The sequence below is a fragment of the Pan troglodytes genome, chromosome X (genome assembly GCF_028858775.2).
Source record: "Pan troglodytes isolate AG18354 chromosome X, NHGRI_mPanTro3-v2.0_pri, whole genome shotgun sequence".
Classification (NCBI taxonomy): Eukaryota; Metazoa; Chordata; class Mammalia; order Primates; family Hominidae; genus Pan; species Pan troglodytes.
The window spans coordinates 51358336-51430424 of NC_072421.2; the positions used below are offsets into that span (position 1 = coordinate 51358336).

The 72089-nt window shown below is 39.6% G+C and overlaps 1 protein-coding gene and 1 long non-coding RNA gene across 2 annotated transcripts; one reads left to right on the forward strand and one right to left on the reverse strand.

Moving 5' to 3' along the window:
• Positions 1-19568: 19568 nt before the first annotated feature.
• LOC107972779 (uncharacterized) lies at positions 19569-55402 on the reverse strand. Its single transcript, XR_001715309.3, has 7 exons — positions 54652-55402; positions 39134-39239; positions 38403-38806; positions 38006-38124; positions 37795-37854; positions 27114-27255; positions 19569-25508 (listed from the first exon to the last, which is right to left on the reverse strand). It is a non-coding gene; the product is annotated as an uncharacterized LOC107972779 (long non-coding RNA).
• On the forward strand, positions 30133-35263 carry LOC107971149 (diphosphoinositol polyphosphate phosphohydrolase 3-beta). Its single transcript, XM_009439101.3, has 2 exons — positions 30133-31155; positions 33977-35263. Coding segments are annotated over exons 1-2 (495 nt in total). The 5' UTR covers positions 30133-30661; the 3' UTR covers positions 33978-35263.
• Positions 55403-72089: the final 16687 nt, after the last annotated feature.

The following is a 72089-nucleotide window of genomic DNA, read 5'->3' on the forward strand; positions in this document are numbered from 1 at the left end:
CAACATGAAACAGATTAAGACACCAAGTAAAAAGTTTCACCTGAAAGTCTATTGAAGCTTTATTTGTGATACCCCTAAACTGGAAATAACATAACTGCCCATTAACTGATGAATGGTTAGTTGTGGCATAGTCATACGATGGAATATTAGTAATAAGAAGGAAGGAAGTATTGACACATGCGATACGGATAAATCTCAGAATAATTATCTGAGTGAAAGAAGCAAGAAATAAATACATAGTGTATCTGATTCCATTTCCATAAAACTCTAGGAAGTGCAAATTAATAAGAAAATAACAGAAGTCAGTTCAATGGTTGCATGGGTTTAAGGAGTGGTGGGCAGAGTGTTAAGTATGAATTACAAAGGGTCAAAAGAAAAACTTTTAGGGGTAATGAATACATTCATCATCTTGAATATAGGGATGGTTTTACAAATCTATACGTATGTCAAAACTTCAAATTGTACAATTTTAACACACAAGACTTATTATATGACAATTATATCAAAAAAAAACTGTTAAAAATGGCCATGAGGGAAAATTTATGGATAACAAAAGCATTCTTGAACTGGATTGTTGTGATGTTTATGCAACTGTAAACATTTCCTAATAAGTTATCTCATTTAGGGTTACAATGGATGATCCTTTTGGTATATTAACTATAATGTAGTAAAACAATTTAAAAATTACTAGATATTTTCCCTTTCCTTGGTGATTTGGTAGGCAGGATTTTATGCTGTGAACGAGTATGGTGAGAGATAAAAGGTGAGAGGATTGGTCTGATGAGAGATTTTGAAAAGGCTGTGTGCAGAATGAGAGAGAGTACTTACTGAAGAAACACGGAAAGCTTTTCAGGCAGCACACATGGCCCAGGTAAAGCACATATTAAGTACTCCAAAATACCAATTAAAGGAGAAAATAATGCATAAAGTTACTTATACAACTAATATTTATTGAGCACCCACCATGTAACAGGCACTCTGTTAGAGACAATGTTTAATTTCAATCACTAATTTTTGCTTCATTCACTTACTATACTACAATGTTCACTTTGTAAGACCCCAATGGCTTTTGTAGTATTAATTACTGCTAAAGTGAATATCTCTTTTTATTTAAGTATCTGCCTACAAACAAATGGAAGAACATTCCATGCTCATGGGTAGGAAGAATCAATATCATGAAAATGGCCATACTGCCCAAGGTAATTTATAGATTCAATGCCATCCCCATCAAGCTACCAATGACTCTCTTCACAGAATTGGAAAAATCTACTTTAAAGTCCATATGGAACCAAAAAAGAGCTTGCATTGCCAAGTCAATCCTAAGCCAAAAGAACAAAGCTGGAGGCATCATGCTACCTGACTTCAAACTATACTACAAGGCTACAGTAACCAAAACAGCATGGTACTGGTACCAAAACAGAGATATAGACCAATGGAACAGAACAGAGCCCTCAGAAATAATGCCACATATCTACAACTATCTGATCTTTGACAAACCTGACAAAAACAAGAAATGGGGAGACAATTCCCTATTTAATAAATGGTGCTGGGAAAACTGGCTAGCCATGTGTAGAAAGCTGAAACTGGATCCCTTCCTTACACCTTATACAAAAATTAATTCAAGATGGATTAAAGACTTAAATGTTAGACCTAAAACCATAAAAACCCTAGAAGAAAACCTAGGCATTACCATTCAGGACATAGGCATGGACAAGGACTTCATGTCTAAAACACCAAAAGCAATGGCAACAAAAGACAAAATTGACAAATGGGATCTAATTAAACTAAAGAGCTCCTGCACAGCAAAAGAAACTACCATCAGAGTGAACAGGCAACCTACAGAATGGGAGAAAATTTTTGCAACCTACTCATCTGACAAAGGGCTAATATCCAGAATCTACAAAGAACTCAAACAAATTTACAAGAAAAAAACAAACAGCCCCATCAAAAAGTGGATGAAGGATATGAACAGACGCTTCTCAAAAGAAGACATTTATGCAGCCAAAAGACACATGAAAAAATGCTCATCATCACTGGCCATCAGAGAAATGCAAATCAAAACCATAATGAGATACCATCTCACACCAGTTAGAATGGCGATCATTAAAAAGTCAGGAAACAACAGGTGCTGGAGAGGATGTGGAGAAATAGGAACACTTTTACACTGTTGGTGGGACTGGAAACTAGTTCAACCATGTGGAAGTCAGTGTGGCGATTCCTCAGGGATCTAGAACTAGAAATACCATTTGACCAAGCCATCCCATTACTGGGTATATACCCAAAGGATTAGAAATCATGCTGCTATAAAGACACATGCACACGTATGTTTATTGCGGCACTATTCACAATAGCAAAGACTTGGAACCAACCCAAATGTCCAACAATGATAGACTGGATTAAGAAAATGTGGCACATATACACCATGAAATACTATGTAGCCATAAAAAATGATGAGTTCATGTCCTTTGTAGGGACATGGATGAAGCTGGAAACCATCATTCTCAGCAAACTATCGCAAGGACAAAAAACCAAACACCACATGTTCTCACTCATAGGTGGGAATTGAACAATGAGAACACATGGACACAGGAAGGGGAACATCACACACTGGGGACTGTTGTGGGGTGGGGGGAGGGGGGAGGGATAGCATTAGGAGATATACCTAATGTTAACGAGTTAATGGGTGCAGCACACCAACATGGCACATGTATACATATGTAACTAACCTGCAGGTTGTGCACATGTACCCTAAAACTTAAAGTATAATAAAAAAATAGAAAAAAAGTATCTGCCTTTGAGCATTTTATCTTAATGTATTAGTTTGTTCAAATATATAATCTCACATGTATGTATTGTAATCAAATAACCAGTCTCTCTCCTAGAAATTCATTGCTTTTTATCCCAACAAAATGTCAATCCTTTAGCTGTAACCTTTCATCCATCCCTAGCTTATCCCAGATGAATGAGGAAAAGGTGTTGAATTACTGTACATGCTAGCATCCCTACTTCCTACCACCACTAACCATTTGTTTCTAGCAGGAACAGAATGGAATTCACACTTCTGTGCAGTGGGGATTTGGGGCTTCCGGGTTGAGCAGGGCAGACAAGGACCCTGATTTCAGGGAACTCACATTCTGCTGGGGGAGGTGGAAGACAAGTGAATAATCTTCAATCGTGATGAATATGCTATGTGATAGACAGAATTCAGCGGGCTCTGATGGCACATGGCAGGAAACTATAACCTTGTTTAGGAGGCACAGTCTCCCAAAGTGAGAGATTAGTAAGTTCAGATGTGAAGGCTGAGTGGCAGTTAGCTGAGTGGAAGGTAGGTGGTAAAGTTGTCCAGGCAGAGGAACAGCATGAGGAGGACCTGTGGGCCAGAGAGAACATGGGGCATTCAAGGAACAGGCTTCTTACCTGGCCCCTGTAGCAGATCACAGAAGATATTGGTTTACCTGGCTTACCTCATTTCAAAACTATGAGGGCACCATCTGCTTAGTGTAAGTTAAAGAGCACTGGCACAGTGTCATGCCACCTGGGTTCAAATCTCACCACACCCTTTGCCAGCAACATGACTTTCAGCACATTACCTGAGATGCTTCAGCAAGTGTTTCTGCTTCTTCTATTGTTGAATAAGGAAAATCATATCAACTATCTCATGTCAGAGGATACCTCGTAATGGTCCTGTGAGGATTAATTTACACACAAGACAGAGCAGTTCAATGGAGAAAAGATAGACTTGTCAACAAGTAAATTGCCACATGCAGTTCTAGATGCAAAAAATGAATCCAGACACAGATCTTACATATTTTATCAGAAGTAACCCATGTAATTGTTCATATGTAAAACACAAAATTATAAATCTCCTAGAAGATAACATGAAAAAATCCAGATGACCTTAGGTTTGGTGATATTTTAGATACAATACCAAATGTACAATCTCTGAAAGAAAAAATTGATTTCAGACTTTATGAAAAATAAAATCTTGTGCTCTACTAAACACATTCTTAAGAGAATGAAAAGCACATACAGAGTGGGAGAAAATCTTTGCAAAACACATATCCAGTTAAGAAAATATACCAAGATCTCTTAAAACTCAACAATAAAAAACCAAACAACCCAATTAAAAATGGCCAAAATATAGGTACAGATACCTCACCCAACAAGATATATAGATAATCAATAAGCATATAAAAAGATGCCCAATGACATATGTCTTTAGGGAATTGCAAATAGAAACAACAATAATACAACCACTATAAACTTATTAGAATGGCTACAATTCAAAACACTGCCAAATTCTGGATGTAAAGTAACAGAAACTCTCATTCATTGCTGGTGGGAAGGGAAAGTGGTACAGCTACCTTGAAAAATAGTTTGGCAATTTCTTAGAAAACTACACATACTCATATCATACAAACCAGCAATTGAACTCCCAAATGACATGAAAATTATATCCACACAAAAATTTGTACACAAATATTTGTACACAAATATTTGTACCAGTTTTATTCATAATTGCCAAAACTTGGAAGTGGCTTGTCTTAGTCCATTTTCTGCTGCTTATACAGAATACATAAAACTGGGTAATTTATAAGAAAATAAATTTATTTTTTATAGATGTAGAGTCTGAGAAGTTCAAAGTCGAGGGGCCACATCTGGTGAGGGTCTTCTTGCTGATGTAGACTCTGCAAAGTTCCAAAACAGTGCAGGGCATCACATAGCGAGAAAGCTGAGCAGGCTAGCTCTGCTCTCTCCTTCTGTTATAAAGCCACCAGCCTCACTCCCATAGTAACCCATTTATACATTAATCTATGAATGGATTAATTCATTCATGAGGGCAGAGCACTCACGACCCAATCACCTCTTAAAGACTCCCCAACCCCAGTACTGCCACATTGGGAATTAAATTTCAACGTAAGTTTTGGAGGTGACCAATATTCAAATCATAGCACAGCCAAAATATTCTTCAACAGATGAATGAATAAACAAATAGTGGTACATCTATACAATGAAATAATATTCAATGATAAAAAGAAATATTAGCCACAAAAACATGGAGAAAGCATAAACGCATATTACTAAGTTGAAGAAGCCGATCTGAAAGGGTTATACATGGCATGATTCCAACTACAAGACATGCTATGGAGACAGCAAAAAGTTCAATGATTGAAGTTTCTGGGGAGGGAGAGAGGGGTGAATAGGTGGAGCACAGGTGATCTTTAGGGCAGTGAAACTATTCTGTATGATACGGTAAGGATTAATATATGTAATACCTTTGTCAAAAGCCATAGAAGTGTAGAACACAAAGAGAAAACGTTAATATAATCTATGAACTTAAGTTAATAATCATGTATCAATATTGGCTCATCAATTGTAATAAGTGTACCACACTAATGCAAATGTTAATAATGGAAGAGGGGAGTGTATGGGGGTATACGGAAATTCTCTGTACTCTCTGCTCACTTTTTTGTAAGCCTAAAACTCTTCTAAAAATCCTCTACTAATTTTGAGATTTAAAAATAATTGGCTTTAATACAGTATCTGCCTTTGAGATATTTGGTGTTGGTCAAGTAAACTTTCATGCATTCCACAAATTATGAGCGCCTGCTATATTCCTCGCACCATTCTCTCTGTTTCTAGGTTTCTTCATCTAGAAAATGGGAATTATAATAGCAACTATCTCATAAATGATGCAAAGCAGATTAGAAAATATGAGTTCTTAGTGTCCACTGTGTTCTTAGTGTCCACTGTTCTTAGTGTCCACTGTGTTTACTTCTGTTATAGTTCTCCTAATAACCCAGTAATTATCTGTTTATCTCTATATTTTCATTGATCTGAGAAGTCATTCACGTGACAGAGCGCCTGTCATATGTGACCTTAGAATTTGGCATAGAGCCTAGAACCAGCAGGTGCTCAATAAATATGTATTGTATGAATGTGGATGATCCCTAATCTGATCACTGCCCAATAAAACATAGCTATTATTTTATGAGCTATTTATTAGTTGGGAAAATTCACAATAAATTAATGAATACAGGCTATTGCTGTCCTCAGATTATCATTACATAGAGAATGTTTTTGTAGTTGATCATTGCTGTTTTTAGCAACTTCTAGTACCAGTACATTCTGGACTTCTTAATGAATAATTTCACTATGTTCACAGGGAAATATGTTACCCTTAGCCCCTAAGCTGACCTCACAGTTGGACTTTATTTGGTAATACTCTGAAAATTTATCAAATACAAAATGACTGGTTTTTAATGTAGGATCTCAAACTGTTTTTTAATGTTTATTTTATTTTTAATTGACACATGAAAATTGTATACATATTGGGGGTATGATGTGATGCTTTGATACACATATACATTGTATAAGGATCAAATCAGAGTAATCAGTACGTCCATCACCTCAAATACTTGTCATTTCTTTGTGATGAAAACATTTGGCCAAATCCTCTCTTCTAGCTATTTTGAAGTATACGATACACTACTGTTGACTACAGTCACCCTGTTGTCCAATGGAACACCAGAATTTATTCCTTCTAATTGTAACTTTGTATTCATTGGTTTTTTGTTTTCATTTTGTGCCTGTTTCACCAGAGAAAGGCCTGAAAGTATGTACCTGATAATTGTTTTCTTTTATAGGTTGATTTCATTCAGGCTTACATTGACAGAATTAAGGATGTGAACTCAAAGATGAAAGGAGGTATCATGCACAAGTAAACAGCCTCACATTAACACAGAAGAGTCAGCTCTCCTGTTTTTGTTTTACTGACTGGGCTACTCCTTCTTTGGTTTACCTGGCTTACCTCATTTCAAAACTATGAGGGCACCATCTGCTTAGTGTAAGTTAAAGAGCACTGGCACAGTGTCATGCCACCTGGGTTCAAATCTCACCACACCCTTTGCCAGCAACATGACTTTCAGCACATTACCTGAGATGCTTCAGCAAGTGTTTCTGCTTCTTCTATTGTTGAATAAATATACATATATATAATATAAATATATAAATATATATAAATATATATTATAAAATTATATATTACATATTTTAGTATCTTTATATATAATATATTATATATTTATATATTATATATTATAGATATATAATAGATAATAGATAATATATATTATATATTATATATAATATATATTAGATTATATTATATATTATCTATTATATATTATATTATATATTATATAATATATATTATATTATATATTATATAATATATATTATATATTATATATTATATTATATATTATATATTATATTATATATTATATAATATATATTATATATTATATATTATATATTATATATAGTATATATACAATATATTATACATAATATATATTGTATATATACTATATATTATATATAATATATAGTATATATACTATATATTATATATTATATATAGTATATATAATATATATGTATTATATATAGTATATATAATATATATGTATTATATATAGTATATATAATATATATGTATTATATATAGTATATATAATATATATGTATTATATATAGTATATATAATATATATTGTATATATATTATATATAATATATTATATAAATATATTAAAAATATATATTATATATTGATATATAAATATATATTATATAAAAATATATATAAAATATATATTATATAAAAATATATAATATATAAAAATATATAATTATATATTATATATTATATATAAAAATATATAATTATATATAATTATATATAATATATTATATATAAAAATATATAATTATATATAATTATATATTATATATTATATATTATATATAATTATATATAATTATATATTTTTATATAAAATATAATTATATATAATTATATATAATATATGAAAATATATAATTATATATAATATATAAATATATTAATTATATATATAATTAATATAATAATAATATATCATATATTAAGTATATATAACAAAATATAAATTATATATTTAATAATATAATATTAATATTATTAATAAATAATATTGTGATTACAATAAATCACAATGTGATCTATTGTGAATCAAATTGTTTTTTGAAATTTGCTTTTCAGATAGGTCATTCTTGGTTTATACAAGTGCAGCCATGGATTTAGGGATCTGTGAGGGCCCTGAAACCAATTCCTCATGAATACTGAGGAATGACTGTATTATGTTGAATAAGAGAGCCAAGAGTTGGCATCCTTGTCTTGTTCCTTATCTTAGGAGTAAATCTTTCAGCTTTTCATCATTAAGCATCAAGTTAATTGTGGGTTTTTCCTATATCACCTTTATTATGTTGAGGTAATTTCTTTCTATATCTAATTTGTTGAAAATATTTAGCATATAGAGGTGTTGAATTTTGTCAAATGTTTTTACTGAATCTACTGAGATGACCATGTAATTTTTATCCTTCATTCTATTCATGTGGCTTATCAATTGATTAATTTGCATATGTGGCACCTTTCTTGTATCACAGACATAACTTCTACTTGGTCATGGTATATGATTCTTTTAATGCATTTTTGTATTTGGCTTGCTAATAATATTTTGAGGCTTTTTGTGTCTATATTTATCAGGGATATTAGTCTGTAGTTTTCTTTTCTTCTGGTGTCTTGCTCTGGCTTTGGTATCAGGGTGATGCTGGCCTCATAGAATGAGGTTGTAAGTACTCCCTATACTTCTGTTGTCTAGAAGACTTTCAGAAAGACTGGTATTAATTTTTTTAATGTTTCACAGAATTTATCTGTGAAGGCACGTGGTCCAGGATTTTTCTTTTTTGGGACATTTTTTATTATTCTTTTAATGTCATTATTTGTTTTTAATGTCATTATTTGTGTTTTGGTATGTCTGGGCTATTTTTTATTGATGCAGTCTCAGTAGGTTCTATGTTTCTAGGAATTTCTCAATTTCTTCTGAGTTATCCAATTTATTAGCATTTAATTGTTCATAATAATTCCTATAACTCTCCTTACCCCTAGCCATTGGATATCTCTTCTTTCATTTCTGATTGTATTATTTAAATATTTTCTTTTTTCTTATTAGTCTAGCTAAGGGCTTGTCCATTTTATTTATCTTTTCAAAAAAATTCTTCAGGTTTTTTATTTTATTCAATTGTTTTTCTATTCTCTATTTAATTTACTTCTGCTATAACCTTCATTATTACTTCCTTCTGCTAACTTTGACATTAGTTTGTTCTTCTTTATGTAGTTCCTTAAGGGAGGAAGTTAGTTTACTGGAGATCTTTCCCTTTTTCTTCTTTTAATAAACCATTTATTGTTATAAACTTCCTTCTTAGTACTGATTTGGCTGCATCTTATGTTTCACTGTGTTGTGTTTTGGTTTTCCTTTGTCTCAATATATTTTCTAATTTCATCTTCAATTTCTTCCTTGATCCAATAATTGTTTTAAAGTGTTAATTTCCATGCATTTATGAATTTTCTTATTTTCTTTTATTACTGATTCCTAGTTTCATTCAGCTGTGATCAGAAAAGATACTTAGATTGATTTCAACCTTCTTAAATTTGTTAAGACTTGATATGAGATTCTATTGTGAGATATCTTGGAGAATGCTCCATGTGCACTTGAGAAGAATTATTTTTGCTGCTGTTGGGTGGAACGTTCTGCATATGTGTGTTGGGTCTGTTTTGTCTATAACATTGTTCAGTTCTATATTTCCTTGTTGATCTTCCACCTGGAGAAGAAAAAGGTTCTGATATTCTAGTGTAAAGTAGGGTGATGATAGTTAACGATAATGTATGCTATATTATAAAATAGCTAGAAGAGAGTATTTTGAATGTTCTCAATATAAAAAAATCAATATTTGGTATGATATACTTGCTAATTAGCCTGATTCGATCATTATACAACGTATACATATATCAAGACATCACATTGCACCCATAAATGTGCACAATTATTAAATGCCAATTAAAAATAAAACTTTAAAAAGGAAATCTTATGTCACTCCTAAAAATACAAAACACATAGTATTATGTGCTATGGGAAGAATTTTATAAATGTAATGAAATATAAAAATATAAGTTTAAATATTAAGATTGAAATATAAATAATAAATTTCATTATTTTTTCTTTCATTAAGAGTTCTATTTCTCCACATCCTCTCCAGCATCTGTTGTTTCCTGACTTTTTAATGAGTGCCATTCTAACTGGTGTGAGATGGCATCTCACTGTGGTTTTGATTTGCATTTCTCTGATGGCCAGTGATGATGAGCATTTTTTCATGTGTTTTTTGGCTGCATAAATGTCTTCTTATAAGAAGCATCTGTTCATATCCTTTGCCCACTTTTTGATGGGGTTGTTTGTTTTTTTCTTGTAAATTTGTTTGAGTTCATTGTAGATTCTGGATATTAGCCCTTTGTCAGATGAGTAGGTTGCAAAAATTTTCTCCCATTCTGTAGGTTGCCTGTTCACTCTGATGGTAGTTTCTTTTGCTGTGCAGAAGCTCTTTAGTTGAATTAGATCCCATTTGTCAATTTTGACTTTTGTTGCCATTGCTTTTGGTGTTTTAGACATGAAGTCCTTGTCCATGCCTATGTCCTGAATGGTATTGCCTAGGTTTTCTTCTAGGGTTTTTATGGTTTTAGGTCTAACATTTAAGTCTTTAATCCATCTTGAATTAATTTTTGTATAAGGTGTAAGGAAGGGATCCAGTTTCAGCTTTCTACATATGGCTAGCCAGTTTTCCCAGCACCATTTATTAAATAGGGAATCATTTCCCCATTGCTTGTTTTTGTCAGGTTTGTCAAAGATCAGATAGTTGTAGATATGCGGCATTATTTCTGAGGGCTCTGTTCTGTTCCATTGGTCTATATCTCTGTTTTGGTACCAGTACCATGCTGTTTTGTTTACTTTAGCCTTGTAGTGTAGTTTGAAGTCAAGTAGCGTGATGCTTGTGGAGAAATAGGAACACTTTTACACTGTTGGTGGGACTGGAAACTAGTTAAACCCTTGTGGAAGTCAGTGTGGCGATTCCTCAGGGATCTAGAACTAGAAATACCATTTGACCAAGCCATCCCATTACTGGGTATATACCCAAAGGATTAGAAATCATGCTGCTATAAAGACACATGCACACGTATGTTTATTGCGGCACTATTCACAATAGCAAAGACTTGGAACCAACCCAAATGTCCAACAATGATAGACTGGATTAAGAAAATGTGGCACATATACACCATGAAATACTATGTAGCCATAAAAAATGATGAGTTCATGTCCTTTGTAGGGACATGGATGAAGCTGGAAACCATCATTCTCAGCAAACTATCGCAAGGACAAAAAACCAAACACCACATGTTCTCACTCATAGGTGGGAATTGAACAATGAGAACACATGGACACAGGAAGGGGAACATCACACACTGGGGACTGTTGTGGGGTGGGGGGAGGGGGGAGGGATAGCATTAGGAGATATACCTAATGCTAAATGACGAGTTAATGGGTGCAGCACACCAACGTGGCACATGTATACATATGTAACAAACCTGCATGTTGTGCGCATGTACCCTAAAACTTAAAGTATAATAATAATAATTTTTTTTTAAAAAAGTGCACCTCAAAAAAAAAAGAATTCTATAAATGCTATGCTAAGTGATTTTCATAACTGCCTTGTAAATGTTGACCACTCAACTCATCTTGGTCACTACCAGTTGCCTGTTTACAATTCTGGAAGCACAAAGTTGTGAAAAAGAACAAGGGTTTTGAAATTTGACAGACTGGACATGGGCTTCAATCCTAATACCTGGAATCTACTGCTATCCAACCTTATAAAATATAAAAACCCTAACTACTTTTCATTGCAGCGGATGAAATTAACATGGAAAGCAACTAGCATATGGCCTAACAAACAGCAAGCATTCAAAAGTACCAGCTGCTATTATTGTTCAAGAAATGAGCTGAATAACATTAATGTTTTCAGATTTGAGCTTTACACTACATTTTTACACATGATCTCAGATGTCTGAATCCTTGTTTTCCAAGTAAAAACACTAAGTCTCAAAGTTAAGTGGCTCATTTTCTTGTGGATTCTACTTTCTAATTTCTCACTTCAACTCCCAGCCTATATCCCTTTCTAACTCCAGACACAGCAAACTCCTCCAGGTCCTCTGAACTTAGCAACCCTCCTCTCACCTCCATATCAACTCTCTCCTCCAAACACACACATGCTGTATAATTTTCTATTTGTTAATCAAGCTTTACTTTCTTTACCACCTTAAGTTTTCTGTATCCCCTTATTTTCTGTCTTTGTGCACCAGAATGGAATATCAATGAGAGGAGGTTATCCATCTGTTGTACTCACTGATATATCTCCGGAACCTATTAGGCCTATAGTAAGTGATCAATAAATAGTTGTTGAATTAATTACTGAACCCTTGAACCAGTCTTGCATACATAGTTTGGCACATATGGGACTCCCATTTGAACTCTGGGAAACATGGAAATTGGACAAGTTAATCTTACTGGGAAGGCTCAGCATCCAGAGAGACCAATACACCCAAAGCTACTAGAGTCAGATCAGGATGGAATTCTACCTCACTCTCTCTTACTATAATAGTTGTATAACCTTGGGCATGCTTCCTTACTTCTCTGGGTCTCAGTTTCCTTCTCTCATTAATTATCCTCATGAGATATTTGAAATTATTCAATACTTTCGTTCATCCCTTCAGCAAACATTTATTGAATGTCTCTTATCTGACAGGCACCATTTCAGGCATTGGGGTAAGTTGGTAAATAAGTCACATCTATCAGCTCTCAGTCTAATGGAGGACACAAATAATTGTTTACAGAACAGTGGATGTGCTGCTATGATAGGGGAAATACAGGGTTCTGGTGGCAGGGGTTGTAGGAGTAGTTGCTGCTCTTCGCTTAATCTTTTTTGTTTCCTCATGAATACTGGTGAAGTCTCACCAGTCATCAAGGCCTAAGGCCTGCCTGCTTCTGGAATCATTCCTCCATATTTGTATTTTCACAAGCTCTGTGATTCTGTGGATCTTACTTTGGCTTGACAAGGCTATAAGTGTCAACTTGAAATTTTTCACAGGGCAAAATTTATTCACTGACAAGAGTATTTCATAGTAACAAAATGATGATAAAATAGCTACCACTTATTTTCAAATGGCCTTATGGATTCTGGTTTTATTCACTGGGTCACAACCCATTATTATTATTATTATTATTATTATTATTATTACTCATTCTAATGTTCAAATGGTCAAATTACAAAAATTACTTTTGTGCCACGTTCTTTGCTAAATGTTTTCAATAACTTATTTTAAACCTCACAACATACCTAGACAAAAATCCTATTTTTATGTGCTTTTACATATTGGGTAAATAGAATTAAGGAAAGTTTGGAGGGTTTCAAAGTCATATTGTCAGTAGAGACAGGTGATTCAGAGTGCAGACTTGCTTGTAAAAATCATTCCACACTAAAACAAACAGAGGCGCTTTAGAGAAATGTCTGACTCAAAGGCTGGAACAGGGAAAGTACAAACAGCCAGGAACATCTTGTTGCACTAGAAAGTAAAGAAAGTGTTCCAGCTAAGATAAAGATAGGACAAAAACACACAGGAAGTTTCAAGGAGCTTCAACTAGCCCAATCTGGGCCAATTTGAATATCAAAATAAATTTTGATGATAATCTATTATTAACCAGTGATTAAATATATACCCATGAGCCCATAATGATGCAAGTAAATACATAAATAAGCTAATAAATGAGGAAGATGTGTGTGATGGTTATTATTGAGTGTGAACTTGATTGGATTGAAGGATGCAAAGTATTGTTCCTGGGTGTGTCTGTGAGGGTGTTGCCAAAGGAGATTAACATTTGAGTCAGTGGGCTGGGAAATGCAGACCCACCCTCAATCTGGGTGGGCACCATCTAGTCAGCTGCCAGTATGGCTATAATAAAGCAGGCAGAAGAAGATGGAAGAGCAGACTTGGTGAGTCTTCCGGCCTTCATCTTTCTCTCGTGTTGGAAGCTTCCTGCCCTGGAACATCAAACTCCAAGTTCTTCAGCTTTTGGACTCTTGGACTTACACCTGTCATCTTACACCAGTCGTCTGCCAGGGGCTCTCCGGCCTTTGGCCACAGACTGAAGGCTGCATTGTCGGCTTCCCTACCTTTGAGGTTTTGGGACTCAGACTGATCCACCAGTGGCCTCCTTGCTCCTCAACTTGCAGACGACCCATCATGGGACTTTACATTGTGATCGTGTGAGTCAATTCTCCTTATAAACTCCCTTTCATATAGGCATATATCCTATTAGTTCCGTCCCTCTAGAGAACCGTGACTAATACAATGGGAAAGCTCTTCATGACAGTACAATGCCAACTTATTAAGTGTTGAAAGGCTCTTGTCACTCCCGTGTTCATCGCAGTACTATTGAAAACAGTTAAGATATGGAATCAAACTAAGTGTCCATCAATAGATGAATGAATCAAGAAAATGTAGGAGATAATGGAATTCTATTGAGCCTTAAAAAAGAAGGAAATCCTGCCTGACCATGATGATGCATGCCAGTACTCCCAGCACTTTGGGAGGCTGAGGCGGGAGGATTGCTTGAGCCCAGGAATTTGAGACCAGCCTGGGCCACATAGTGAGATCCTGTCTCTACAAAAAAATAAAAATTCATGTGGCATGGTGGCACATGCCTGTGGTCCCAGCTACTCAGGAGGTTGAGTTGGGACAATCCCTTGGGTCCCAGAGGTCAAGGATGCAGTGAGCCATGATCACATCACTGCGCTGCAGCCTGGGTGACAGAGAGAGACCCTGTCTCTAAAAAACAAAAACAAAAGACATCCTGTCATTTGCGACAACCTGGATGACATTTTGTTAACGGAAGTAACCCAGGCAGGGAAATACAAAGACTGCAGGATCTTATTTATGTGTGGAATCTAAAAAGGTTGAACTCGTGGAAGGAGAGAGTAGAATCCTAGCTACAAGGAAATTGAGAGGAGGTGGTTGGTGAGCAGTTCATCAAGGATCCAAATTTTCAGTTAGATAGGAGGAATAAGTTCAAGAGACCCACTGTACGTTATGGTGACTATGGTTAATAACACTGTATTGTATTCTCGAAAATCACTGAGAGTAGATTTTGTGTTTTCCCCACAAGAAATGTTAAGTATGAGAGGTAATAATGTACATGTTAATGAGCTTGATTTAGCCATTCCACAATAAATACATATTTCTGAATTCAAAGTTTTTGACCTGTAAGAAAGGATAATCATTGAGCTTACCTACCTCCTAGGGCCATGGTAAGGATTAAACGAGATGATGCACATATGTTTTCAGCAATATCTCGGACAGGGCGAGTCCACAATAAAAGTTAACTCACATTGATTTTTTTATTCCTTTTGGTTTTTAGAGGACAACATTTGATTAGACAGTTCTGGTTCCAAGGACTCAGATCTAACCATGTCTCTGAGGTGCCTACCAGAGATAAGATCCTAAGTTTTGAGACTCATATAATTAATTACTCAACAAAGGATACCTTTCATCCTTATTAAAATTATTGGCCCAAACATTTCTGATCTTAATATCTAGTCTCTTACCATTCCACTTAGCTGCCTATGTGTTTTCCTGGAGCCAAATATCCTCACTTTAACATTTAGTGTGTACTAAGGTCCCTAGGCTTCTATATGTGCTACCTGTATGTTCAGTGGGAATGTAACTACTTTCAGCCATCCTTCTGACTAGCCCAATGTACCATAGTAAAAATATCTGCCATTCATTTGGAGCCTAAATATACCATGCACAAAAATTCTGGGGAGCAGATTTTATATCTATCTCCTTTTTCAAAGTGAATACACAGGCTCAGAGGGGTGGAGAGACTTTCTCAGAGTCACAGAGCCGATAAGAGGTGGTACATGAAATGCCTCACTGCAATACCCAGAGCCTTGCTGCATAACTGAGCTGTATTCAGTTCTAACACTGTACACTATTATTAGGCACTATCTTCTCAACTAGATTCTAATCTCAGTGAAGGTAGACAGCGAAATTTAGTGCTCATGGATACGCCGGTACCTTCTTCACGCCTAAGCACACAGTAGGTATCCAAGGAATATCTGTTGTCTCTTTAATGTGGAAAAGAGGGCTTGCTTTTAAATATTTCTAAAAGACTCTATAACCAAGTTAAATAAGGTTACTCTTTAAGTGTACTCTAAAAACTCTGAGCAGAAATATGATTCTGTAAAAATTGCTACAAACTAAACAAGATAGTTTAGAGTTGTTTACACAGGTGGGAAAGCTATAATAAGCAGCAAAGTAGAGATTCTAAACAATGAGCAGGATGGTAGGAACGTCCATTGAGGAAATAGACAGTTGTGGCAGGGAAAGGGACATAAGGGGTTCTAGCGTTTTATCAATATTTCATTTCACTGTTTTGGGTTGTAGTTACACAGGCTTTCGCTTTATAACTATTCATTATTTATGTTTGTATATCCGTTTTATGCACTTTAAGCTGAAACCAAGAAAAAAGAATAAGATTGATTCCAGGTCAAAGAAACACCAAGATTTGAATAAAGGTATTAATATGGCTACATGAAGAATGTATCAGTCAGGATGAATGTATCAGTCAGTCATCCATGAAAGGAAATACTGGAAACGCCCATATAGGCATTGTGTGGGAAAAACAAGTCTCTACATGATTTCTGGTCCCACTGTCAAAGAATTACCTAGTATGAGATGGAAATATTGAATGATGCTAGCCTCATACCATTAACAGACAAAATGTATCTATGCAAGATGTCAGCTCTTTCCCCATCTTAATTACCTTAATTAAACCGATTAATAACCTTAATGCATTTCTTTTCATTTTGTAACACTTGTGTACCAGAAATTACCTCTTTTTCAGGCTCATAGACACACACACACACACACACACACACACACACACACACACACATCCAATCACACCAGGGCACTGATGTATTTCAGTGGACATTGTCATTGACTCCCCAACATCCATTCTGTCTTCTGTTTATCTAAGCCAGTCATGGCAATTCCAATATTCTTGACATTCACTGGTTTTGAAACAGGCATGTGACCTAATTCAGTCCCATATGTTGGAGTTGATTGTGGGGATATCTTCTGGAAAATACTATGTCACAGGTCTTGCCTCTTTGAAAGGGCACATTGGAAGATATATTCCTTTCTGTCTGTAAACATTACCATGTCAAAATCAGAGACCTAAAAGTGCTTCAGCCACATTGAGACCAGTACGTTAAGGGCACTGAGAGTGGCACAGAAGAGAGGAAAAAAATCTGAACCCTTCAAGGCATCCTTGAGCTGGAGTTCTCCTTGTATGGAATGCACCTACTTTTGACTTCAGGTCTATTTTGGAAATAGACCAAATATTTAATGAAGAATAACTAACTGCCAGGTACCATGTGGGCTCTAAAGATACTACAGCAAACAAAGCAGACAACTGTGTCTGGCCTCATGGAACTCATATTTTCATGTAATTATACAAACAGTAAATAAAACAATTACATCCAATTGTATGTCATAAGATTATAATGGTATGGAAAAAGTTAGAGGAAGTTAAAGATCTGGAAGGCAGAGAAGTTGGATAGGGCTGAGAAGTTGGAGAGGATAGGGCTCTCTCTCAATGTGACATTTGAGCAAAATCTAATGAAGTTGATGAAATGAACCATTAAATATGTGGAGGAAGAATATTTCAGGCAGAGAGAACAGCCAGTAAAAAGCCTTTAGTTGAAAGTATGACTATTATAGGTACGGATGATGTAGTGGGATCTAGTGGGGGAGTTGTTGGATTTTAGAGAAGTAACAGAGTATCAAATCACATAGGAACTTGCAGCCCATGCCAATGCTTTGATATTTTTTTTCTCTCAATTAGACCGAGAACAATGACAGAGGAGTGGCATGATCTGACCCAGGTTTCAAAAGGATACCTCTGGCTGCTGGGATGAGACTAATCATTAGAAACAAAGGTATAGGGAAATGAACCAGTAAAAATGTTATTGCCATAATCCAGGCAAGAAATTGTAGTGGCTTACAATGAAGTGGTACAGTGGAGGGGGACAGAATTGCTCACATTCTCAATATATTTAGAATGCAGGCCCAACAGTATTTCCGGATAAATTTAATGCCAAGATTGACACCACTGTTTCTAAGTGAGCATCTAAAAAGATAAGGTTAACTTTAACTGAAATGAGGAAGAATGAAAGTAGATGAAATCAGGGGAATGAAATAAGATATCCAATTTTTTACACAGTTAAAATCAAAATGTTTGTTTAACATGCATGTGGACTTGCCAAGTGGGCAATTGGAAACAGACTGTGGAGTTTAGGTCAGCTATCTAAACTGGACAGAGATGAGAGTGTAGATCACATAGGACACCACACTACTGGATAAGATCACCAAGGTAATGAGTGTAGGCAGAGAAGAGAAGGAGACCAAGGATTGACTTCTGAGGCACTTCAATGTCAAGAGATCACGAGGAAAGGAGGAGAATCAGCCAAGGAGACTCAGGAGTTACAGCTAATGAGGTCACAGAAAAACCAAGAGAGTATTGTACTAGAATTCAGGAAAGAAAGGACTTCCGGGTAGAGGGATTGATCAACTCTATCCAATATATGTCTCATATATATATATATACAAATATATATATTTGTATATCTATGTTTATATATATATACAAATATATATATTTGTATATATAAATATATATACAAATATATATATTTGTATATATATATTTATATATATTTGTATATATATTTATATATTTGTATATATATTTATATATACAAATACATATATTTGTATATATATTTATATATACAAATACATATATTTGTATATATATTTATATACAAATATATATTTGTATATATATTTATATACAAATATATATTTGTATATATATTTATATACAAATATATGTATTTGTATATATATTTTTATATATACAAATATATATATTTATATATACAAATACATATATTTGTATATATATTTTTATATATACAAATATATATTTATATATATTTATACATATACAAATATATATATTTGTATATATTTATATATACACAAATATATATATTTGTGTATATTTATATATATACAAATATATATATTTGTATATATTTATATATATACACAAATATATATATTTGTATATATGTATATATATATTTATATATATACAAATATATATATTTATATATATACAAATATATATATATCTGTGTATATATATATATATACATATTTGAGACAGGGTTTCGCTCTTATTGCCCAGGCTAGAGTGCAATGGCGCAGTCTCCACTCACTGCAACCTCCACCTCCTGGGTTCAAGTGATTTTCCTGCCTCAGCCTCCCGAGTAGCTGGGATTACAGGCCTGTGCCACCACACCCAGCTAATTTTTGTATTTTTAGTAGAGACAGGGTTTTCCCATGTTGGCCAGGCTGGTCTCGAACTCCTGACCTCAGGTGATCCACTCTCCTTGGCCTCCCAAAGTGCTGAGATTACAGGAGCAAGCCACCGCCCACACTAACTCTATCCAAAAGTATAAATAGGTAAATTAAGGAGAAGACTGCGAAATAGCCATTCGATTTAGAAATATTGGTGTCATGGTTACCTTGACAAGAACAGTTTGTTTAGTGGAAGGTGCGTAGGCCTGGCTGAAGTATGATTAAGACAGAATAGGAGAGAAATGGGACACAGTGACCATAGACAACGCTCTGTGGGAAGCTTGCAATTGGGGAACAGATAAATGGCACTAAGCACGTAAAAGGAGTGAGGTAAACAGGTTTTTGGTGTTTGCATTTTTTTTAACATGGCAAAAATAACACCAGTATGTATGTTGACAGGAATAACATAGTAGAGGAAGAAAAAGTCATGTCATGAGGATGTTACAAATGCTGTGAGATTATGAACTTGCTTTTTGATTTAGCCAGTCTAAGTAAGATTTTTCTGTTAGGTGTAAGCAAAAAAAACAACAACAACAACAAAAAAAAAACTGTCATGTAGTGAGCAATTGGCTTGATATGTCTGACTTTTTGTCTTATGCCAATTGTGGAGGCATAATTTTAATATTTCTCTCTTTGACGTGTTTGAATGATAAATTATATGGTCACAATAATTGGATAGGAAGACTGGTTCTACAGTCATAGATTCCAATCCTGGGCCTGCCACTTAAAAGATGTCATTTAGGATAAATTACTTAGCTTCTGTGTGTTATACAAAATGTCTTCCTATGAATATAGGGATAATAAAGGTACTTATGAATCAAATGAGGTAAAGCATTTAAAGAGCTTGTAGAAGAACTTGCTATGTGGTAAAAATTTCATAACTATTAAAAGTCTGCATGCCACGTGGTAAAAGTTCCCTTTTGCAGTAAAGAACATCAACTGCCTGATTAACTGTTTTGCCTATTCACACATATAACCTTAAAATTAATAAACATGAAACTAACAAAGTAAAATTATTCACAGCTCCATTTTATAGGTATGAAAACACGGAAATAGATCATTTAAGATAAAAAGGGAATTAAAATATAATGGTTAATTTACAAGCTGTGTCAAGACGCTTGGTGTTATGGTTAATTTTATGTGTCAACATGACTGAGCCACGGGGTGCCCAGACATTTGAGCAAACATAATCCTGGGTGTGTCTGTGAGAGTGACAAGTTGATTTCAGCCTTGCAAGGTCCTAAACAGAGAACACAGTTGATCCATGGCAGACTTATGGAAACTGTGAAATGATAAATGTATGCTGTTTTAAGCCACTAAGTGGGTGGTAATTTTTAATAAAGCAATAGGAAACTAATATACAGGTATTTAAGTTATTACTATATGGAATCTGTTGTGGTTAAAGTGATGCACTGCGTTATCTAAACCACTGCGGAGGATGAAGACTAATATCTGGCTCAGCCATAACCTATATAGCTCTAAGGTGCAAATTAAAGTAGGTATAGCTAAACGCCAAGGGCCAAGAACGCTAAATGTTATGTAGTGAAGACTGATTGCAATATAGCTGTGAGAACAGGCAGCTTCAAGTGTGACAGCAACAATGGAGGACACTTCCAGGTAAGATGGTGTCATTCTCACTGTGAAGGGCTCAGATGCTGGGGCTGCCCCTTCTGTCCCTGCCTTTTAAATGAGGCAGAGACTTCAATTTCAGGGTTCTCTTGCGGTGCCAAAACAGACAAGCAAAGCCAGAGGAATGGCAGGCAGTGGCTCTGAATTAAACTAAATAACTTATTATGGAAAACATGTATGATAGACATTCCTTGAGGCTTTAGAGTCTCCAAAACCAGCTAGCTCTGTGATTCAATCAGCGTTCCAGGATTCTAATTTATAAGAGGTGTGTGTGTGTGTGTGTGTGCATGCATGTGTGGGTGTGTGAGTGTAAAACACCTCCTGGATAAATAACTGTGACAAATCTTTACAGACCACTGGCAGTGGGGTTAGGATATGCCCACATGATTTTCTGCATGAGACACCTGCAAAGTTCCTGAATGTCCCTGACAAACCCACAGCCTACCACAGTGCATGAAACATGGGGACTTTCTTTTAACCTAGCTCCCATTTGTCAATAGCTTCTAGTACCCGTGTATTGCTGAATTCCTGGCTTCATAATTGATGTTGGCCTTTCTAATAATCTCTCAGTTTCTGAAATGTCCTCACAGTGGGATTAATTTAGAAATTCCCCTAGGTTTTACAAGTGATTGTTTAAAAATAAATTAACTGGAGAGATTAATGAATGAATATAAGATTGCTAATCCAATTATTTAAGTGTTTAGGTGAAAGGCACAAACTTGCAGGAATATGAAATCAAGCCTCTGAACCCACAAATAACAGCATTTTCAAGCACAGACATGCATGTTCATAGTCACAAGGATTCAGTCTGCCAGATGTGAGTCCTGCTCCTATTTCCTCTACTCTTTCTCCGTCAAATTTCTTGTCTCCTCTCCCTCTTTTCCCCTCTTTCACAGCAAATACACCCTGTGCAGACTATAATTGAGAATTTACATTCTTTTATTGCTTTGTTTTCCTAGGAGATGGTTATGAATAAGGGCCAGTTTTTACTTGGTCTTTACATATGCTCTATCAGTCAGGTACACTGCATGAAACATATAGGCATTGCAGAGGGTTTGCTGAACGAATACATTTCATACTGAAACACTGATAGCAAAAACACCCACTTCCAAACTGGAGGCTGTACACTAGTTACTTTCCACATAGGTATCCTATGTGTGGCTTTTGTGTATCAGGAGCCATGCAAAGTATTCTAGAAGCTGGTAGATGTCACAGGGAGAGAAAGCAAATTCATTAGTTCATGGGCCTCTACACAGTACATAGCATAGTTTTCAGCACACAAAAAGGGATAAATCAACATTATTTAACTTATTCATATATACACATTTTCAAAGCTGCCAACCCTAAATATATTGTTGTAAACTAAACTAAATATTTCACAGGAAAGGAAAAATACCGTTTGTCATAAGTCAAACTCTAAAATAGAAGGATGACATAACAGCAGTATGGAATTTTAAAATTTACATTAGTGACTTTCAGAGACACAGGGATTTCTTTCCAAGACTATGTAAAATGTAGGAATACTGCTGACCAATGTAGGCAATGGATTGTGATGCATGTCTTTTAAATCCCAGCTCTGCACCTCCTAGCTGTGTGAACAGGGACAAGTAATCTATCCTTCTGAGCCTAAATTTCCTCATCTGTGAAACTGGAAGAAAGATTCGTACGTCACAGGGATTTTAAGAAAACTATCAGTAAGATATATAAAACACCTGATACATAGTGGGCCCTGAAAAAGCAATTATTATATATTCTGATATTGCAGTAAAGCAATACCATTTTCCCACAATATAATTTCTTTATTAGAATTTTATGAATTCTACACAATAAGTTCATCTGACACAAAAATCAAGGATGCTTCCTTCTGCGATGTAGGTTGGTAGTAAAAGCTATTTGATCAAAGCTAAAGGGAAAGAATCTAAGATTGTGATGGCTATTCACTCATAGGATATACTATTGTAGTGTAGGAAAACTCCTAACAGAACTACTGATTTTCAAACTTGCCTCGAAATAAATAACCTGGAAAAAGATTGAAAAGAGGAAAGGGAAGCCTCATATTTTTCCATCTTGCACTCCCAGAGAATGGCTGGCCCAGAGCCCACAGTCAGAAACGTTCTATCATGGTGGAAATCTCTCTAGAACTGGCTGAGTTCATTGGTGGTATGAGATGTTTTACCATGGAACAGGGAATGCAGCCATCTTCCTGATCACAATTTTGATACCAAACATGCCTGTGTCTTGTTGCCTTTCTCTAATGAATAGGTGAAGTTTAGAACAGCTTGGTGACCTTGGAAAGCCTGTTCTGCTTCTGACGAAACTGGCCTGAGCCTGTGGGTACACAGTGTCATTGATAAGTAAACTATCTTCCTTGTGGGCTGGCCAGATGTCTTTGTGGAGGGGAAGGCATCCTTCCAAGACCGGAATCCTCTCATGCAGGGACTAGCTTGCATAAAAGACCCTCCTCCAGATCCAGCCTCATCAAGACCTTGAAGCAGCTGTAAGTACCAATCATTTTATCCCTTCACAAGGACTTGAAACAAACTCCATTCCTCTGCCTCTGCAGAAATTAGTGTTGAAATTTCCAGCACTTGACCAAAGGAGCAGGAGAACAACCTCTAGGATGAGGAGCTTCTGAAAGTGTTAGGAGATGGGAGGAAAATGTTGCAGAGATGTGTGCATGAGAAACGGGGAGGGGAGCAGAGAGAACTCCAGGGGCAAGTTAAGTGGTGGGGCTCTGCCTATACTGCCATCTTTGTGGGGTGTTCTCATCAATGAGCCTGGAAGATTCCACCTCATTCAGATACCTCCTAGCTGTCAGATACTGGCCAAGTTACATAAGGCCTTAGATCTCAATCTTCTCTCTTTTGAAAATGGGAATGACAACATTGTGATTGAAGGGTTTTCATTAGGGTTAAATAAAAAAGGTACATGAAGTGCCTACTATAGCCCATCCATTGTTATGTATCCTATTACAAAACAATAGCTTCCACTTTGTTTTCAACTTTTTTGTAACATCGTTCTGCTTTGTGTTTAATTATATAATTGTGTTTCTTTCTGAAAGCCACTGTCTTGTGAAAATAAAATGCAATATGTAAATCATAGTATATGTCCTGTCCAGATAAAACCAAAACAATTTAGGCAATGAATGACCAAGATCTGAAAACACCACCTCAAGTCATGCTGTGTGGTAGGAACTGTGCTACCCTGTGAAGATGCCACGGAAAATGAATCAGACTTCTGGCCTTCAGGTATCCCATGGCTGCCTTTCTATGGCATTTGGTACCTATATGGTGCCAGATTCTGCCTATGGCATCTGGTACCTATATGGTGCCGAAACAAATGGCAACCACTGGAAAAGCTGCAGAATGCAAAGAGAATGTTTTTCCTATCAGTGTCATTTTCAAAAGATTAATTAATTCAACGACTATTCAGTACTGCCCTTCTGGTTGTATCAGAGAGTGTGGATGGTAGGTTTACAAAGACCAACAACACATGGCCCTTTCTCTCACAAGTCTCCCATCTAGCACAGGACACAAACACATTCATTACATCCACAGGTATTTTCTGAGTGACTCCAATGTATGCTCACCAGAGATGAGATCTGGGCTGCTTGAGATATACCAGTGAGCAAGAGACAAAGATCCCTACCATCAGGAGCTAATACTCTAGCAGGAGCCATTATAGCTGGAGAGAGAACAGCAATAATCATCAATAAGTAATTAAATAGTCTGTTAGATGCAAAATACTATAATAGAAAGGACACTTGGGCCAAGGAAAAGAGGATCTGGGGTATCAGCGACAGGGTGGCAAGGAAGAGTGGGTTTAGCAGTCCATCATAAGGTGGCCTGGGTAGGCCTCATCTAGAAGGTGGGAAGTGATCAAGGCCTCAAGGGGGGTGAGGAAGTTATCCTTGTAGACAAGGGACAGGAACAATCCAAGCAGAGGGAATGGCTAGAGCAAAGGCCCTGAGGAGGGAAGGAGCCTGCCTGACACAACCCAGAAGCTGCAGAGTCCAGGTCCACTAGAGATGTGTGGCCCATGGGGAGCAGTAGGGGCAACTTTGAGGAGGAAATGGGCCAGATGTTGTAGGGCCTTGTATGTTTTGGAAGCATTTAACATTTTACTGTGATACATAAACACAGGGCCACTAGAAAGGGTTTGGTGTCTGAATTAGAAGTCTCCGCAGTGTAGAGAAAAGGGAAAAGGAGGGTGACAGCAGTGAGGCAGGATCAGGTACTGAGCAAAGAAGTGGGAGAAATCAAGGTGTGCTGCATCTTTATGAGAGAGGCGGTGCTCACCTGGACTTCACATTTCCATGGATCACTGGGACCACATCCATGATTTGTGCACATCTATACCATTACTTGCAACATCACAAAAGTAGCAGTTCTGTATGCATCCTGTCATTTGTCCGGGAAAAAAAACAATGAGGGAGGTTATTTTGTATTCCATTCATTTTGTATTTAAGACCTTTCTAGGGAACTAGCTAGTATAGACCCAAAATAAAACCACCTTTGTGTTTGAACAAGAGTGTCCTAGGTACATGAAGGAAGAAAAAATTGGGGAACATATGAAGGTTGATGTGAAAGACACAACTTACCCCACCTTCCCTGGTCCTAGGTTAATTCATATTTCATTTAATTTCGCTATTAAATAGTTAACAGGTAAAATAACAACTATCCTTTGTGATCCATGTAGATCCTGTCATCATTTCTCATTCAATCAATATGCTTTAAATCCCTACTGGACACCAGATCCCAGGCACTGTGTTGACTCAGAGGGGAACAGACATGTTTCAGGCTGGTTCCCAGTCCTCAAATTTCTCACAAGCTTGCAGACAGATCATTACAGAGGTTCTTAATTAGAGCTATGACAGAATTAAAGTCAAGAAAGCCTGGAAAAACGGGGGGGGGGGGGTACTTTAATCCCAATATAAAGGAAGGGCCAGCACATGGTCAGGAAAGCTTTCTTGGGAGAGGTGAAGTTCTGAGTAGGTAATTATCCCTCTTTACACCTGAGAAATACTAAGGTCAAAGATATTAACTCGCCTAAGGCTGCATAGCTACTGAGAGAGCAGGACTTAAATTTTAGTTCATTTGCATTTTAAAACACCGTATTTTTTTCTCATGGACTACTATCAAAATCACTTCCCCTGACTCTGCTTCCGTTAAGTATTCTGAAAGTTTCTCAGGTATGTTGCAGTCCCTCTTCTGATGGCTAGGTCCAGCTGTGAGTACAGTCAGGCTCTGAGAAGGTCTTTAACATTCCCAATCTCAGGTAACAGCTGTTTTTCAGAGCTCCTCTCTTAGGACTGTACTTCACTTAAAACTCAGTTAGAAATGTCACTTTCCATTGCTTTCTCACTAAGTAAAGCAGCCAACTTCCCCGAGGATGCTTCTACTATTCCTGTCAATTGCCCATCTGCCTGCCCCTTCCTAATTCTGAAAAAAAGGCAGAGATGTGTATCCTAGACTTGTTGGTTTCAGGGTTGATCCTCTCCGCTTTCATCCTAGGGATTCTGGAAATTTACATGGAAGCTCCATTCTCTTGGGTGCCTGGATCTTCCAGGCAGAAAAAAGCTAGAAAGGAGGAAGACCATACCAAAAGGAATGACATGCACTGTCTATGTCAGCAACTCTTAACATAAGGGAAACATGCCATAGTGAATGCAAGACGATTACATCTGGACTCAGACAGACCAGGGTGTGGATCCCAGCTCCACCACTTCCCGGCTTGCTCACTTTAACCCATCTCAGCCTGTTAATCTGTTAAAGGGGATTTTGACACTTTTCAGGTTTGCTTGTACAAAAATATTAAGTGCATATAAGAAAGCAGGCCATCCATAAATCAACATCATGGTCTAGTGTGATGACAGCATAGAATTTCTTTTTTTCTGTATCACTTCATTGCATTTTATCTTGCAGGGGAAATCAAAGCCTCAAATCGTGAAGAAACATGTGTAGGTGACACAACAATTATTTGCTGGGAGTGAGAGAGGTACTCACATGCTCTTTTCACTTATTGTCCAGAAGAAGAACATCACGATGGAAAAATACCTTTCACTGGAGTCATTGAATCTTAACTACTGAATACCTTACCCAAGAAGTCAATGCTGAATGTCATCAACAAAGGCCGCAACAACCATAGCTGTGGATAAGAAGAATCCTTCTCTTAAGACATGTTGATTTTTTGAGTGTGCAGGGTATGGAGACATGAAGCCTTAAACTCAAATACAAAATCCACTCTAAGTCCTCATTTCCTCTTCTGTAAAATGGACTTATGAACTGCCTCCCTCCCTATGAGTTAATGAGATAACAGTTAAATAGAATGCAGGGTGTAACACAGGACCTCTCACAGGGACTGTACTCAACACTTTAGATGTCTTAACTTCATCCCTTTCTGACTCCAGGGAAAGTGAAATGCCAGCATTTTTAAGTAGATGTTACATTTCTACAGCGAACAATCTTGTCTTTCTCTGATTGTTTTTGGTTGATTTTTATGGATCATGTCAATGGTTGGAGCAGCTAGTTTTTAATGCATAACAAAGCGCTGCCAAATTTTATGCTTTAAACAGTAAACTATTTTACTCACAATTCTGCAGGTCAATAATTTCAGCTGGTCCCATCTGAGTGGGTTTTTTTGTTTGTTTGCTTGCTTTTTTTTTTTTTTTTTTTTTTTTGCTGTTCATGGCTAGGCTTAGTTATGCATCTTCAGCTAGTGCTCTCTTGTGACCTAAGTAGTTCTGCTTGTGGGCGAATGGTCTAGGATGGCCTCACCCATATGTTGGGCAATGGGTTCACTGTCAGCTGGGGTGAAAGGGAAGAATCGGCCACAGGTATCTCATCATCCAGCTAGCCCGGCCAGCCTTCCTCACATTGCTGTCACAAAGTTTCAAGAGCGAAAAGAGAGAGGATACCCCAGTGTGCAAGCACCTTTCAGTTCTCTGCTGACTTCTGTTCACATTTGTTATTGTCCCACTGGACACAACAAATTACATGGCCAAGACCAGAGACAATGACAATGTGGAAGGAGATACAGGCTTCCACGAACAAATTGCAGTTTCACTGTAACAATCTACTACTACAGTGATTCCTGAATTACACTGCTCATTATTGGAGAAATACTTAAATATGCAAAACCAGACAGAGGAATGCTGTTCTCTTAAAAAGGATTTTTACTATCGTTACAAAAGTCTTAGCTTTTCTTGCCCTGTTACTATATTATAGATGAATAATAAAGTTATTAGGCCATTCTCACATTGCTATAAAGAAATACCTGAGACTGGGTAATTTACAAAGAAAAGAGGTTTAATTGGCTCATGGTTCTGCAGGTTTTACAGGAAGCATGGTGCCAACAGTTGCTCAGCTTCTGGGGTGGCCTCAGGAAGCTTACAATGGTGGCAGAAGGCAGAGGGGGAGTAGATGCATCACATAGTGAAAGCATGAGCAAGACAGGGGAAGGTGCCACTTGCTTTTAAGTCACCAGATCTTGTGAGCACTCACTATCACACAGACAGCACCAAGCCATGAGGGATCCGCCCTCATGATCCAAACATCTCCCACCAGGCCCCACTTCCACCATTGGGGATTACAATTTAACATGAGATTTGGGCAAGGACAAGTATCCAAACTATGTCAGCTGTGAAAGTTTGGGGAAAAGGTAATTAAAACATTGCCTTGCTATTGTATTAAGCCTGTTTTACGTTGTGGGTCTCCATATCCAGACTTTTCCAGTAGGGTTTCAGTCTGTGCCTCTTTCCATGTTATAATGTCCTATTCCTCTTCCCTGCCACAAGTATGCCCCCGGAAGGGACCTATTGCAGAGGCACGGTGTGATGTAGAACTGATACTGATGGAATAGACTAGAAAATGGCACCTCTTTCTTGTGAGACAAAGGAGACAGTACCTGGCAATTGTGAAGCAGCCCTGCCCTGTGGCCGGAGCCTGGATTGGCCCCTCTCGAACCCAGACACCCCACTAGTCTGCTAGTTTTGCTAGAGTGTCTCGTGATTCATTCAAATCATGTTTCAAAGCTCTGAGTAGAAGTTCAACCATTTTGTACTACTAAGTCCTAACCACATTTTTAGGACCCCTTAGTATTTTATTTGTTTTGTGGTGGTTAATAGTACACTTTGGGAGGCCGAGGTGGGCGGATTGTGAGGTTAGGAGTTCAAGAGCAGCCTGACCAACATGGTGAAACCCGTCTCTTCTAAAACTACAAAAATTAGCCAGGCGTGATGGCACCCGCCTGTAATCCCAGCTACTCAGGAGGCTGAGGCAGGAGGATCGCTTGAACCCAGGAGGCGAAGGTTGCAGTGAGCCAAGATCGTGCCACGGCACTCCAGCCTGGGCGACAGAGCGACAGAGTGAGACTCCGTCTCAAAAAATAAAATAAAATAAATTTGTGAAATAGGACGGGATCTCCATGTGCATGGTTTCCCAAACACCAAGTGGTGCTTATCAAAGAGAAAGATAGAGAAGGGTGGAGTGTGTGGAGAATAGGAGAACGTCTCTGGGCTTTAACGCAGGACTACTAGATGGGTGGTGCTCTGGTCTTTAAGGTGTACTGCATCGAAGTGCAAATGGCTGCAACACGGAGGCGAGGAGTGTACCCATGAGGAAACTGAGGTGCAGGGAGGTCAGGCAGGTTGTGAACAGGGGTTTAAGAAAAGCGTTAAATTACTGGCTGCGCCAAGATGCTCTGCAAGGTGGGAACCTGTTGAAGAAATAAAACTGCATCATGTGACTCAGCAAAGATGCCCGGCTACTGTGCCAAGAATCCCGTGGGTTGTGCAGACAACACTAGGGCCCAGGTCCCATGAGTAAGCCAGAATGGTTGATAGTGGGGGAGGATGATGACGACGCTGCCTTTGCCCCTGTCTTGTGTAAAACAACTGCCTGTGGGTTTCCTGCAGCGCAGTGGGGAGTGAGAGGAGAAACGTCCTGCCGTGCCACAGTGAGTTTGGGTCAAAGGCACACGTGGAGGCAGTCTTGGCCAAAGTCACAATGCGGTGAATTTCGCTGTGCGCCAAGGAGGTTCCTGGCCCCAGGAGTACGAAGCGCCTGCGCAGTGGGCCCCAGGCGTTGCGCGCTGCGGGAGCCAGGAGACCCCTGCCCCTCGCCCCTCGCCCCCGTTCCTCGCCCCTCACCCCACGCCCTCCCCTGCGAACGCGCACGTGAACGGGAGCGCGGACGCGCCCGAGAATGCGCTTCACCTCGCAGAAGCGGGTGGGCTCTGTGGAGAGTCGCGGGCTCGCGGGCAGCAGCGCCTCCTCCACTCCGGCGGGCCCGGGTTCGGCCGGCCGCCCATCGGACTGGCCGACTGGCTGACTGACACGCCTCGCTTGCCCCCGCCTCCGCCCGTGCCCCGCCCAGCTTCATCTCTCCCTCCGCTCCCCGGGCTCGCGGGCAGACGGCAGACGGAGGCGCCTCTCTCTCCCCGCCCCTCTCCTCGGCCCTTTCTCTTCCCAGCACCTCGGCTGCTCCCCGGCAGCCGCAGCAGCTGCGTCGGCGGCCCACACAGCAGCGAGAGGCGAGAGGAGGCTGCCTCGAGGATGAAGTGCAAACCCAACCAGACGCGGACCTACGACCCCGAGGGGTTCAAGAAGCGGGCGGCGTGCCTGTGCTTCCGGAGCGAGCGCGAGGACGAGGTCCTGTTAGTGAGTAGCAGCCGGTACCCGGACCGCTGGATCGTGCCGGGCGGGGGCATGGAGCCCGAGGAGGAGCCGGGCGGTGCGGCGGTCCGAGAGGTGTACGAAGAAGCGGGAGTCAAGGGGAAGTTAGGCCGGCTCCTGGGCGTCTTCGAACAGAACCAGGATCGCAAGCACAGAACGTACGTGTATGTACTGACTGTCACGGAGCTGCTGGAGGATTGGGAAGATTCGCTTAGCATTGGGAGGAAGCGAGAGTGGTTCAAAGTCGAAGATGCCATCAAGGTTCTCCAGTGCCACAAGCCCGTGCACGCCGAATATCTGGAGAAACTAAAGCTGGGCGGTTCCCCAACCAATGGAAACTCCATGGCCCCATCCTCGCCAGATAGCGATCCCTAGTATGTACCGCTTGCACCCGCACAGACTTCTGTTTGTCTGCCTCACTTAAAATGCATCCCGCCTGGAGCACCTCTCGTACCATGTGCGGTCTCATGGGGAGGAGGGAGGCTTTTGTTTCCTTGGCAGACCCTCTGAATCACGCTTGCAAACTGTTGCCAGGCCCTGTTTTCAGTTGGCACGTTTTTCAGTTGCTTTCAAAATCGCTTCTTGGTTACCCTGTAAAATGTTTCGGAGAAGCCTATGCCGCTTGGGGTTTTAGGTGCTGTAACTGTTCACCCTGCTTTTGGGCGGGGAGGTGGGGGGCGAGGGGTGGGCGGGGAGTGTGTGTGTCTGCCTGTGCGCCCTGTGATGTTTTTGGTTCTTTTATATTTCACACATATTCGTGGGTGCGTGCACATTTTTGATACCAGCCTTGTGGTTTGTTTGGTAGTGGAGGCCTTTAAAGTCTGACCAGCTTGGTTGTGTGGCATCTTTTAGTATTTTTTTCCCTTGAGTTGTTTTCTCCTTCACAGCGTTCGCCCTTGTTGTCAGGGAGGCCTTCTGTGGTGGGAGTTGGTTTAAAAAATCAGTTTTGAATTTGTAAAAACATTAGGAAATCCTACATCTTGTGCTCTTTCTGCACTCGACAGTCGCTCTAGCCTCTGAAGTGGTATCTCATTTGCCCCTTTCAGAAATTTCTTTTTCTATTTCTATGTAGATCATTTGGTTTTCAAAACATTTTCACAAGTAATTTTTCACTGCTGACTTTAAATCGCTATTTCCCATGTAGATTAACCTTACTGAATAGATGCTGCTGGGGATCTGCTAGCCAAACGCATCTGATCAGAAAAACTGTATTCACAGAATTTGATTTCCCATACTCAACTTCCAACTCCCATTGCCCCTTACTGGATACCATAGAAGAACCATGGTTCTCTGGATTTAAGTTTGTTTTTGAAAGAAAGTGGTTTCCATTTCATATTTGAATGTAGTGACATTCCGCTTAACCTCCCTGACTCCCAGTAACCACAGGAATGGAATCTTTTGTGGTGATTACATCCCAACAGAGTTAGCTCTAGCGATGTTCAGCTGGTACAGAATTGTCAAACTATTAGGATTCCTGAACAATCTCTCAATGATAGAGAGTAATTGTTTTGTCTCACAGTACCACCTTTTCTGGGTGCCAAATTAAAAGCTCTCACGTTTGCCTCAATACTTGCTTGAAGTCAGGAATCCCATCTAGAATAGCTAAATCTCTCTTCTGGACCTTCCGCTGTTCCCCCAGCCATGTCTGACATTAGGTAGAAGGAAAACCTATTTTGTGAAGAGGGTATTCGAATGAAAAGATCATTCCTAATTTCTAGAGCAACCTAGACTATGTCATATCTCTTAAACATTATTGACAGGTATTGGGGTCCCTTAACTTTTTTTTTTGAGACGGAGTCTTGTTCTATGGGTCACTGTTACTCACTTTCTATTAAGAAATTTTGGGTTTCGCTATGTAAATTCTAGGTTCCTCTTCTGGATTTCATCTCCCATGACAGTTGAGGAAACGTCTAGTTTTTGAAGAGAGTATGGGTGGGGGCTGGGGGACCGGGCGCGGTGGCTCACGCCTGTAATCCCAGCACTTTGGAAGGCCGAGGCGGGCAGATAACGAGGTTAGGAGATCAAGATCAGCCTGGCCAGCATGGTGAAACCCCGTCTCTACTAAAAATACAAAAATTAGCTGGGCATGGTGGTGTGCGCCTGTAATCCCAGCTACTCGGGAGGCTGAGGTAGGAGATTCGCTTGATCCCGGGAGGCGGAGGTTGCAGCGAGCCAAGATCGTGCCACTGCACTCCAGCCTGGGCGACCGTCTCAAAAAAAAAAAAAAAAAAAGACTGATTTTCCCCCTCGTCCCTGTCCCCCACTGGACAAGTGCCTACTTTTTCTTATTCTAAAAAAAATTTGAAGACGACATGTTGGAGTAAAGGTAAGTTTGGTTGCTTGATACAGAATTTGCTCTGGATGGTTAACATATTTTCTAAGAAACCTATGTTCTGTTGATCAGGTCACCTTTGAAAGAAGTAACCCTGAAAGGGGTGAAAGGTGGCCATAAATATTTTTAAGTCCTATATATAGTTTCATTTGAGAGAATCATTGTAAAGATTTCAACATTTTTGCATTTAGAAAATGGATACAAATTGAAGTGTGTATGTGTAAGAGCTTGTAAAGAAACAGCAACATTAGAGGGCCCTTGTGGGATAGATGGTTTAAAGGGCTCTGATGCTGGAGCTGCTCCTTGTCTCACTTGCCTTTAAGTGGAGTTCAATTGTAAGAAAAAGCATGTCCTCCCTCCATAGTTGTTGACTGGGAAAAGGGAGGTTAGAGCTTACAGCACTAACAGCTGGCCAGAGTTTTATTTTTCAGAGTTCCTTTTGTGGAAGCATCAGTCAAAACAAATATTCTCAGCATCATTCTTGTATTGCAATCATCTTTCTGAATGACTGTTGGCCTATTAGAATATGAACTTTTTGAGGACTAGGACCCAGACTGAATCCTCCCCCATATCCTCAGAGCCTAGAACAGTGCCTGAAATTTGGAGACATTTGTCTTTGATCCACAGATTAGAAATGTCTACAAGTGTATTCCCGATTTCTGAGCTTCATAATGTACCTGGGACAATCTGTTATTCCCTCAGGCTCTCATCTGTCCTCACAGTGAAACTGCATTCGATAATTCACTGAAGGCTTTTCCAATTCAAAATGGTTGATGAGCCATAGTAGGTGCTCAATAAGTATTTGTTGATTAGAGGAATGGATGAACCAATAAAACCCTATTAATAAGAATTTTTCTTTTTAGGTGAATGGCATAGATGTTGTTCAGATTTACTTTGAAAGAATCAAGTATGTGAATGGATGGATGAATGGAATTGTGAAGCACAGATGAGCTCTTTCACACTCCAAGGACACAGCTCATCCTATGCTTTTGGACACTTCTTCCCTGTTTATTACAATGACTATTCTCCAGGTTGTTGCACTACCGCTGTATCTGTACAGAATTCTAACTTGGCACCTGTGGCCTTTTTTGTGCTTTTATGTGTCTGTATTTCCCAGCAGAGTATATGCCCTTGAATGCCAGGAACTTGTTTCCTTAGTCTTTTTTATATATCTAGCATATAAGATATTGCTTAGAATATGGTAGACATCACTGAAGATTTGTTTCAGTAGTTCATATTTTGTAATGATACTGAATGGTTAAACAATCCCTTTCTAATCTGTCTAGCATATATGTGACTTTTGTTTATCAAGTGTCACACAACTGCTTCAAGGCAGCTGTGAGATACTAGAAAGCAAAAATTCTTACTCCTATGTCTGTGTCATCCCAGATGTGTGCCTCCAGATGGCAGTATACTACACTATCTGTAAAATATATTTGCAAAGCCAGGCACAGTGTTACGCGTCTGCCTCAGGAGGCTGAGGCAGAAGAATAGCTTGAGCCCAGGAGCTTTAGTCTAGCCTGAGCAATATAATGAGACTCCGTCTCTTAAAATATTTGCCCAAACATTGAACCTAAATTTGACCATGCCCCTAGAAATAATTCCTAATCTTTAGAAAATAGGGCAGAGAAACATTATTTTACACCATGGAGATGAGATCAGCAGAATCCAGACTATAAGAAACTACAGGACACATGACCTAGTTTCTTCTGTAAATAACTTGCAAGGATGAAAGATGGAGGATGAACCTATAGATTTAAAGAGACTTAAGAGACATATTAACCAATTGTTAATTGGATCTTATTTGAATTGTGATTTGACCGAACTGTAAAACGAATACATTTATGAGACAATCGGGGTAATTTGAACATTGGTGGGGTATTTGGTATTAGAATAATGGTTTTATCATTATGTTAGAAAGAAGGGTCCTCATCTACATTCTCAAACATCTGTGGCTGATATGATATGATTCTTGGAATTTGCTTCAAAATAATAAGTCTGGATGTTAAGTGCATTGGAAATATTGATGAAACGAAATTGGCCTTGATAATTGTTGAAGCTGGGTGATGGCTAAAATGATGGTTCATTATATATGTTCATCTCTATTTTTGTATGTTTGGCATTTTCCGTAATAAAGTTTATAAAAATAATTACTGGAGTTATTCTTATTAAGCCTAATATATAAGGTAGAAAAAAAGGAAAATATTTAGATTGTTTAAAAAAGGTTGGCTGTGGCATACCGCTTCTGGCCCAAGGGGTCAAATGCCCAAAAAGAGAAGGGAGAAATACCCTGGAGTGGCTAGCAGTTCCCTTGCTGTAGACCAATGTTAGCAGTTTTTTCTTTTAATTTGGCCCATTGAAATAGGAAAAGCTAGATTCTTATTTATTCATACTAGAAAATAAGAATGGATTCTTATATGCTGTTGAGCAGGGGTTTTGATAACACCAACATACGAGTTCATACAAATGTGAAAAATCAAAGAGGTGGAGTCTCCAAGGAGAAAGTTTATGGAATTTTATAAAAACCTACATAAGCCACTTTTTGAATAGTTTTTAAGGGAACAATAGCTGTAAACTTGTTAGCTGCACATAATTAAGTTTAAAGTTATATTTGAAGGTAGGTAAAAAAGGAAATTAAGCAGTTAACATTCCTGACTTCAGTGGACCATTTTGCATTTCACAGATTGCAGATACTCCTTCAGTTCTGGACTGTGGTTAAATTTCTGCAAAGGCTAAAATTCTGTAAAGGCTGTGCTTACATCAACAAACATGGTGTCTGTCCTGATGTTTTTGTGAGTCAAGGAGGAACAGGCAGAAAGTGAGAAGAGTATTAAAGGTCCCTCCTAGGGAAGATGAATTCCTTCCTAAGTGTGAAGTACTGAAGCTGAAGCTGCCCCTTCTACTTCTGTTCTTTAAGTGTGTTCCAATCCCAAGAGCAAGCAACTCCCCAGAACCAACTGTTACTGGGAAAAGGGGAGGTGAAAAGTTTACCTTAGAGCCCTTTACCAGTCATAGCTGGACAGAGCTTTCAGTTCCAAGATTCCCCTGTGAGAAGGCACCATGATATACCAGAAAAACTTTCATCAAGTTTTCCCTGGAAATTGTTTTCTAATTTGAGTCTACTCTGATTGTAGCAGATTTTTTTTTTTTTTTTTGAGACGGAGTCTTGCTCTGTCACCCAGGCTAGAGTGCAGTGGCACGATCTTGGCTCACTGCAAGCTCCGCCTCCCGGGTTCACACCATTCTGCCTCAGCCTCCCAAGTAGCTGAGACTACAGGCGCCCACCACCACGCCCGGCTAATTTTTTGTATTTTTAGTAGAGACGGGGTTTCACGGTGTTAGCCAGGATGGTCTCAATCTCCTGACCTCGTGATCTGCCCGTCTCGGCCTCCCAAAGTGCTGGGATTACAGGCGTGAGACACCGCACCCGGCCAGCAGATTTTTTTTTAAGTTTAGAGGCAAGCAGAGCCAGGGAAGCTGTAGTTTGGTGGATGTAAATTAAAACAATTTAGTGATTCGGAATCCAACAAGCTATAGCTCAAAACTGCCTTGACCAGAGGCTGTATGGCCTCTGCCAGATTAGTTTACCTCTCTAATTTTCAATTTTCTCATCTGTAAATTTGCGGTAATTACAGTCCCTACTTTTGTAAATCACTGCTTCTGAGAAGCCCTTCTTGATATTTTTTGAAATAGTTCTTTTTTCATACAGATGGGCTCTTGCTCTGTTGCCCTAACAGGAGTGCAGTGGCATGATCATAGCTCATTGCAGCCTCAAATTCCTGGGCTCGAGAGATCCCCCTGCCTTAGCCTCTAGAGTAACTGGGACTACAGATATGTACCACCACACTTGGCTATTTTTTCAGTTTTTGTAGAGATGGAGTCTCGCCATGTTGCCCAGGCTGGTCTCAAACTCTGGGGCTCTAGCCATCTACTTGGCTTGGCCTCCCAAAGTGCTGGGATTACAGGTGTGAGCTACCATGCCCAGCCCTGTTTTGTCATAGTTCTTATCAAAAGTATACTTATTAGCCTGAATGTCTCTGTCTTCTTAATTCTGAGGTCCACTAGCTTTGAGAGCCAGACTGGGTTGTCTCTGTGTCCTGAGTCGGGCACAGAGCCTGGAATATGGCATCCCACAGATGTTCCTAACATGTTTATTATATAAATGGTTGCCACACCTCCTACTTGTGAAAAACACATAGCTATTATTTTGCCAGGTATTTGTTTACCTGAAAATATGAAAAATGAGATACCATAAGACTGATCTCTGATCAAGTTTCTAAGTTTCCCTTTATTGGGAAGAATATTTCATCTATAAACCATGCCTTTATTTTTCAGGATTTTCCAGTACCAATATATTCCTGACTTCTTAGCTTCATAAAGGACTGTGTGATATTCCCTTAGGTGCTAAATTGGCCCAGAGCTGCATTTGATAATTCACTGAAGGCTTAAAGCTTCCCAAATACAAATGATTTAAGAACATGGTAATCCTTCAGTATTTATTTAATGTAAGAACCTTTGAATGAACACAAGTATCCTAATTATTTTAATTTACAGGTAAAAAACATAGACAGCAATTAGGATTATATGGTAACAAGCTCATATAGACAAGGCTAAAGCCTGACTGATTTGACTGGTAAAGATACAAGGAACCACTTTTAGATTGAGACAGTTTAGTACTTACATAAACAGTACAAAGAATGAACCAAAGAGGCCAACTCCCCAGGTCCTTGTCTCATATACCCTAAAAGACAACAAAGAAACAAAAGGGGCTAGATGACTATAATGCAAGTTGAGGGATACTCCCTGGCTGAGGAGCCAAATCTATACTGTGGCTGAGTGGCTATATATTCCGCAGCTCTATTCTAAAAGGCACAGGAAAGAAAGCTCCATACCTCATCAGAATCTGGTAAGTGATGAGAAATTCATTCAAGACAGCCTCTCAGGAGAGAGAGGGAAGTGACTGGGAGAAGGCCTTATAGCAGCTCCTTACAGCCTCTGATCTTCTTGTGTTCTGGGAGGATCACAAAACAATTAACCAAAACTCAGATTAGCTGCAGTTCAAGCCTACATGGATATATGCAAGGGTGCCAGGCCATCAGGGAGGAGCCATTCCCCTACAACTCCACTCTCCTTTCATATATCCACCTAAGGATTCTTTTTACAAACATAAGCCACCTGTTGTGGCCACTCTAAAGATACAGAATGGACCCCATGCAAAATTTAGTTTAGATATCAAGAGCGATAATGCTGTATATACATCAACAGGGTATTCAAAGGTTTATTACTCACATAATGAGGCTCTTTTGGAGAGCAAGGCAGGCTTCCAAAGCTGATCTGAAAATGTCTTGATAGAGCTAGGAAAGGAGACTAGCTTACAGTTTTTATGGTGGTTAGGGGTGCTGGGGTGAGGGTTCCAATGTGCAGCTGGGGACTTGCATGGTTTGAAACTCCTTTCAACAACAAAGGAGAGAGCACCCAGGAATTTCATTAGCTTGTCCAAATGCAGGGCTTAAGGAGAACTGAGGTGAGGCTTAGATGCTGTCAGCAAACATCCAAAAAAAAAAAAAAGACAGCTTCCTTATTACAATTTACTCCTGATGTTCGAGAAATAAAATGTACTACGTTTTTGTAGTTGAATTCAAACAGATTTAAATAATCCATAATGGTGCTCTATGAGGTCTGTAGCCTGATACCTGTAAGAAAGATGAAAGTTCCATCAACTGTCTCATTCTAGAGCTCAGCACTGTGTATTCTGGGAAGTGAAATGAATGTCTTGGTGGCAATAAATGGCATCTGGAACTCTAACGGCAGTAACGAGTGTCTTAATGAGGCCTTGTATTATAGTTTTATTATATGTAAAGACATGTATGGTATTGACTTCTATTTTGGTATCTGTGAGGCAAGAGATTCCCAGAGTTCCATACCCCAAAAGAGACACTGGATAAGGAATTTCTGTTGCTGCCATTGTCCAAACCAGACAACCATATAATTGGCAATAACCTAAGGGTCTAAATACTTACAGAGGGGGTCAATTAGTGACCCAGGCATCCACTGCTAAGATAATAGCCTGAAGTTTGGCCAATTGCACTGATCCTTGGGTCCAGTTCTTTATCAGAGACATCGTAACTAAGGGATAAAAAAAAAAAAAAAACAGCAACAATCCACTGAGCTCCATTATGTGTGATTATGACAGTGTATCCATAAAGTGGACAAACTCCCATTATTCTTCATTCAGTTGATTCTACAGGGGTCCCCAAGTAGCCAAAGGGTCTGGTAGAGGGGTAGCCTCATCCAGCACCATGGCATCTGGCAAAGGACTGAGGACAGGGGAGGCCATCTCCACCTGTAAGTGTGATATGCCAGAGGGCCCAGGTTTGGTTCCTTCCTGCAACAAAGAGACTTTGGTGGCTGTGATTAGTTTGTAGGGTGCTGCTTCCAAGACCCAGGGCATAATTAGCTGGAAATGGAAGGTCATGAGCTGAGTGCCTATGAAAGCCTCTATTTCCACAAGACCCCAGTATGTATCCAGCAGTTGCCACTCTAACAATATACAGCATAAGACCTACGAAGGCAGTTTCTTGCATCAGAAGGTCATGGACAACTCATGGCCATCATGGATGGTACAAGGACTCCGAGAGGCATTAGAGGAGGATGCTAAAGCCTCTACAGTGAAGAAGTCTCAGGGTGGGCATGGCACTAATATGGTTGAAAAAATTCTAGAATATTTTGCTGGGAGGGGGTTCCACTCAAGGTGGGCCTATTTTGCAAGTAATGGCATAAATGGGCCAAAGTAAAATTTGTAAGTGAGGAAAATGTTGCCTCCAGAACCCACAAAGGCCTAAATATGTTGGGCAAGCTTTAATGTTGACAGGCATGGAATGCCCTCAGTTTACCAATATTCAGGAATTTAAACAAGGTGGCAAGGCTTTGTGCCCTGTGTGGGGCAATGGTCCATCCCCTTTTTGTGAGCTCCTTCTTAGAATATTTGTATGTCCTGAATGAGTTTTCTAAATAATTCTCAGAAAAGGATGCCATCAATGTGGTGTCATATCTGTGCTCCTGGAGCAAGTTAGATGCAGTTAAGGTCTTGCCTGCAAAGACTGTGTGAGATAGCAGAGCTGTTGAGGTACCCTCTAAGTAGCCAGGTAAAGGTGTACCATTTCACTTTGGAAGGGAAGGAAAACGGGCTGAGAGGCTATTGAAATACACACTAAACAGAATGTATTAGCCAAATATACAATAGCAAAACATTTATCAGTTGCTGATTGGATGGAGTCAATAATTTCCATTGTAATCATAATTAGGGGGTCTAATTACTGGGACCACAGCATAAAGGCTGTGGTAATTCATCAAGAAGTCTCATTCATTCTTTCCAAGTTTAGGAACGGGCCAAATTAAGCTGTTAAATGGAGAAGCATTGGATATAATCACCCTCCCTCTTCTCTAAATAGGCCTTGTAAAATGGGTTGCAATCCTTTGAAGGCTCTGCCTTGAGCTAAGAGCCATTGTCTTGTCAATGTCTAATTGACACTGGGCTCTCTTAGCTCTGTACATTGTGGGGGAGTTTTTCATGGAGGCCCATTTCTTCAAGTCAGTTTGTAAATGCCAAAGACTCAATCTAATTTTGATTTATTATTTAATGAGTCTGAGAGTCCATGCCCACTATACAATATTTTAGGGCAATGGATGCTATAACTATGGGGAATTTAGTCAAGACAACAATTATGATGGTTAAATGGAGGCATACATGTTTGTCCTCTATTTTATATTCAGTAACTACCCTAAGATTACAGGGCTACCACGTGTATTAGGGTTCTCCAGGGAAACAGAACCAATAGGATGTGTATACATATATAGAAGCAGATTATAAGGACTTGGTTCATGAAATTATGGAGGCTGGGGTGAGTCCCAAATCTGCTATGTGGACTAGCAGCCTTGAGACCCAGGAGAGTTCATGGTACAGATGAAGTCCAAAGGCAGTCTGTTAGAGTATTCCCCCTTGCTCAGGGAGGTCAGCCATTTTATTCTATTCGGGCCTTCAGTTGATTGGCTGAGGCCCATTCATATTGTGGAGAGCCATCTGCTTAGTCAAAGTTCACTGATTTAAATATTAATCTCACCCCAAAACACCCTCCAAGTTGACATATAACATTAACCATCACAAGTCCACCCCTCGTCAAATTGGCAACCATACACATCTTAAACCATACTTTATCCCCTCAAAAAGACAATAACAAGGCCATACTTTCTACTTAACATGATACAACTCTCCTGCATGCAATGGAAAGTGAATAACCTTTTCCCCAGGAGAAGATGCAAAGTCTTTGCATTTAATCTCTTTGATAGCTCATAAGTTAAATACTATGATAACAAGTTCATGCATCTTGTGTTACATGAAAAGGAGATAAGATAGAGAAGAAAAAGATATTTGCTACACACACACACACACACACGCACACACGCATGCAAACACAAACATATAACAAAATAAGGTGGAAATACTCATAGTGATTGCCGTCTTCATTTCTGTAACTGGTCACATAGTAGTAGCTGGTATTTATAATTACCTTCTTCCACTACTGATTATGTATTTCCTTTGCCTTCAGCAAACACCTCACCTGGTCATAGTTCTTTATTTGGTAGGGTGACCCAAACCTTCATTCCTAAGGACATTAGTAGTCTTACTTCAATTAGGTTGTTGAAGTTTACCATTGATTTTAATTACAAGACATGGTAATACTAAGAGATGCCCTGGCGGATCCTCCTATATTGCAGACATACTCTTCCTTATCTCCTTTGAGGAATAGCAATCTGATTTCCTTAGTAGTCAGAATTACTCCAGCTATCAGAGTAAGTCCTTTCTTTACCTGTTGATTCAAAGTCATGAGGATCCCAAAGTGGCCAGGTGGCAATCTTAACTTCCAGATCAATGGAATAATTGTATCTTCTGGTGGAAGCATTCCTCCCTTTGGGCATAAGACCTCTAGGCCAGCAGAGTATAAGGTTGTGGGGAAAGGAAGCAAAAATTTTGCTAGTGGGTCACAAGGCTTGTTACTGAGTGGTGTCACTCCCATTTCCCTTCCTTGATTACTGGACCTGTGAATCCTGGCTATTGGAGAAACAGCACCATATATTGGACACTGATTCAGTGCATATATATCCTCCTGGGGAACCTTCCTCTAGCCCTGCAAGGTATTGTCACTTAGTATGCAATCTTCAAAAGGTCACTCCACTGTTCTGTCAAGCCAGGTACTTCAAGATGATGGGGAACTTGGTAAGAGCAGTGAATTTCATGAGCGTGAGCTCATTTCAGCACTGCATTTGCTGTGAACTTAGTTTCTTGATTAGAAGCAATACTGTATGGAATGCCATGACAGTGAATAAGGCATCCTTTAAGTCCACGGATGGTAGTTTTGCAGAAGGACTGTAGGTAGTGAAGACAAACCAGTATCCAGAGTAAATGTCTATTCCAGTAAGAATAAAATTCTGCCTTTTCATAATGGAAGTTGCTATGGTTTCAATGTCTCTCCAAAATTAATGTTGAAACTTAATCCCCAATGTGGCAGTACTGAGAGATGGGGCCTTTAAAAGACAGAGCCCTCATGAATGGATTAATTATTCATTCATGGATTAATGGATTAATAGGTTATCATGAGAGTGAAACTGGCAGCTTTATAAGAAGGGGAAGAGAGACCTGAGCTCCATGTGAGCACACTCCTCAGCTGCCTCAACATGTGTTGCCCTGCACCACCTCAGGCATGTAAAAATAACCTCTACAAGAGTCCTCACCAGCAAGAAGGCTTGCACCATATGCAACCCCTTGACCTTGAACTTCTCAGCCTCCATAACTGTAAGAAATAAATTTCTTTATATATTACCAAGTTTCAGGTATTCTGTTGTAAACAACAACAAAAAATAGTCTAACACAGAAGTAGTCCAATGTAACCAAGCTGCCATCAGGTAGACAGCTGATCACCCTAGGAAATAGTGCCATATTGGCAACTTGGTGTTGGTCTCTGATGCTGGTAGTTTGGGCACTCAGCAGCAGCTGTAGCCAGGTCAGCCTTGGTGAGTGGAAATCCATGTTGCTGAGCCTGTGCATAACCTCTATCCCTGCTGCCATGGCCACTTTGTTCACAAGCCCATTGCATGATGATGGAGTTACTGGGAAAAAAGGCTGACTGGTATCCACAGAACAGGTCATCCTATCCACTTGATTATGAAGATCCTTCTATACTAAGGTCACGCTTTGTGAGCATTCACGTGAGATGAAATATCTTAACATTTTTCACTCAGAGAAATCTATCCACATAGCTGTTTCCCAACCTTGCTTATCACCAGTTTTCCAATCACATTCCCTCCAAGTCCCTGACCATCTGATGAAAGCACTGGCTACGGCCTGTGCATCAGGATGTAATCCCATGTCTGGACATTTCTCCTTCCAAGAAAAGTGAGCAAAAAGTTGTATTCCTTGTAGTTCTGCCCACCGGGTAATTTTCCTTCACTAATGTCCTTCAGGGATGTTCCAGGACGGGGACGTAGCACTACAGCTGTCCATTTTTGGGTGATGCCTGCATATCACGCATAATCATCTGTAAACCAGGTCTGAGCCTTCTCTTCCTCTGCCAACTAATCATAGGGTATTTGTGTCTCCAGGGCCTGCTTGGGCATAATGTTATTTACACACACACACACACACACACACAAACAAACCACTTCCACTTCATGGAGTGCTGCTGTGCACACCCAACTTGATGACCTAGTGGATCAAATAACACTCATTTTATGAATAGCAGTTCAGGTCCCATGGTAACTTGGGGGCCCATGGTTAATTGTTCAGTCTCTACTAAGGCCCGGTAGCAGGCCAAGAGCTATTTCTCAAAAGGAGAGTAGTTATATGCAGAGCATGGCAGGGATCCTCTCCAAAATCCTAAGGGCCTGCACTGTGATTCACCTATAGGGGCCTGCCAAGGGCTCTGTAGTAGTCCATTTTCATGCTGCTGATAAAGACATACCCAAGACTGGGCAATTTACAAAAGACAGAGGTTTATTGGACTTACAATTCCATGTGACTGGGGAGGCCTCAAAATCGTGGTGGAAGGTGAAAGGCACATCTCACATGGTGGCAGACAAGAGAAGAGAGCTTGTGAAGGGAGACTTCCATTTTAAAAACCATCAGATCTCATAAGACTTACTCACTATCATGGGAACAGCATGGGAAAGACCTGTCCCCATGATTCAGTTACCTCCTACTGGGTCCTTTCCACAACACATGGGAATACAAGATGATATTTGGGTGGGGACACAGCCAAATCATATCAGGCTCCAAACAGCATCTCTATCTGCCACTGTCACTTCAAGCACCATTGGATCTGCTGGATCACATGGCCCAAGTGGCAGAGTAGCTTGCAGAGCAGCCTCGACTTGTTGTAGAACCCTGAGTTCCACAGTCAAGCAAATTAACATGCCCATCATCTCAATTTTGTTGTTGTTGTAATAAAGGTACCTAAAATCTACTTTCTTCACAAATTACCAGTATATGATACAATATTATTAACTATAGTCCTCATGTTGTACACTAGATGTGTAGACATTCATCCTACATACCATAACTTGCTATTATTTGACCTACATCTTCTCTATGTTCCTCTTTTTTCATTGCTGGAGGGGCCAGATGCAACAACTTATCCTTCACCTTAGAAGGGATATCTTGACATGTTCCACACCACTGGACCCCTAGAAATTTCACTAAAGAAGGCCCCTGAATTTTTGTCAGATTTATTTCACATCCCCTGGCATATTAATGTGTTACCAATAAGTCTAGAGTGGTTGCTACTTCTCATGCACTAGGTCCAATCAGCATAATATAGTCAATGTAATGTACCAGTGTGATTTCTTGTAGAAGAGAAAGATGATCAAGTTCCCCACAAACTAAATTATGACATAGGGTAGGACAGTTGATATACCCCTGATGTAGGACAGTGAAGGTATATTCCCGGCCTTGACAGCTGAAAGAAAACTGCTTCTGGTGGGCCTTACAGACAGGTATGAAGAAAAAGGCATGTGCCAGATCAATAGCTGCATATCAGATGAGATGTGTTAATTTGCTCAAACAATGAAACCACACTGAAACAGCAGCTGCAATTGGAGTCACCACCTGATTCAGCTTATGATAATCCACTGCCATTCTCCAAATTCCATCTGTCTTCTGCACAGGTAAGATATTTGAGTTGAATGGGGATGTGGTGAGAATCACCACCCCTGCATTTTTTCAAGTCCTTAATGGTGGCACTAATCTCTGCAATCCTTCCAGGAACATGATATTGCTTTTGGTTTACTATTTTCCTAGTGTATTAGTCCATTCTCATGCTGCCCAAGCGTGAACTGCCCAAGGCTGGGTAATTTATAAAGGAAAGAAGTTTAATTGTTCAGTTCCACATGGCTGGGGAGGCCTCAGGAAACTTACAATCATGGCAGAAGGGGAAGCAAACACGCCCTTCCTCACATGGTGGCAGGAGACAGAAGTGCCAGCAGGGGATATGCCAGATGCTTATAAAACCATCAGATCTTGTGAGAACTATCACAAGAACAGCATGGGGGAACCACCCCCATGATCCAATCACTTCCCACCAGGTCCCTCCCATGATATGTGGGGATTATGGGAACTACAATTCAAGATGAGATTTGGGTGGGGGCATAGCCAAACCATATCACCTAGGTAGAGGAAGTTCTAGCAGCTTCCACTTGTCCTTTTCAACCATAATAGCCCTTACTGCAAAAGTCATTCTTTGGGATTCTGCCAGTTGCTGAGTATATCTACACTAATTATTCATTCTTAAAATGGGAAAATAATCATAGGATGGACTCAGGGACCCACTGGGCCCACTGTGAGGTGGACCTGAGCTAAAACTCCATTGTTCACCTGACCTCCATAAAACCTTACTCTGACAATGATGTTTTAGGCCTCCTGGAATTAGTGTCAGAGCCAATAGTAGTCCCTGAAAGGTCTGATTATTTTCTTTTCTCCTATGCAGAGTTACCCTGGCATAAGGCTGTAGGTTCCTTTGGGAAAGGTTGGGAGACAGATTAATAATATTCATTTTTGGCAGTGTTTCAGGGTCCTTCCTCAAGGGGATCTGGCCTCCTTTTCAATTCAAGAGTTTCTGTGTCTGTGAACTGGCTCATATCTGAGAATTGATTGAGGAGCTATGACACTCTTTTTATGATTCAGGTTACACGTTTATTAATTTGACCTAAAGTTTTCTGCTTATACAGATCAAACATAACTTTAGTAGACTTCTGTCTTTGTCCACTCAGACTGCTCTGATAAAATACCATAGACTGGGTTGTTTTAACAACAGACATTTATTTTTCATAATTCTGGAGTCAGACTCTTTATTATATGACCCTATCAGATGTCCCAATTACTTGTACTGATTATACCAAATCTGTTCTGTTTGTCTTAGGCAACATTGAAGTAGTGATCATGACTATAACTCATAGTAGGATGATTGAACCCATCTGCAGGATAGATTTCAGTCACTTGTAGTCAAGGCAGTTAAATATATAAAAGCATAGAAAAGAGCCCAACGATAACAAGATGAGGCTAAAGGGAATCATATCAGTGTACAAAATATTAATCTTATTATTGTTTCAAGTGGAGGCTATTTCTGGAGTCAGTGGATGTTAGGAGGTTTCTGAGAATTCTTAGATTGGGATTTCTTCTTGGCCAGAAATTAAGTTGAGAATGGTGGGAACATGAAATTGGCCAGATGCCCTGTGAACAAGAGCTGAGAGAGAGATTAATACCATTCAGGGTCAACGGTGTTTTCTCCCCACCATTCATGGTTGTTCTCTTTCCACAGCCACAAGACTGATGTGACTTGTTTCTGCAGCAGTCACTTCACTGTTTTTCCAGTCTTCTCAATGTCTTACCCACTCCATATCTCTGACCTCATCCCTATGTGGTCTGGAAGTTTCTTCTTTGTATTTCTTGTACCATCTAGATTATCTCACACTCCCTGACATGTGGGTCATGCCAAGATCACCTTAGGAGTGGTCATTTCATATTTATGATCAGTACCATCAATGTCCATAATTGCCCAAATATAGCCAGATGGCAAAAGAAGCATTAGGTTAGTCTCCCACCCCCACAGCTTACAAGTTCTAGTAGCTTGATTTCCCAGGAGTAGGTGTAGGAGTGAAAAAGTAGAGTGAGAGGAGAAAATTATGGTTTGTATTTTCTTACTGCCAGCCTGGACTCCCTTTCCTACTCTTCAGCCTCATCATTAAACATTTTATTTAAATAGGGGTTACCCTTCTGAAGAATTACCACATTTAGAGCCCAAACTGCCTGTCTTAAGTGTGTGCTCCATTGGGATCTGAGCCTTGGTTAACCAGTTGTCTTTTTCATTTTCTCCCTTAAGAGTCCACTTTATCTTTCAGTGGCACCTGCTGCCTGGAAATGATATGGGGCATAAAATATCCAGAGAATATCTATATGGCTGCCCACTGTTTGTTACTTTTTGCTATAAAGGCAGTACCAGTGTCTGACCAGATGTGTTCAGGGAATCCAAATATGTAACATAGTCCATCTTAGAGTCACTGAATAGCATGGCCCCTATTTGCTAAGTTGATAAGAATAGCAATGCCATGCCTGAAAAGTTGTCTATGAAAGTCAATGTCCAGTGGTATCCTCAAGAGGAGGATAGGATGTACATATTTTCCAGGATTGGCCAGGTCTGGTACCTCTGGCTATGTGTCCCAAAGCTCCCTTTGCCACTTGGTTGTATAGCTTTCAGTCTGAACACATCTGCCAGGCTTCAAGTCTCATGTTCTGGAATCACTAGGTCTTGTTTTTATTTTGGCCCAGTCCTGAATTGTAAATAGATTACTGTACCCCATGTGATGTTATATTCCGGTGGATGCCCTACCCAGGTGTCCTTTTATGGGCAGTACAGATTTGATCATCTTGCTGTTGCCATTGATGTTCATCTTCAATGGGTCCTTTGTCGTGGGCATCCCTGTTAGTCATTAACAGAGGTTGTGGTCCTGTGCAATTTGCTGCTATGTTGTTTGTCTCTGCCGGGACTGAGACTTGATCATCCAGTCATCCTACTGCCAGTTACCACACTGCCAGACTCTTGACTCCTGCTCATAAGTCAATGAAAAATATAACAGGGTGCATTTTGGGGGATGTTTTCCAGGGAAAACACCATGAAAATATATCACTAAACAGACATCCCTTTTCCATGAGCAGTTACAGTACACAATTTTATTTGGAGATGCAATGCAGCAGTGGCCCAGCACATCTCACTGGTTTTGAACTTAGCTGATCCATCTGTAAACCAGGCCCAGGTGTCCTCAGGAACCTCAGTGTACTAAAGCACTCAAGAAGTTGAAGGTGCTGGCAGAGACCCCACATCTAAGACAGCCTCATCTAAAACACGACCAGCCAATATTTCATGTAACTGTGAGGCTCCATAATGCCAAGCTTACTTTTTCCCGGATATACAACTTCCACTTAATAATGGAGGCTTGTTGGGTGGTATAGTTTGAATATTTTTGTCCCCTTCAAATTTCATATTAAAACTTAATCTGCAATGCAACAGTATTGGGAGATGTGGCCTTTGGGTGGTGATTGAGTCATGAGGGTAGAGCTGTTATAGGATTAGGTGCCATTATAAAAGAGCTAGATGGAGGGAGCCCATCCCTTTTTTGCAATTCTACCTTTTGCCACATGAAGACATAGGGTTCCTCCCCTTCAGAGGATGCAACACTTACCAGACAACCAAATATGCTACCACCTTGATGTTGGACTTCCCAGCCTCCAGAACTGTGAGAGAATAAATTTCTATTCCTTATGAATTACCCAGTCTATGGTATTTTGTTATAACAGCACAAACGAAGACATTGGGCAACATCTACTTTGTTGATGTTCTCCTTTCTGACCCACCTCACAGTACAAATGTCGGGGTGTCACAACACCTGCTGCTGCTTTGTTAGTCTCTCAGAGTCCGCCAGCAACCAATAACAACCAGTAATAGGCTGACAAATGGACTATGCCAGGTGGTCATGCCAGCCAAGTGCTGTGTCCAAAACCCCAGGAAGCACCATTGCCTAGTGTATTAGTCTGTTCTCATGCTGCTGGTAAACACATACCTGAGATTGGGCAATTTATGAAAGAAAGAGGTTTCAATGGACTCACAGTTCCACATGACTGGGGAGGCCTCATAATCATGGCAGAAGTCAAGGAGGAGCAAGTCACATCTTGCATGGATGGCAGCAGGCAAAAAGAGAACTTGTGCAGGGGAACTCCTCTTTATAAAACTGTCATGTCTTGTAAAATTTATTCACTATCATGGAACAGCATGGGAAAGACTTGCCCCCATGATTCAGTTACCTCCCGTCCCTCCCACAACACGTGGAAATTCAAGATGAGATTTGGGTAGGGACACAGCGAAACCATATCACCTAGTGACCACAGTGTTTTGTCATAAGCTCCAGTCTGTGTAATTGTCAATTACTGACACTTGTAGCTCAAAGGGCTTTTTAGAACTGACTGGCCTGAGTGGTAAGTCTGTACAGATTCACAGGACAGGTATAAAATTACGTAGTTTCTTTAGTCACTTCTGCCTCCATTAGTCCTTGGTTAGTATAGTGACATCCATTTCCCACCCCAATATCTTTATTGCTTTGCAGTTACTACATGACTAGACTGGGGAAGTCTGGAAGTCTGGCAGGCTTCCGGTTGTACACTCACTCTACTAGCACTGTTCTAATTGTGTCATTTCCCCACAGGGAATATCCATTGCAACCATGAAATGTTACAACCACTTGAGTGTATATTGGTCTGAAAGGACCCATATGTAAGATTAAGTTCATTGTCCAATCTGAGATTTCCAAATCTAGTTAAAGTAATTTAGAGGCTATGTTAATTTCCTATTGCTGCTACAACAAATTAGTACAAACTCAGTGGCTCAAAAAATATATACATTTGTTCTATTACAATTCTGGAGATCAGAAGCCTAAAATTAAGGTGTTTGTAGGGCTGCATTTCTTCTGGAGGCTTCTGGGGATAATCTATGTCCTTGCCTTTTCAATCTTCTAGAGGCCACCTGCATTCCTTGGCTTGTGGCCCCTAACTCCATCTTCAAAGCCAGCAGCATAGTATTTTCTCTCCTCTCTGACTTTCTGACTCCCTCTTATAAGAATTATAATGCCTCTTGTGATTACACTGGGCCAGCGTGGATAATCCAGCATTATTTTCCCACCTCAAAATTTGTAACATAATCACATCTACTAAGTTCCTTTTCCCATGTAACATATTCATAGTTTCTGGGGATTAGGATGTGAACATTTTGAGGGGGACAGCATCATTCCACCTGCCACACTAGCCATGACTATGGATGCTAGCTAGCCAGCATCACAATGGCTTGTATCCCAGTGTTCAGAAGAGTTGAAAAGGTTTGGCAACCTTGGTTGCTGTCAAGTCAGTAACACACCTTGACCAGTGTATAAGGCCTCCAGTCCCACTTAGAGAAGCAGGGACCTTGGCCTCTGCCCTAGTTGTTCTTTTCTTGAAGCGGGGCAGGACCTGGGTTAAGAGGTAGTGTTGAAGGTGTTGGGTCAACACTAGCTTGAACAGCACAAATTTCATCAAGGATTCTAGGTCCTTTTGGTGCTCCTCCTGTTTGTCCACAGTAAATACCAAAGCTAGCTAAGGATTCTTCCCTCCTACAGCCAGGATCTTTAAATTTTGTGGTCCTCTTGTGGCCTGATAGTGAGAGAGAACTTCTCTCATGGGAATATTATCAATCTCTTGGGGGACCCTGGCATAATAGCCAGGTCTACAAGGTACTATTGTCTGGATCTTCAGTTGGTTTCTTTTTCTCCTCCTTAGCCTGAAGGACATTTTCCTAGTCCTGTGTTCTGTAGCATTTTGTTTCCCAGGAGCTGAGGAGTTTTCTGGAGGCTGTGTCTGGGACACAAGAGAAGATTTTTATTGCCGCTGATAGCCTGGTGGTGCCAACTGAACAAACCAGTGAATCTGACCCTGTATGACTATCTCATCACCTAAGAACTCTTGTTCTCCACTATAAATCCAGGCTCAGGTTACTTTAGCTCTAAGGGAAGTTATAGCTGCCCCTGCTCTCACCCACAGGTGTTTATCAAATACAGAAACTCATCTCAGGTTGGTCACTGTTTCATTATGAATGTAAAGACCTACTGCAACAATTCCTCACTGGTCTTGACATACTCTTCTATGTCAACGTTATTAGCTGATGTGTATGTGGCCAGGCTGGCTTGGAGCATGGGGCCAGTCTTTATATGACTGAGTGATTTCCATTCCTTCTCATTTATAAAAACTGGAATGGCTATCTCATCTGCTAGTCGGATAAGCCAAGCCCCTGTACTCTTATTGGGATCTGTTCAAAGCTTTCTCCAATTTACCTAATTTCTAGCTCATTGTAAGAGTGGACCACGGCACATGTATGAGTAACTGACTGCGCTTGATTATCAGGGCACATGTTATCTGCGGTTTATGGCCAGGGATTAGAGGGAAACAGTTTTGCTTTCCCAATGGGACAGAAGGGTGGATAATAACCATAGAATACTTCTTTTTGGCTTTATGGAGTCCCTATCTCTTATCTATAACTATCATTGCAAGTCATCAGGGGTCTCAGGGATGATGGTCAAGGACCACTTGTCCCCCTTTATTGCCAAACGCTTCAGTAACCAGGTCTGCGCTACCACTCACCAATGTTCCATACCTGGCTACCCAGCTTGTGGGGTCACAGCTGTCTTTTTTTCCAAAAAGGCACTGTGACTTTATAGGCCTCCAGGAAGAGAGGATTAAAAATTGGAATGGAGTCAATCTGTCAGGGTAAGGCCAAAGTCCCCTATAGTGTGGCCTCTTTTATTATATACAAATGGCCAAATTTTGTAGGAGTTATAGTTTTTCTATCAGGAACATACTGTTATTTAGCTTGCAAAACACAGCGGTTTTTCTTTGATGCCAGAGGGATTCAGTGTTGTGAAGCTACCTACATTGTTTCAAGAAATTTTATTTGAAAAGCAGGCCTTGAATTTTGGGGGAGCTTATCAGTTTTTCCTGTAGCTGGGCAGCCAAGGCTGCTGATAATGAAACCTTTGTCAACCAACAAGACATCATTTATACAGTGAAAACTTTGGACATCAGAGGAATTTCCTAACACCGTATAAACATTCAAGATTCAAGTATGCAACCTATTTTAAACCAATTACACATTTTTACAACTATATACACAGTGGATCTTCTCAAGCCTCACTCAAGTTACTTTTTTTCTGTCTCCATAGCAAGTTTTGCCCAAACTCTACTAGGCATCTTTTTTTTCACAGAAACATAGAACAAGAGGCACCTCCAGAGTTACAGGGTAGCTGGAAGCTCAGAGAATAGGGGAATAGGGTGGCACAGGGTGAGCAACTTACACCAGTAAGTGCATCTTTGCACTTACTTTTTTGTGGTTGTAAATGGCCATTCACTGGGCTTCAACAAATGTACTCTTAATAACATCAAAGCATCAATTGAACAGCTGGTTTCAATCTTACTTCTAGCCACTTGACTTCCAAATGTTTATCAGCAGGTAACATGGTAACACTATGGGATCCCTGGGAGTCCTGTCCCTTAACAGGGCTCATACAGACCCTGTGCGAGGACCCTTACTTCTCCTCCCTCACCTACCTCTTAGGCAAGGGCTATGTTACCAGATCCTGGGAGTCTTATCCTTCCTAATATGGCCTATGTAATCCCTTAATAGGAGGACCCTCCTTCACCTTTTGCCCACCACATAGGCAAAAGCATGTGCAACCAGATGCCAAGGAATCTATCTTTTCACTTAACCAGGACTGTGCAGCTCCATGTTTTCTAAAAGGACACTATAAATTTACTGGCTTCACATTGACACAAAATTTGTCAGGCTCACAAATAATAATAAGGCAAAGCCAAGGCCTGACTGATTTGACTAGTAAAAATTCAACAAGCTGCTTTTAGATTTAGGCAGTTTAGTACTTACATAGACAGTGAAAGAAAGATTAGCCAAAGGTGCCAGATCCCTGTGATCCTTGTCTCACACACCAAAAAGGATGACACCAAAACAAAAGGGACTAGGAGACTACAACACAACTTGTACAGTACTTTGTTACTGAGGAGCTAAATCTAGATAGCAGTTAAGTGATTCTATATTTTGCAGCCCTATTTTGAAGAGGATGGGACAGAAAGCCTATTACCTCCTCAGAACCAGGAAGTAGATGGGAAACTGTCTCATGACAGCCTCCCGGGGAACTAGGAAGGTAAGAGATCGCCTTACAGCAGCTTCTTATAGGCTTCCCATTCTCTTGTGTTCCAGGAGGATCATAAGGCACTCTTCTAAAACCCAGGTTAAGTGTGGTTCAAGCCTTTGCCAATGTGGATACAAACAAGGCACAAGGGCACCATGACAGAACCATTCCCTTTGGGTGAAAACCATAGATGTGAACCCAGTGATCCATAGAATTACTAAGTCTGTTTAGGCCTTTCACATTTATAATGAGGGATATCTCATTTTCCTCCTCCTCATTTAGCCATTCATTCTCAATCTACTTTGCTGTCTCTTCTATTTTTCCCCTCCCTGCTCAACATTTTACTCTACACAAACTTCAAATTGAGAACCTATACTCCTTTAGTGCACTTTTGTTTGTGTTTGCTCCCTGTCTAGATTCTGAAACGTTTGTGGGGAAATATTCCATTTCATTGCCTTTTCTATATCCAGTAGATATCACACTGAATGAAATATGGTAGGCTATTTGTTGAATTAAAATTAATTTTAGCATTGACACTAATTGGAAAAAGATCCCATCCAATCTGGAATTAGTAGATGATTTCTCTGTATGTGCTGTATGTGTCTTGTTTGTGATTTTAGTGCATCAAGTGCTATATAAATTCTGTTAGGCAAGTGAGGGATTTGAGGACTAGAAATTGGACTCAATTTTCTGTGTCTGTCCTCACAGTGACTAGCTCAGTTCTCAATACAAAATATGTTAAGCATCATTTCTATCACTTTAGTAACTCATGTCTCCCCTACGGTTTTTGTCTCATCTACACATGGCCTGTACTTAATATTTTTAAAATTAAATTAACTCCAAAAATGAATCCTCTGGGTACTGAACAATATTATTAAATAAAAATAAATTTAAATGTTAATATATCCAAAGATACTCCCATCCTCAGAATCCCCTCCCAGAATATACCCTCCATCCCTATCGATGCTTCAAGGGTTCACCCACCAGTTCCAGGGGTTGGTATTTATAGTCACAGAACCTCCTTAGGAGATGCGATGACCCTGAGTTAGGGCCACCGTAGAAACCAGAGAAAGAACTGTTCCTGAAGCTAGAGAAAAGGAAAGTACTTACAATCTGAACCCAAAGGAATCTTGTACTTCCCATATCATGATCTCAGAACTTGTTTGAGCCAGTGAGGCAGAGCAGATGGCAGACCAGAAAGAAAAAAAAATGAGCTCACCTTGGCTTATTCTCCTTGAAGGGGAAGATATTCTAGCTTCATGCCTCTGAGGTTCTAGGAGAGATCACAGCCCCACAGCCACTCCTAGAAAAAGAGGCACCTGCATATCAAACAACTCTGAAGAAAATCTGCCAAATTCCAAACTTCCCCTCTCCCACACATTCCCCAGAGAAACTCCCCAACAAGGCCCTCAATAATAAAGTGGTAACACCAAGAGGATATATGTCAAAAGAAATATAGATCCAAGATTATTTTCTAGGTTTTAAGAAAGGCAATAGCAACAAAATCCAAAATAGACAAATGGGATCTAATTAAACTAAAGAGCTTCTGCACAGCAAAAGAAACTATCATCAGAGTGAACAGGCAACCTACAGAATGGGAGAAAATTTTTGCAATCTACCCATCTGACAAAGGGCTAATATCCAGAATCTACAAAGAACTTAAACAAATTTACAAGAAAAAAACAACCCCATCAAAAAGTGGGTGAAGGATATGAACAGACACTTCTCAAAAGAAGACATTTATGCAGCCAGCAGACATATGAAAAAATGCTCATCTTCACTGGTCATCAGAAAAATGCAAATCAAAACCACAGTAAGATACCATCTCACACCAGTTACAATGGTGATCATCAAAAAGTCAGGAAACAACAGATGCTGGAGAGGATGTGGAGAAATAGGAATGCTTTTACACTGTTGGTGGGAGTGTAAATTAGTTCAACCATTGTGGAAGACAGTGTGGCGATTCCTCAAGGATCTAGAACTTGAAATACCATTTGACCCAGCAATCCCATTACTGGGTATATACCCAAAGGATTATAAATCATGCTACTATAAAGACACATGCACACATATGTTTTTTGTGGCACTATTCACAATAGCAAAGACTTGGAACCAACCCGAATGTCCATCAATAAAAGACTGGATTAAGAAAATGTGGCACATATACACCATGGAATATTATGCAGCCATAAAAAAGGATGATTTCATGTCCTTTGCAGGGACATGGATGAAGCTGGAAACCATCATTCTAAGCAAACTATCAGAAGGACAGAAAACCAAACACTGCATGTTCTCACTCATAAGTGGGAGCTGAACAATGAGAACACATGGACACAGGGCAGGGAACATCACACACCAGGGCCTGTCGGGGGGTGGGGGGCTAGGGGAGGGATAGCAGTAGGAGAAATATCTAATGTAAATAATGAGTTGATGGGTGCAGCAAACCAACATGGCACATGTATACCTATGTAAAAAACCTGCACGTTGTGCACATGTACCCTAGAACTTAAAGTATAATAATAATAATAATAATAAGTGGTCTCTAAAAACATTAACAGGAGGAGGACTGGAGACCATGAGAAAGAAGAAAACTTAGGGGTAGAACATGAATCAGATAATAGAGACCTTTTCTTTATTTGTCTTTTATAAATATGAAAATAGGGCTCATCAATCTAAAATAATCAAAAACATGAGAATCTAGTTTAAAGAGAGTTTTATTCATGAGCAAAAGTTGAGGACAGGCTGCCCAGGAAAGCACAAGCTCCAAAGAATGGAAGTCAGTATTCCAAAGTGTAGAAGTTTGGGATCGTTTATATAAACAAAGTTCAGGAAAGTTTCACAGAATTTCAGTATCTTTCTATGTAAAGCTTAAGGCACAGTTACAATGATCGGATTAGTTAAGGAGGTCCTTTTATTTCATGAAAGGTATATTTAACATTCCACAGTGAAGATGAAACTGTCATGGGGTTCCTATTCAGGTGCCATCTTGTCTGAGTTAGGTACAGGACAATAAAGGAAGCAGTTAATCTGTAACAAAGTTCAGTGATTGGAGGGGGAGGTCTTGTCTCTGGTCTTTCCTAGTCATTTACAGAACAATAACAATGAGGACAAGAGTTAAGCTATAATCTGTGAAGTAGAGTTATAATCATGCTATGTGACTCAGATTACAGTCACATCTCGCTCAAGGCTTAAAATGTTTTGAGGGTTCCAATGGCTTTTTAAAAATTCCAATGGCTTTTAAATCTTATTCATTTTTCACATTTCCCCCTTTTTAATCAATATCTTTCAAAGATTAGAAGGAGCAAGATTATGTGAAAAAAAAGATATTTCAAAGAAAGCATCATAGATGAGCACAACAATAGCTTTGCCTCCTTTTATGTTCAGGAGTATAGTCCCATGTCACTAGGAAGGTTCTTTCCTAGAATGTCATGTGCCATGGCAAAGGGAAATTGGACAAGCCATAAAGTTGATGGAGTATAGGCCAAATTTAAAGAAACATGAAAAAAGTGATTTTGTGACCTGTGTTAGGCTAAACAGATATATCTTCAATTAATGCAGTTCTTTGGGCAATCATTATTCTAATCTTTTTAGTCATGCATTGACTCCATTGCAAACAAATGCCATAACAGCAGTGTAGACAAAAACAGGACAAAACACAACATATGATTATAATTCCCAGGATAAATAACAGATTTTGCCACCAAATTCCCCAAAATCCAAACAAGCTGCTTAGCCAATTGCTTGGAGAGGGTTTTGGATCTGAAAGGTTGGTTAGCTGGGTTTTCATGCCATCGTTTAATTTAGTGATGTTATTTGATTCATCTGGGATATAGATACAACGTTCAGTTTTTACGATAGTGCAGGTTCCCCCTTGGGCAGCACTGAATATGATTAAAGCCACACAGTTCTATAATATACCATTTCTCACAAGAGTAATTTCATTATTTAATAACAAAATACCCATGCAGCTATCATTTAGTGCTCTTTGTGTATAATTGGTTAGGGTCTCTACATGGCAAAATGACATGCTCAATACCTAGTTGTGGTGTGAAGATGGAAGCTAAATGGTCATACCAATAGGACACAACAAATCCAACAAGATTGTAAATGAGGAAAATTTGAAGGTTTTGACAAGGTATGAACTACTTAACCTTGCACCCAACCATAACCAAGGGAACACTGTCCTAACCTTCCTGGGGGTAACCATGGCCATAGGTTAGTGCCACATAGCCAAGACATTCTATTTGGAGCTAACTAATAAATACATGGTCATTGTGCCTATTCAGTGTTATGTCAATCAGTACTTTTTAACATAATGTTGTCGATACAATATTCTTTGGGTATCCATTCCATATCTCTAGTGCTACTGGGCCAGGTATCTTTAGTATGATTTCTCTGTTCCCAACATAAAGGGTCAGGCTGGCTGAGCTGACCAAAGGAGGGGTTAAACTAGATAAAACCATCCCAAATTTGTTATACCATCCTGAAATAGTATTGTCTTAGGTTTTAATTGGGGCAGTGTTACTGTTTCATACATCAGTTGGGGTAGTGGCAACGTTAAAGCTAATGAACTAAATTTTTTACTGAGAAGCTTTTCCCATGCCCTTTTTCTGCAAAGTACTAACAGGCCAATGATGAACATTGTTCTTAATTACACTAGTGTCAAGCACCAATGACTGGTTTTGAGAAAGATGGATATATTTCTGACGTTTTATCCACTCTTGTCTGAAGGGAGGAGATACTCACCACAGAAGGCTAGAAATACTGGAAAGGGGCATGAGACTACACACCCATCAAGCACCTTTTTGTTATCTATTACATAATCCTGGGCTCATTGCAGAAAGAGATTTGCTTCATAAGCAACAGCTGGTGATAGTAGTGCCAACATGGGAGAAACAAGGACAAAAGGAAAGAAGTTTAGTGGGAGTTTGTAAAGGAAAATGTTCCCCATCTATTAATAATTGTATATGAAGTATTCATTTAGATAGAGGCCTAACCCAGAGTCTTGTGTTTTAGCTGTCTAAATCAGATGTCATCTCTTCTTGAACTGGCATCAACTTATTTTAAGTTGGAGGTCACTTTCTGGGAAAACAGTCTACTCAGGAGATGGAACATTCTTTAGAAGAGAAATGTGGATCTTTGTGTCTATTCCTTCTAATTTAACAGCACAAGGGTTACTAAGAAGCACTTGGTAAGGGGCCCTCCATTTTGGTTGGAAAGAGTCTTTTCAAAGATGCTGGGGAGGGGGCGGGGCCAAGATTGCCTACTAGAAGCAGTGGTTCTGAGGCTCCCATGGAAAACAACAACAACAACAACAAAAACAAACAAACAAACAAAACACATAATAAGCATGTGAATCCTTTACCGGCAACCACGGTATCCAGGTTCTATCATCAAAACTGACTAGAAGGCTGGTGTGACCCACGGAGAAGGAAGATCAATGTGGTGCAGCGGCCCACCTGAGAGCCACAAGAGCCACACAGGGAAGGGGATCCCCCTCCCCGCAGCCAAGAGAGGTGGTAGGTGAGCGTGCTACCCAGCCGGGGAAACCGTACTTTTCCCAAGTAACTGTGCAACCCATGGATCGGAATATCCCACTCATGAATCCATGCCACCAGGGCCTAGCGTCCCAACCCCAGAACACACAGATTCTTACAGCCTCTCAGCTAGAATCTGCTTAAGCCTACAGAACTCCTGGGGGGAGGGGCGACGAGCACTGGCTGCTGCTGCCTGCTATCTAAGCCCTTTGAGCTCTTTGGGGGTGGGGCAGCAGCCATCAGTGGGACTCGCAACTGCCTAACATACTAAGCTCCCTGGGCAGGGGAAGGGCAGCACCCATCTCTATAGCCCCAGGCTGAGCTTTTCCCCTGCTGGAGCCAGGGAGACTGGATGGCTTAGTCCCAAGACTTGTCCCCCACAGCCCAACACACAGGCTGTGGTAGTCTGAGGCCAGAGGGCCTCTTCAGGCCTGAATCTGACCCATCCTTCCTCATTGGGTGTGGCTTCCCTGCAGGAACTCCAATAACTCTAGTCAGAGGCTCAGGGACAGAACCCAGATCTCCCTGGGCCTAAGTCCCTAGGGGGAGAGGTAGGCCCAGTCTCTGTGGACCAACAGACTTAGCCTTTCCTCCTGGTAGTTCTGAGGAATATGGGCAGCCCAGATGAGTGGATTTTCCCCCAGTGAGGCACACCCCCCTCCACCAAAGGCCAAAGTGCTTCATTACATGGGTCCTGTCCCCCATGCCACCCAACTGGGTGAGACCCTCCAACGAGGTTGTCAGACACCCTATACAGGAGTGATCCTACTGGCATCAGGTTGGTGCCCCTTGAGGTCAGAGGTCCCAGAAAAAGAAGCAGGCACCCATGCCATCTGTGCTGTTCTCCAGCCTCCTTGAGTGACATCTCCAGGTGTGGGAGTAAATCAGATGAATAGGGCCTGAACTGAACCCCCAGCAAACGGCAGCAGCCCTACAGAAGAGGGACCTGACCATTGACCGAAAAACAAACAAGTGGAAAGCAACAACAACAGCATCGACAACAGCAACAAAAAGCCCCCATAAAAACCCCATCCAAGGGTCAGAGCAAAGAGCAAAGCTAGACAAACTCATGAACATGAGAAAGAATCAGTGAAAAACTGCTGAAAGCCCAAAAGGCCAGAGTGCCTTTTCTCTTCCAAGTGGTCTCAATATCTGTCCATCAAGGGCACAGAACTGGACAGAGGATCAGATGGACGAATTGACAGAAGTAGGCTTTAGAAGATGGGTAACAAAAAACAAAGATGAGCTAAAGGAACATGTTCTAACCCAATGCAAAGAAGCTAAGAACATTGGTAAAAGGTTAGAGGAATAGGCTGGGCGCGGTGGCTCACGCCTGTAAGCCCAGCACTCTGGGAGGTCGAGGCGGGCGGATCACGAGGTCAGGAGATCAAGACCATCCTGGCTAACACAGTGAAACCCCGTCTCCACTAAAAATACAAAAAAAAAAAAATTAGCTGGGCATGGTGACAGGCACCTGTAGTCCCAGCTACTCAGGAGGCTGAGGCAGGAGAATGGCGTGAACCTGGGAGGCGGAGCTTGCAGTGAACCGAGATCGCGCCACCCCACTCCGGCCTGGGTGAGAGCGAGACTCCATCTAAAAAAAAATAAAAGGTTAGAGGAATTGCTAACTAGAATAACCAGTTTAGAGAGGAAGATAAATGACCTGATGGAGCTGAAAAACACAGCATGAGAACTTCGGGAAGCATACACAAGTATTAACAGCTGAATCAACAGAGTGGAAGAAAGGATATAAGAGTGTGAAGACCACCTTACTGAAATAAGACATGCAGACAAGACTTGAGAAAAAAAAATGAAAAGGAATGAACAAAGCCTCCAAGAAATATAGGACTTCATAAAACACCAAACCTACAATTGATTGGAGTACCAGAAACAGACAGGGAGAATGTAAACAAGCTGGAAACTACACTTCAAGATATTATCCAGGAGAACTTCCCCAACCTAGCAAGACAGGCCAACATGCAAATTCAGGAAATACAGAGAACACCATTAAGATACTCAACAAGAAGATCAACCCAAGACAAATAATCATCAGATTCTCCAAGGTTGAAATGAAGAAAAAAATGTTAAGGGCAGCGAGAGAGAAAGACCAGGTCACCTACAAAGGAAAGCCCATCAGACGAACAGCAGAACTCTCACCAGAAACTCTACAAACCAGAAGAGACCGGGGGCCAATATTCAACATTCTTAAAGAAAAGAATTTCCGACCCAGAATCTCATATCCAGCCAAGCTAAGCTTTGTAAGCAAAGGAGAAGTAAAATCCTTTCCAGACAAGCAAATGCTGATGGATATTGTTACTACCAGGCCTGCCCTGCAAAAGCTCCTGAAAGGAGCACTAAATATTGAAAGGAAACACCTGTACCAGCCACAGCAAAAACATACCAAAATATAAAGACCAATGACACTACAAAGAAACTGCATCAACTAGGTGTGCAAAATAACCATACAGCATCATGATGACAGGATCAAATTCACACATAAGAATACTAACTTTAAATGTAAATGGGTTAAATGCCACAATTAAAATACACAGACTGAAAAATTGGATATGTAGTCAAGACCCATGGGTGTGCTATATTCAGGAGACCCATCTTACATGCAAAGACACACACAGGCTCAAAATAAAGGGATGGAGGAAAATTTACCAAGTAAATGGAAAGCAAAAAAAGAAAAAGCAGGGGTTGCAATCCTAGTCTCTGACAAAACAGACTTTAAACCAGCGAAGATCAAAAAAGACAAAGAACAGCATTACATAATGGTAAAGGGAACAATTCAACAAGAAGAGCTAACTATTCTCAATATATATGCACCCAACACAGGAGCACCCAGATTCATAAAACAAGTTCTTGGAGACCAACAAAGAGACTAGGAATCCCACACAATAATAGTGGGAGACTTTGACACCCCACTCTCAGTATTAGACAGATCAACAAGACAGAAAATTAACAAGGATATTCAGGACTTGAACTCAGCTCTGGATCAAGTGGACCTAGTAGATGTCTACAGAAATCTCCACCCCAAATCAGTAGATTGTACATTATTCTCAGTGCCACATGGCACTTATTCTAAAATCACCCACATAATTGGAAGTAAAACACTCCTCAGCAAATGCAAAAGAACGGAAATCATAACAAACAGTCTCTCAGACCACAGTGCAATCAAATTAGAACTCAGGATTAAGAAACTCACTCAAAATCACACAATTTCATGGAGATTGAACAACCTGCTCCTGAATGACTCCTGGGTAAATAATAAAATTAAGGCAAAAATCAAGAAGTTCTTTGAAACCAATGAGAACAAAGAGACAATGTACCAGAATCTCTGGGGCACAGCTAAAGCAGTGTTAAGAGGGAAATTTATAGCACTAAAATGCCCATATCAGAAAGCTAGAAAGATCTCAAATCAGCACCCTAACATCACAATTAAAAGAGCTAGAGAGGCAAGAGCAAACTAATCCAAAAGCTAGCAGAAGACAAGAAATAACTAAGAGCAGAGAAGAATTGAAGGAAACAGACACACGAAAAACCCTCCAAAAAAAAATTCAATGAATCCAGGAGCTGGTTTTCTGAAAAAATTAACAAAACAGATAGACCACTAGCTAGACTAATAAGAAGAGAGAGAAGAATCAAATAGATACATTAAAAAATGATTAAGGGGATATCACCACTGACCCCACAGAAATATAAACTACCATCAGAGAATACTATAAACACTTCTACACAAATAAACTAGAAAATCTAGAAGAAATGGATAAATTCCTGGATGCATACACCCTACTGAGACTAAACCAAGAAGAAGCTGAATCCCTGTATAGACCAATAACAAGCTCTGAAACTGAGGCAGTAATTAATAACCTACCAACCTGAAAAAAAAAAAAAGCCCAGGACTAGATAGACGGATTCACAGCTGAATTCTACCAGAAATACATAAAGGGGCTGGTACCATTCCTTCTGAAATTATTCCAAACAATTGAAAAGGAGGGACTCCTCCCTAACTCATTTTATGAAGCCAGCTTCATCCCGATACAAAAACTGGGAAGAGACAACAAAAAATGAAAACTTCAGGTCAATATCCCTGATGAACATTGATGTGAAAATACTCAATAAAACGCTGGCAAACTGAATCCAGCAGCACATCAAAAAGCTTATCCACCACGATCAAGTCAGCTTCACCCCTGGGATGCAAGGCTGGTTCAACATATGCAAATCAATAAACATAATCCATCACACAAATAGAACCAAAGAGAAAAACTACATGATTATCTCAATAGATGTAGAAAAGGCCTTTGATAAAAGTCGACATTCCTTCATGTTAAAAACTCTCAGTAAACTAGGTACTGATGGAACATATCTCAAAATAATAAGAGCCATTTATGACAAATCACAGCCAATATCATATTGAATGGGCAAAAGCTGGAAGCATTCCCTTTGAAAACTGGTACGAGACAAGGATGCCATCTCTCACCACTCCTATTCCACACTATATTGCAAGTTCTGGCAAGGGCAATCAGGCAAGAGAAAGAAATAAAGGGTATTCAAATAGGAAGAGAGGAAGTCAAGATGTTTCTGTTTCCAGATGAATTTATATTATATATATATAATATAAAATCCAAATGATTTTATATTAAGAAAACCCAATCATCTTGGCCCAAAAACTTCTTGAACTGATAAGCAACTTGAGCAAAGTCACAGGATACAAAATCAATGTGGAAAAATCACAAGCCTTCCTTTATACCAACAATAGGCAAGCAGAGCACCAAATCATGAATGAACTCTGATTCACAATCACTACAAAGAGAATAAAATACCTAAGAATACAGCTAACAAGGGATGTGAAGGACCTCTTCAAGGAGAACTACAAACCACCGCTCAAGGAAATAAGAGAGAACACAAACAAATGGGAAAACATTCCATCCTCATGGACAGGAAGAATCAATATCGTGAAAATGGCCATACAGCCCAAAGTAATTTACAGATTCAGTGTTATTCCCAAACTACCATTGACATTCTTCACAGGATTAGAAAAAACTATTTTAAATTTCATATCAAATCAAAGAAGACCCTGTATAGACAAGACAATCCTAAGCAAAAAGAACAAAGCTGGAGACGTCACGCTGCCTGACTTCAAACTATACTACAAGGCTATGGAAACCAAAATGGCATGGTACTGGTATCAAAACAGACATATAGACCAATGGAGCAGAACAGAGACCTCAGAAATAATACCACACATCTACAACCATCTGATCTTCAACAAACCTGACAAAAACAAGCAATGGGGAAAGGATGTCCTATTCAGTAAATGGTGCTGGGAAAACTGGCTAGCCATATGCAGAAAACTGAACCTGGACCCCTTCCTTACACCTTATTCAAAAATTAACTCAAGATAGATTTAGACTTAAATGTAAAACCCAAAACCATAAAAACCCTAGAAGAAAACCTAGGCAATGTCATTCAGGACATAGGTGTGTGCAAAGACTTCATGACAAAAACACCAAAAGCAATGGCAACAAAAGCCAAATTTGAAAATGGGATTTAATTAAACTAAAGAGCTGCTGCACAGCAAAAGAAATTATCATCAGAGTGAACAGGCAACCTACAGAATGAGAGAAAATTTTGGCAGTCTACCGATCTGACAAAGTTCTAATAGCCAGAATTTACAAGGAACTTAAACATATTAGCAAGAAAAAAACAACCCCATCAAAAAGTGAGCAAATGATATGAACAGACACTTCTCAAAAGAAGACATTTACGTGGCCAAGAAACATATGAAAAAAAGCTCAACTTCACTGATCATCAGAGAAATGCAAATCAAATCCACAATGACATACCATCTCACGCCAGTCAGAATGGCAATTATTAAAAAGTCAAGAAACAATAGATGCTGCAAGGCTGTGGAGAAATTGGAACGCTTTTACACTGTTGGTGGGAATGTAAATTAGTTCAACCATTGTGGAAGACAGTATGGCAATTCCTCAAGGGTCTAGAACCAGAAATACCATTTGACCCAACAATCCCATTAATGGGTATATACCCAAAGGAATAAAAATCATTCTACTATAAAGTCACATGCACACGTATGTTTATTGCAGCACTATTTACAATAGCAAAGACGTGGAACCAACCCAAATGCCCATCAATGATAGACTAAAGAAAATGTGGTACACATACACCATGGAATACTCTGCAGCCATAAAAAGGAATGAGATCATATCTTTTGCAGGGACATGGATGAAGCTGGAAGCCATCATCCTCAGCAAACTAACTCAGTAACAGATAACGAAACAGCATATGTTCTCGCTCATAAGTGGGACTTGAACATTGAGAACATACGGACACAGACAGGGGACACACGAGGGCCTGCTGGGGGGCAGGGGGCGAAGGGAGGGAATTCAGAGGACGGGTCAACTGGTGCAGCAAACCACCATGGCACACATATACCTTTGTAACAAATCTGCATGTTCTGCACATGTATCCCTTTTTTTTTTTTTAGAAGTAATTAAAAAAAAATGCTGGGGAGAAGGTGGAGCAAGATGGCTGGATAGAAAGCTGCCTGATTGCTCCCCCACCTTACCCACCACCACCAGCAAGGACACAAGGCTAACAACTATTTACACAGGAAAAACAAAAAAAAAAAACCACCTTCATAAGAATCGAAAATCAGGTGAGTACATATAGTACCTTGTTTTAACTTCGTATCACTGAAAGAGGCACTGAAGAGATAGAAAAAGCAGTCCTGAATCGCCAACACTACCCCTCCCCTACCCCAGCAATGACAGAGTGGTGCAGAGCTTCTCTGGGTGCTGGAAGAGAAACAACACAACAATTTTGAGGCATTGAATTCAGTACTGTCCTGTTACAGCAGAATGGAAAATTAGACCAAATAGAGCTGATGCTTCTCCACGGAGGGAGCATTTAAGCCAGCCCTAGCCAGAGGGGAATCACCCATTCCAGAAGTCTGAACTTGAATGCCTACAGACTTCACCACCAAGGGCTACACCACTCTGTGTCTCCAAGTAAATGTGAAAAGCACTCTAGGCCATAAGGAGTGAAACTCTTAGGGGAGAGGCCAGTCCTAGGGCTGAACTAGGGTCAAAAACAGTGGACTAGGCAGTAGGGGTGGGGGGACTCGACCTACTGAGACACGAGGAGTTAGGGCAGCCAAGAAGTGCTGATAGCATCCCTCCCCTACCCCCAAGCTGCACAGTCATGGCTACAAAACAGACTCCTTCCTTCATCTGAGAAGAGGAGAGGGAAGTGTGGGTAGGACTTTGTCTTACATCTGGGATACCAGCTCAGCCACAGCAGTATAGGGCACCAGTCAGAGCTGTGAGGCCCCCATTGCAGACCCTAGCTCCTGGAGAACATTTATTAGACATAACCTGGGCCAGTAAAGAACCCACTGCCTTGAAGAAAAGGACCCAGTCCTGGCAGCATTCATCACCTACTAACGGAAGAGACCTTGGGCCATGAATAACCAGTAGTGATACCCAGGTACCACATCAAAGGCCTTGGGTGAGCCTCTGACATCTGCTGGCTCCAGGTACCAGCACAGCCACAGTGGGGTAGAGCACCAAGTCGGCTCTTGATGTCCCTGATTCCAGGACTTGATGCTTAAATGGCATTTCTGGACCTGCCCTGAGCCAGAATGTAGCTCACTTCCCTGAAGGGTGAGTTCCAGGCCAGGCAGCATTCACAACATGCTGACTTACAAGACCACGGGCCTTAGGGGGACATCAGTGGTAGTCTGGCAGTACTCCTCATGGCCGGGGGTGGTGGTGGCTACAGGGTAAGGCTCCTCTGAGGGAAGAAAGGGAAGAATTGCATCTTGTGGTTGAAGTACCAGCTCAGCTGCAATATAATAGAATACCAGGTAGATGTCTAAGGTTTTTGACTCTAGTCTCTGACTCCCTGACATCACTTATGGACCCTCCCAAAGCCTGGGAGACTTTGATGTCCTGAAGGGAAGGACACACCACATGCCTGGCTGGCTTTGCTACCTGCTGATTGTAGAGCCCCAGGGCCTTGAATGAACAGAGGCAGTAGTCAGGGAGTGGTTACAGCAGGCCTTGAGCAAGACCCAGAACTTTGCTGGCTTCAGGTCTCACCCAGTACAGTCCTAGTGGTAGTAGTGGCCACAGGGTGCCTGGGTCACTCCACCCCCAGCTTTAAGTGGCACAGAACAGACAGAGACTGACTCTGTATGTTTGGGAGAAATTAACAGAAGAGAATAGGAGTCTCTGCCTGGTAATCCAGAGAATTCACTTGGATCTTGTGCAAAACCATCAAAGTGATACTTCTATGAGTCTGTAAGAACCACAGTGTTATTGGGCTTGGCATGCCCCACTAAAGCAGATACAGGTTAGATCACAATCCCAAGTCCTTTCAAATATCTAGAAAGCCTTCCCAAGAAGGATGGCTACAAATAAGCCCAGATGGTGAAGATTATGATAAATACCTACTCTTCAATGCCCAGACACTGAAGAACCTTTATTTTACTAGCATCAACACCATCCAGGAAAACATGATCTCACCAAATGAACTAAATAAGGCACCAGGGACCAGTCCTAGAGAAAAAGAGATATGTGACGTTTCGGGAAGATAATTCAAAATGGCTGTTTGGAGGAAACTTCGAGAAATTCAGATAACACAAAGAATTAATTCAGAATTCTATCTGATACATTTGACAAAGACATTGAAATAATTAAAAAGAAGCAGAAATTCTGGAGCTGAAAAAAATGCCATTGTCATACTGAAAAATGCATTATAATCCTTTAACAGAATGGATCAAGCAGAAGAAAGAATTAATGAGCTTGAAGATAGGCCATTTGAAAATACATAGAGGAGACAAAAGAAAAAAGAATAAAAAACAATGAAGCATGCCTACAAAATCTAGAAAATAGCATCAAAAGGGAAAATCTAAGAGATATTGGCCCTACAGAAGAGGTAGAGAAATAGGGGTAGAAAGTTTATTCAAAGAGATTAAACTTCCCAAACCTAGGGAAACATATCAATATCCAAGTACAAGAAGGTTATAGAACACCAAGCAGATGTAACCCAAAGAAGACTACCTTAAGGCATTTAACAATCAAAATCCCAAAGGTCAAGGAAAAAAGAAAGAATCGTAAAAGAAGCAAGAGAAAGGAAACAAGTAACATACAATAGAGCTCCAATACATCTGACAGCAGACTTTTCAGTGGAAACCTTATAGGCCAGGAGAGAGTGACATGCCATATTTAAAGCACTGAAGAAAAAAATATTTTACCCTAGAATAGTATATCTAAACAAAAATATCTTTGAAACATGAAGGAGAAATAAAGAATTTCCTGGACAAACAAAAGCTGAGGGATTTCATGAACATCAGACATGTCCTATAAGAAATGCTAAAGAAAGGACTTGAATCAGAAAGAAAAGAATATTAATGAGCAATAATCACCTGAAGCTACAAAACTCACTGGTAACAGTAAGTACACAGAAAAACACAGAATATTATAACATTGTAACTATGGTGTGTAAACTACTCTTATCCCAAGTAGAAAGACTAAACAATAAACCAATTAAAATAACTACAACAAAGTTTTTCAAGACATAGGAAGTACAATAAGATATAAATAGAAACAGCAAAAAGTTAAACAGCAGAGGAACAAAGTTAAGGTGTAAAGTTTTATTAGTTTTTGTTTGTTTATGCAAATAGTGTTAAGTTTTTATCAGGTTAAAATAATGGGTTATAAGATAGTATTTGCAAGCCTCATGGTAATCTCAAACCAAAAAACATACAATGGATACACCAAAAATAAAAAGCAAGAAACTAAATCGTATCACCAGAGAAAATCACCTTCACTAGAGGAAGACAGGAAGGCAAGAAGGAAGAAAAGGCCAGAAAACAAATATCAAAATGGCAGACGTCTTTACTTATCAATAATAACATTGAATATAAATGGACTAAACTCTCACATCAAAAGACATAGACTGGTTGAATGGATGAAAAACAAGACCCATTGATCTGTTATCCTCAAAAAACATACTTCACCTATAAAAACACATATAGACTGAAAATAAAGGGAGAGAAAAAGAGATTCCATGCCAATGGAAAACAAGAGCAGGAATAGCTATATTTATATCAGGCAAAATAGATTTCAAGACAAAAACTATTAGAAAAGACAAAGAAGGTCAGCGTGTAATGATAAAGGGGTCAATTCAGCTAGAGAATATGACAGTCTTAAATATATATGCCCCCAACACTGGAGCATCCAGATATATAAAGGAAAATCTATTAGAGCTAAAGAGAGAGTTCAGCCCCAATGTAATCATAGCTGGAGACTTCAGCACCCCACTTTCAGCATTAAACAGATCTTCCAGACAGAAAATCAACAAAGAAACATCAGACTTAATCTGCACTATAGACCAAATGTATACAATATATATTTACAAGACATTTTATCCAAGAGCTGGGGAATACACCTTCTTTTCCTCAGAACATGGAATATTCTCAGGAATAAGCCATATGATAGGTCACAAAACAAGTCTTAAAACATTCAAAAAATTGAAAAATATCAAGCATCTTACCACAATTGAATAAAACTAGAAATTAATAATAGAGAAATTTTAGAAACTATACAAATACATGGAAATTAAACAATATGCTCCTCAATGACTAATGGGTCAATAAAGAAATTAAGAAGGAAATTGAAAAATATCTGGAAACAAATGTTAATGGAAATACAACATACCAAAACCTATGGGATACAGCAAAAGCAGTAGAAAAGGGAAGTTCATAGCTATAAGGGCCACATCAAAAAAGAAGAAAACCTTCAAATGAAGAAAACGATACATCTTAGAAAATCTAGAAAAGCCAGAGCAAACCAAGCCCAAAATTAATGCAAGAAAATAAATCAAAAGGCCTGAGCAGCAATAAATGAAATTGAAATGAAGAAAACAAGACAAAAGATCAATGAAACAAAAGTTGGTTTTCTGGAAAGTTAAACAAAATTAGCAAATCTTTAGCCGGACAAAGAAAGAAAGAAAGAATATACTAATAAATAAAATGAAAAATGAAAAAGAAGACATTATAACTGATACTACAGAAATTAAAGGATCATTAGTGGCTACTATGAACAACTATATACCAATAAATTGGAAAATCTAGAAGAAATGGACAAATTCCTAGATACACACAACCTACCAAGATTGAACCAGGAAAAAATCCAAAACCTGAACAGACCAATAACAAGTAATGAGATCAAAGCTGTAATAAAAAGTCTCCCAGAAAAGAAAAATCCAGGAGCTGCTGGCTTGACTGCTGAATCCAACATTAATACAAATCCTACTTAAACTTTTCTGGAAAATAGAAGATGAAGGAACACTTCCAAACTCATTCCACGAAGCCAGTATTACCCTGATACCAAAACCAGACAAAGACACATCAAAAAAAGAAAACTACAGGACATCATCTCTGAGGAATATTGATGCAAAAATCTCAACAAAATACTAGCAAACTGAATTCAACAAACATTAGAAGGATCATTCATCATGATCAAGTGGGATTTATTCCTGGGACGCAAGGATGGTTCAACATATGCAAATCAATCAATGCGATCCATCATATCAACAGAATGAAGGACAAAAACCATATGATCATTTCAATTGATGCTGAAAAAGCATTTGATAAAATCCAGCATCGCTTCATGATAAAAACCCTTAAAAAACTGGTTATAGAAGGAACATATATCAACATAATAAAAGCCATATATGAAAGACCCACAGCTAGTATCATACTGAATGAGGAAAAACTGAAAGCCTTTCCTCTAAGATCTGGAACACAACAAGGATGCTCAGTGTCACTGCTGTTATTCAGCATAGTACTGGAAGTCCTACCTAGAGCAATCAGACAAGAGAAATAAAGGGCACATGGTTGAAAAGAAAAAAAAATCAAATTATCTTTGTTTACAGATTATATGAGCTTATATTTGGAAATACCTAAATACTCCACAAGAAAACTATTAGAACTGATAAACAAATTCAGTAAAGTTGTAGGATACAATATCAACATGCAAAATCAGTAGAATTTCCATATGCCCATAGCCACAATAGCCACACATAAAATTAAAAAGCTAGGAATTAAACAGAGAAGAGAAAGATCTCTTTAAAGAAAAGTATAAAACATTGATGAAAGAAATTGAAGAAATCACCAGAAAATGGAAAAATATTTCATGTTCATAGATTGGAAAAATCAATATTGTTATTGGAAGAATTAATATTGTCCATGCCACTAAAGCAATCTACAGACTCAATGCAATCCCTACCAAACTACCCATGACATTCTTCACAGGAATAGAAAGAGCATTCCTAAAATTTATGTGGAACCATAAAAGACCCAGAATAGCCAAAGCTATCCTAAGCAAAAAGAACAAAACTGGAGGAAGCACATTACCTTACTTCAGATTATACTACAGAGATACAGTAACCAAAAAAGCGTGGTACTAGCATAAAGACAGACACATAGACCAATGGAACAGAATAGAGAACCCAGAAACAAGTCCACACACCTACAATGAACTCAGTTTGATAAAGGTGTCAAGAACATACACTGGGGAAAACACAGCCTCTTCAATAAATGGTTCTGGGAAAACTGGATATCCATATGCACAAGAATGAAACTAGACCCTATCTCTCTCTCTCTCCATATACAAAAATCAAGTTAAGATGGATTGAAGACTTAAGTCTAAGACCTGAAACTGTGAAACTACTACAAGAAAACATTGGGAAAAATCTCCAAGATATTGGTCTGGGCAAAAATTTCTTGAACAATACCCCACAAGCACAGGCAACTAAAGCAAAAATGGACAAATAGGATCACATCAAGTTAAAAAGCTTCTGCACATCAAATGATACAATCAACAATGTTAAAAGACAACCTGCCGAGTGGGAGAAAATATTTGCAAACTACCCATCTCACAAGGGATTACTAACCAGAACATATAATGAGCTCAAACAACTCTAATGGAAAAAAAAACTAATAATCCTATCATAAAATGGGGAAAAGATTTGAATAGACACTTCTCAAAAGACATACAAATGGCAAACAGGCATATGAAAAGGTGCC

Bases quoted from the DNA above. Each gene is read 5' to 3' on its own strand.
- LOC107971149 (XM_009439101.3), top strand. From the start codon at position 30,662: ATGAAGTGCAAACCCAACCAGACGCGGACCTACGACCCCGAGGGGTTC.